The sequence below is a fragment of the Myotis myotis genome, unplaced genomic scaffold, assembly GCF_014108235.1.
Source record: "Myotis myotis isolate mMyoMyo1 unplaced genomic scaffold, mMyoMyo1.p scaffold_m19_p_3, whole genome shotgun sequence".
Taxonomy (NCBI): domain Eukaryota; kingdom Metazoa; phylum Chordata; class Mammalia; order Chiroptera; family Vespertilionidae; genus Myotis; species Myotis myotis.
The window spans coordinates 102,998,079-103,070,167 of record NW_023416335.1 but is presented as its reverse complement, the minus strand read 5'-3'; the positions used below and the strand labels follow the sequence as shown (position 1 = coordinate 103,070,167).

At 41.6% G+C, this 72,089-nt stretch overlaps 1 protein-coding gene across 1 annotated transcript; it reads right to left on the bottom strand.

The window, feature by feature from the left end:
* Positions 1-36,708: 36,708 nt before the first annotated feature.
* LOC118650525 (E3 ubiquitin-protein ligase RING2-like) lies at positions 36,709-65,329 on the bottom strand. Its single transcript, XM_036298939.1, has 2 exons — positions 65,309-65,329; positions 36,709-37,778 (listed from the first exon to the last, which is right to left on the bottom strand). The coding sequence occupies exons 1-2, from the start codon at positions 65,327-65,329 to the stop codon at positions 36,741-36,743; spliced, it is 1,059 nt and encodes a 352-aa protein (XP_036154832.1). The 3' UTR covers positions 36,709-36,740.
* Positions 65,330-72,089: the final 6,760 nt, after the last annotated feature.

Here is a 72,089-nt window from a genome sequence, read left to right as displayed (position 1 = left end):
AGATTTAAAAATCAGCAATATTTTAAACAGAGTCATAAGAACAATAATCGTCCTCAATTCACTTAGTCTCATAACCAATGTTTTTCTGTTTAAGCTGATTATTTGCCAGTGGTTTTATGAATTCAGTTATTCCTTGGAGTTCTATAAATCTTCATCCAATTCAAAGATACAACCTGCTTAGAAACCTATAATTTAGAGTAAGTCATAGTCCTTTTCATGATTTTTTAAAAAGATGTAACATATTTGTAAATGTACCAGAGAGAAACAATATCTACAAATGACAAAACTTAAAGTGGCATGGTTATAGATTTTATTATAATGCAACTGATTAAAAATATTTACTTTTTCTGTAAGATACAATATTCCAAGACAATAATTTTTGGTAAATAATAATTACTGTAAAATGACATATAGAATAATATAAAGTATAAATATTGAATTTAAATATATATTTAGATTGAACACACAATTTCAATATATAAATAATATGTAAACTTTTAAAACATTGTATATGGCTTGTTGGAAGTGTGTACTGAGTATTGTAAATAGTTCATAAAGTCCCAATGTGTGGACCACAAATATCTGGAATACCACTGCCAGATACCCCTGCAGGGAACCATCACTCTTGGCTTGCCTGGTGTCACTGACAGGACACCTGTTACCTGTGAGAGTTTTAGGTTTGAGGTTGGCTTTAAACTTTGTAAGTTTTTTCTAGGGCAGGTTGACATCTTTAGAACATCCATTTTAATAAAATATATATATGAAAATAATTTTTTTATTTGTCAAAGCTTCCCATCTAATTTCAAGTATCTACACCAGGGGTCCTCAAACTTTTTAAACAGGGGGCCAGTTCACTGTCCCTCAGACCGTTGGAGGGCCGGACTATAGTTTAAAAAATAACTATGAACAAATTCCTATGCACACTGCTCATATATTATTTTTTTATTATTAATTAAAGCTTTATTGTTCAGATTATTGCTTTTGTTCCTCTTTTTCCCCCCCATAACTCCCCTCCACCCAGTTCCCACCCCACCCTCCTCCCTCACTCCCCACCCACTGTCCTCATCCATAGGTGCACGATTTTTGTCCAGTCTTTTCCCGCATCCCCCTCACCCTTTGCCCCCCAAGAATAGCCAGTCCACTCCTTTTCTATGCCCCTGATTCTATTATAATCATCAGTTCATTCTGTTCATCAGATTATTTATTCACTTGATTTTCAGATTCACTTGTTGATAGATGTGTATTTGCTGTTCATAATTTGTATCTTTACCTTGTTCTTCTTCCTCTTCTTAAAGGATACCTTTCAGCATTTCATATAATACTGGTTTGGTGGTGATGAACTCCTTTAGCTTTTTCTTATCTGTGAAGCTCTTTATCTGACCTTCAATTCTGAATGAGAGCTTTGCTGGGTAAAGTAATCTTGGTTGTAGGTTCTCACTATTCATCACTTTGAATATTTCTTGCCACTCCCTTCTGGCCTGCATAGTTTCTGTTGAGAAATCAGCTGACAGTCGTATGGGTACTCCCTTGTAGGTAACTGAGTGTCTTTCTCTTGCTGCTTTTAAGATTCTTTCTTTGTCTTTTGCTCTTGGCATTTTAATTATGATGTGTCTTGGTATGGTCCTCTTTGGATTCCTTTTGTTTGGGGTTCTCTGTGCTTCCTGAACTTGTAAGTCTATTTCTTTCACCAGGTAGGGGAAAGTTTTCTGTCATTATTTCTTCAAATAGGTTTTCAATATCTTGCTCTCTCTCTTTTCTTCTGGCACCCCTATAATTCGGATGTTGGTACGCTTGAAGCTGTCCCAGAGGCTCCTTACACTATCTTCATATTTTTGGATTCTTTTTTCATTTTGCTTTTCTGGTTGGGTGTTTTTTGCTTCTTCATATTTCAAATCGTTGACTTGATTCTTGCAATCCTCTAGTCTGCTGTTGGGAGTCTGTATAATATTCTTTCTTTCAGTCAGTGTATGCTTAATTTCTAGTTGGTCCTTTATCACAACCTCAAGGGTCTCATTAGATTTCTTGTAGATCTCATTCAGTTTATCAGCAGTTTCTAGAAAATTCTTGAAAAACCCTAAAAGTGTGGTTTTGAACTCTATATCCAGTAGTTTGCTTTCCTCCATTTCTGTCATTTGTGTCCTGTTTCTTTGTCTCCGCATTTTTTATGCTTCCCTGTGTTGATAAATTGGTTTTCTGTGCTAAGTGTCCTCTAGGGCCCAGTGGTTCAGCCTCCTCAATTACCTGAGGAGGACATTCTTGGTGCACCCCCTTGTGGTTTTTGTGCACAGTCTTGTTGTAGTTAAGCATTGACTGTTGTAGATATCACTGAGAGAAATTGACCTCCAGGCCAACTGGCTGTGAGAATCAGCTATGTCTGCAGTGGGAGAACTTCTGTGCTGGAAACACCCCTCTGAGGCAAGACTTGCTTCAATGGGGCTTTGGTGCTCACTGAGTCTGCCCCCTGAGTGTGTCTTTTATGGTTCCACGGATCTGCAAACTGGGTGGTCCTACTCTGACCTCTGGGTTTCTTGGCTCCTGGATCACTAGGAAGGTGCTAATCTGGCCTTTGCCTGAGGCTATCCAGCAAAAGCCTCCCTGCAGGGCTTGGGTGCTGGGCGGGTCCCATGGGATCAACAGGGTGGGGCTAGCAGTTATGGCATCTCTGCTTCTCAGTATCCTGGAAATCCCTGCCAGCCCCTCCAAGAGAAAGCTGCCCTCAAGTTCCAACTGCTGCCAGACTGTCCCGCTTCTCCCATATGATTCTGGGTCCCTAGAGACTCTCCTGGAACTGGAGCTCAGAGCCTGAGACTCCCTCCCGATTGAAAACGACAACCGTGCCTTCAGCCGCCAGCCCTCTCCGTATGCACCTCCGCACCTTAGTATTTTACTCCCGCACTGCACCTCCTCTGAGTCTCGGTATGCTTTTTTCTTTCCTTCTAGTTGTGGAATTTCCACTCAGCCAGCCTTCCTGTGTTCTGGATGATGTCCATTCCATCTTTTAGTTGTATTTTTGAAGTGGTTGTTCGAGGCAGCAAACTCTGGTGTTTACCTATGCCACCATCCCATACCTTATTTTGAAGTAAAAAAACAAAACGGGAACAAATACAATATTTGTATTTGCATGTGGCCCGTGGGCCATAGTTTGAGGACCCCTGATCTACACTAATAAAAGACAAACATGCAAATTAACCATACTTTCGTTATGACTTAAGCCACACCCACCAGCCAATTGGAGCGACTATATGCAAATTAACCCAACCAAGATGGCGGCCGGCAGCCACAGAGCTGGAGCAAGCAGGAGTCTTGGTTGCCCCAATGATGGAGGAAGCCAAGCTTCCCTCCTGCTGCGGCGGCTCTGAGCTCCACCCCAAGCAACAAAGTTTCAATTATAGAAGATAAATAAACCCCAGCTACCTGCTTTCAGCCAACCGTGGCCATGGAGCTGGAGCGAGCAGGAGGCGTGGGTTGCCCCTGGCAATGGAGGAAGCCAAGCTTCCCTCCCACCCACCCTGACCGGCTCTGAGCTCCTCTCAAGGCTACAAAGTTTCAATTATAGAAGGTAAATAAATCCCAGAATAAAAAAAGAAAAAGAAAAAAAAAGAGGCTGAGAGCTTCTGTCACTGGAGGGGCTTGGCCAGCCTGAAAATGGCCCTCAGCCCCTCACCCAGATTGGCCAGGCACCCAGTGGGGACCCCCCACCCTAAAGGGGATGTTGCCAGTTTGAAAACAGCCATCAGCCCCTCACCCAGGCTGGCCCAACCTCCATGGGGTGAGGGTCCCCACTAGAGTGGGGGGCTTGACCAGTCTGCAAAGAGCCATCAGCCCACCACCCAGGCTGGCCAGGCACCCCAGTGGGGAACCCCACCCTGAAGCGGGTGTGACCAGCCTGCAAAAACCCACCAGCCCCTCATCCAGGTTTGCCAGGCACCCCAGCAGGACCCCCACCCTGATCTGGACACCCTTCAGAGCAAAACAGCTTCCCCCCACCCATGCACCAGGCCTCTATTTCATATAATAAAAAGGTAATATGCAAATTGACCCTAACAGTAGAACAACTGGGAATGACTGGTCACTATGACACACACTGACCACCAGGGGGCAGACGCTCAATGCAGGAGCTGTCCCTTGGTGGTCAGTGTGCTCCCACAGGGTGAGCTCTGCTCAGCCACAAGCCAGGCTGATGGCTGCCAGCACAGCAGTGGTGGCAGGAACCTCTCTCGCCTCCTTAGCAGTGCTAAGGATGTCTGACTTCAGCTTAGGTCTGCTCCCCGCTGGCAAGTGGACATCCCCTGAGGGCTACCAGGCTGCCAGAGGGATGCCTGACTGCCAGCTTGGGCCCAGTGCCCCTGGAAGTGGGCCTAAGCCAGCAGGTGGACATCCTCCGAGGGGTCCCAGACTGCAAGAGGGCATAGGCTGGGTTGAGGCCCCCCCCCCCCGAGTGCACAAATTTTTGTGCACCAGGCCTCTGTATGAAATAAGCCTAATTTATTATTTTTCTTTTTAAAAAATTAAATGTATTCTGGTGACATTGGTCATTATGAACATACTAGGGGCCAAGTGAATGAATTCGTGCACCTTGAAAGGAACTGTGGGCCGCGAGGCTGTGGTGGGCAAAGCAGCGGGTGTCAGCCCATCCTCCACGCCCTTGCCTGGCCCCTCCCACCATAGCCTCCGGTCCCCTGTCTGCCGGCAACCCCACTACTGCCACTGTTGCTCCCACACGCTGACAGTGTCAACCCCGCTCGCATCCGCTGACAGTGGGTGTGAGCGGCAGCTGCTGCCCCGATTTCCCCTCAAGAGCAGAGGGGATGGAGAAGCCCTCAGAGTGACTGGGGCCAGCAGCTGCCACTTGCACCCACTGAAGGCGCCAATCGATCAGGACCAGAGCCAGGTGCCAGCAGCGGGTGTGAGTGGTGGCTCCGGCACTGGCAGCAGATGCAAACGCTGGCAGGACTGTGGCACATGGGAAAATTTTTCTGTAACCAACAGAGGCTTGCCCCGATGACAGCAACCAGCGCCCCACCTTGATCTGGCACCCCCGCTCACTTGCTCCACCATCCCCACTGCTGCTGATGCCTGCCATGCTTTGCTCTGCTGACTGCTGCCAATGCCTGCAATGTTCTGCACACACCCCTGGTGGTCAGTGCATGTCATAGTGACTAGTTGTTCAGTTGTTTGGTTGTTCCGTCATTTGGTCTATTTACATATTGTGGTTTTATATATATACCTAGATTTTAGGTGTGGTTTCAATGTTACAAGATCTGTATATTGTACCATATGTTCATTACCCAAAGTCAAATTTTCTCCTGTCACTATATGTTAGGACCCCCACCCTTCCTCTCTCTAAAATCAATAAAAGCATTCTTGGGTAAGGATTTAAAAAAAGAGCTCTATTTTAAAAAATTGATTCCTAATCATGTAGCAATATAAGGATATCCTTCAATATTGTTTTCTTTTTGACATGGGCAATTAAGTCAATTTTTGTTAAAATACAAAAATATTTTTTAAAAATGTATTCCTAGGTACTTTTTGAAGTAATTATAAATGAGATTGTTTTCTTATTTTCTCTTTCTATAGTTCATATTGATATATAAAAATGCAACCAATTACAGAATATTTATTTTTTATTCTGCTACTTTACTAAGTTCATTTATCAGTTCTAGTAGATTTTTTGGGTGGAATCTTTAGGGTTCATGTTATATGTAAATAATGACAGTTTACCTCTTCCTTTCAAATTGGTTATTTTATTTCTTCTTCCTATGTGATCACTGTGGCTAGGATTTTCAATACTATGTTAAATTAAAGTGGTAAAAGTGGACATCACTGACTTGTTCCTGATCTTTAGGCGAACACTTAGTTTTTCCCTATTGAGTATAATGTTAGCTATGAGTTTGTCATATATGGCATTAATTATGTTGAGGTATATTGTATTTTCACTTTTTTGAGAGTTTTTATAATAAATGGGAGCTGGATTTTTTTTAAAATATTTTTCTGCATCTATTAATGTGGTCATATATTTTTATCCTTTATTTTATTTATGTAGTGTGTCACCTTAATTGATTTGTGATTACAGTACCACCCTTGCATAATGGGAATAAATTTCATTTGATCATGGAGTATAATAATTTTAATGTGTTGCTAAATTCTGTTTGCTAATATTTTGCTGAGGATTTTTACATCTATATTCATCAAGAATATTGGCCTATAATTTTTTTCAATATCTTTAGTTTAGGAATCAGGATAAATGCTGGCTTCTTAAAATGAGCTTGGGAATGTTACCTTTTTCTGAAATTTTTGGAATAGTTTGAGAATAGGTGTCATTTCTTTAAATGTTTGGTGAAATTTGCCTGTAAAGCCATGCAGTCCAGCACTTTTTTTTGTTGGGAGAATTTTTTTTAAAATACTGATTTGGTTTTGTTAATAGTTATTGGTCTGTTCAAATTTTTTGTTTTTCTCAACTCAATCTTGCAATATTGTATGTTTTTAGAAATATGTATCTATTTATTTCAGGTTGTTCTATTTGTTGCCATATAATTATTTCTTTGTATTTTATTTTTTTTAAATTAAATCGTTATTGTTCAGATTACTACAGTTGATCCTCTTTTTCCCCCTATAGCTCCCCTCCACCCGGTTCCCACCCCACCCTCTGCCCTTACTGGCCCCCCACTTTCCTCATCCATAGGTGCACAATTTTTGTCAAGTCTCTTCCTGCACCCCCTACACCCCTTTCCCCCCTGAGAGTAGTCAGTCCATTCCCTTTCTATGCCCCTGATTCTATTATATTCACCAGTTTATTCTGTTCATCAGATTATTTATTCACTTGATTTTTAGATTCACTTGTTGATAGATGTGTATTTGCTGTTCATAATTTGTATCTTTACCTTCTTCTTCTTCTTCCTCTTCTTAAAGGATATCTTTCAGCATTTCATATAATACTGGTTTGGTGGTGATGAACTCCTTTAGCTTTTTCTTATCTGTGAAGCTCTTTACCTGACCTTTAATTCTGAATGAGAGCTTTGCTGGGTAAAGTAATCTTGGTTGTAGGTTCTCACTATTCATCACTTTGAATATTTCTTTCCACTCCCTTCTGGCCTGCATAGTTTCTGTTGAAAAATCAGCTGGCAGTCGTATGGGTACTCGCTTGTAGGTAACTGACTGTTTTCCTCTTGCTGCTTTTAAGATTCTCTCTTTGTCTTTTGCTCTTGGCATTTTAATTATGATGTGTCTTGGTATGGTCCTCTTTGGATTCTTTTTGTTTGGGGTTCTCTGTGCTTCCAGGACTTGTAAGTCTATTTCTTTCACCAGGTAGGGGAAGTTTTCTGTTATTATTTTTTGAAATAGGTTTTCAATATCTTGCTCTCTCTCTTCTTCTGGCACCCCCATAATTCGGATGTTGGAAGGCTTGAAGTTGTCCCAGAGGCTCCTTACACTATCTTCATATTTTTGAAGTATTTTCTCTTTTTGTTTTTCCAGTTGGGTGTTTTTTGCTTCTTCGTATTTCAAATCTTTGACTTGATTCTCGCAATCATCTAGTCTGCTGTTGGAGCTCTGTATATTATTCTTTTTTTTTCCTTTTTTTTATTGCTTAAAGTATTACAAAGGGTATTACATATGTGTCCATTTTATCCCCCCGCCCTAGACAGTCCCCTAGCCTCCCCTATCCCCCAATGTCTTATTTCCACTGGTTATGCTTCTATGCATGCATACAAGTCCTTTAGTTGATCTCTTACCCCCCTACCTCCTGCCCCGCAACCCTCCCCGGCCTTCCTGCTGCAGTTTGACAATCTGTTTGAGGCAGCTCTGCCTCTGTATCTATTATTGTTCAAAAGTTTATAATGGTCTCTATTATCCATGAATGAGTGAGATCATGTGGTATCACGATGGAATACTATGCTGCTCTAAAAAGGAAGGAACTCTTACCATTTGCAACGTCATGGATGGAACTGGAGAGCATTATGCTAAGTGAAATAAGCCAGTCAATGAAGGAGCTCTGTATATTATTCTTTATTTCAGTCAGTGTATGCTTAATTTCTAGTTGGTTCTTTTTCATATCCTCGAGGGTCTCATTAGATTTATCGATGGTCTCACTAAATTTATCGGCGGTTTCTAGAAAATTCTTGAAAAACCTTAAAAGTGTGGTTTTGAACTCTATATCTTGTAGTTTGCTTTCCTCCATTTCTGTCATTTGTGCCCTGTTTCTTTGTCTCCTCATTTTTTATGCTTCCCTGTGTTGATAGAGTGGCTTTCTGTGCTAGGTGTCCTATAGGGCCCAGTGGCTCAGCCTCCCCAATTACCTGAGGTGGACACTCTTAGTGCACCCCTTTGTGGGCTTTGTGCACAGTCTTGTTGTAGTTAAGCCTTGATTGTTGTTGGTATCACTGGGCGGAATTGACCTCCAGGCCAATTGGCTGTGAGAATCAGCTGTGTCTACAGTGGGAGAACTTTTGTGCTGGAGACACCCTTCTGTGGAAAGACTTGCTTCAGTGGGGCTTTGATGCTCACTGAGTCTGCTCCCTGAGTGTGTCCCTTATGGATCTGAGGAGTTGTAATCTGGATGGTCCCACTCTGACCACTGGGTACACTGGCTCTTGGATCTCTAAGGAGGTGCTAATTTAGACTCTGTCTGAAGCTAACCAGCAGGAGCTATGGAGAGATCTGCAGATTCCTCTTCTTTGTTTGGGGTTTGGAGGTGCCTAGATGAGGCCCAGCTGTGAAGCAATGCAAGCTGCTGTGGGGTCTTGGTCCTTCTTTTGGACATTCTGGGTCTCTCTGACCCAGCTGCAGTTTATTAGGTAATTTTAGATTGCAAAGGGCCAGGCCTTTCATATGCAAAAGCCTCTGCGCACAGCTTGGGTGGGGTGGAGTCTCAGGGAATCAACAGGACTGAGCAAACAGCTATGGCTGATCCCTCAGCCCTGCCCTAAGAGGCCCCGTGTCTCAGTGTCCAGGTAATCAGGTAATCGCTGCAAGCACCTCTGAGAGAAAGCCGCCCTCGAGTTCCAACTGATGCCAGACAGTCCAGTTTCTCCTGTATGAGTCTGGGTCCCCAGAGACTTGCTCAAAACTGGAGTTCAGAGCAGTCGGGAGCTTGAGACTCCCTCCTGATTGAAAAAGACAACCGTGTCCTCAGTTCCAGCCCTTTCCGCATGCACCTCTGTACCTCTGCACTTTACTTCCATACCTCCTCTGAGTCTTAGTGTGCTTTTCTCTTTCCTTCTAATTGTAGAATTTCCACTCTGTCAGCCTTCCTGTGGTTCTGGATGATGTCCGTTTTGTCTTTTATTTGTATTTTTGAAGTGGTTGTGCGAGGCTGCAATTTCTGGTGTTTACCTATGCCGCCATTGGTTTTTCCCCTTTTTAGTATTTTCTGATTATCTTTTTGTATATCTGAATTTCAGTTGTCAGTTTTTCCATTTCTGATTATTTTATTTAGGCCCTCTCAATTTTTTTAAAATATATTTGATTGATTTTTTTACAGAGAGGAAGGGAGAGGGATGGAGAGCCAGAAACATTGATGAGATAGAAACATTGATCAGCTGCCTCCTGCACATCCCCCACTGTGGATGTGCCCACAACCAAAGTACATGCCTTTGAGTGGAATCGAACCTGGGACCCTTGAGTCCGCAGGCCGACGCTCTATCCATTGAGCCAAACCAGTTCTGGCTCTCTCAGTTTTTTATAATGAGTCTTGTTAAAGCTTTATCAAGTTTGTTTATCTTTGTAAACAACCATAATATATATATATTAGTCACTTCTGGGAGACCTTCCGGACAAAGCCATGGTGGCAGGGCTGAGGCAGAGGTGGTTAGGTGTGATCAGGACAGCAGGGGAGGGGCAGTTGGGTGTGAGCAGGCCAGCAGGGTGGGGTAGTTAAGGGTGATCAGGCCAGAAGGGGGGGCAGTTGGGGGCAATCAGGCTGGCAGGCAGAGTGGTTAGGGGTGATCCGGCAGGCAAGCAGATGAGCGGTTAGGGGACAGAAGTCCCAGATTGCGAGATAGATGTCCGACTGCCAGTTTACCTTGCAGTTGGACATCCCTTGAGGGGCCCTAGATTTGAAAGGGTGCAGACTGGGCTGAGGCACACGCCCCCCATGACAAATTTCGTGCACCAGGCCACTAGTATATATCCTATATAATAAAAGAGAAACATGTAAAATGACTGTCCCTCCGCTGTGCTCACCACCCAATCAGGAGTGAGTATGCAAATTAACCCAACAAAGACAGTGGGTTAATTCACATACACAGGCACCAGGCAGAGAGCAGAGCAGGAAAGCCAGCAGCTTGGGGGGACGTGGCTCCATCGGTTGCTCCCCCAAGCCACCGGACAGGCAGCAGAGAGGGGAGAGCCAGCAGAGAGTGAAGAGGCTTGGGGAACTTGGCTCCTCAGGCCACCAGACAGAGAGCAGAGAGGGAGAGCTCGCGGCTTGGAGGACTTGGCAGAGTGGGAGGCTGTGGGATGGAGACAGAGCAGGAAGGGAAAACCAAGAGCGCAGGGAGCACCAGGAATTCTGGTAATAATAGTTCTGGTGGTAGCCCCAGGACATGAAGTGGAAGCCCAGAGTGCGGGGAGCACCAGGAATGCTGGGAATCATAGTTCTGGTGACAGATGGATCTCCTAGACACTAGAGCAAAGTGAGCCTGGAGCAAGTTACTGTTGTTGTGGGGGATGGAGGGAAAGCAAAGGTGAGAGACATAAGTAAAATCAGAGTGTCTAGAAAAAATTAAAGGGAAGATATTCTAAAATGTCCAGGAAATCTCCACCAATGAAGCAAAGGAAAAAAAGTGCCTCTATTATTCTGTGAGCAACAAACTAAACTGGATTGTGGGTCTCAGAAAATTAGCTCATATGATTGCAAAGACAGACAGGAATTCCTGGATTGGAGAGGGCTCCCCTGAGGGTCCTAGATTGGAGAAGTTGCAGGTCAGGCTGAGGGACACACCCCCCAGTGCACAAATCTTCGTGCACCAGGCCCCTAGTATATATATATATACAGCATAATATATATAATTATATATAATATATATAATATATGCTGTATATATATACTAGGGGCCCGGTGCACAAAATTCATGCACTGAGGGTGTGGGGGGGTCTCTCAGCCTGGCCTGTGCCCTCTCACAGTCCAGGACCCCTCACTCCTTACCATCCACCTGCTTGCTGCTCCCTACCACTCAGCTCGCTGCTCCTTAGTGCTGCCATGCAGACTCCAGCCACAACCGGTGCACTCGCCAGCCGTGAGCCCAGCTTTTGGCTGAGTGGCGCTTCCCCTGTGGGAGTGCACTGACTACCAGGGGGCAGCTCCTGCCTTGAGCGTCTGTCCCTTGGTGGTCAGTTCATAGTAACCAGTCATTCCACCATTTGATCAATTTGCATATTAGGGTTTGATTATATAGGATAGGATATTGAATGTGAACTATAAATGAAAATATAATTTAAAAAAGAACCAAATAAAATTTTAGATCTGAAAATTTTTTAATATACATATATATATTTTTTAATTCTCACCTGAGGATGTTTTTAAAATTGATTTTTAGAGAGAGAAACATCCATGTGACAGAGAAATACCAGCAGGTTGCCTCTGCACCTGCTGACCCACTGGGATCTAACCTAAACCTAACTATGTGCCCTAATCTAGAATCCAACAGGAAATCCTTTGGTGTACAGGTTGAGACTCCAACCAATTGAGCCTCCTGGCCAGGACAGATCTGAAAATAAATTTTAAGTGTACCTCCAGGCCATGGTTGGTGTGGATCAGTAGTTAGAGTGTCCTCCCACACACCAAAGGGTCATGGGTTCGATTCCTGGTGAGGGCACATACACAGGTTGTGGGTTCCATCCCTGTCAGATTGCTTGGGCAACTGATCGATGTTTCTCTTTCTCTTTCCCTCTCCCTTCCTCTCTCTCTAGAATCAATGAAAAAAACATGTCCTTGGAGGAGGACTTAAAAAGAAAAAAAATGCTGGTTTGGTTCAGTGGATAATGCTTCTGCAGGTGGACTGAAGGGTACTGGGTTGGATTCCAATCAAGGGCACGTACCTGGGTTGCAGGCTCAATCCAGGGCCCTGGTCGGGGATTCAGCAAGAGGCAACCAACTGATGCCTCTCACATTAGTTTCTGTCTTTTCCCCTCTCTTCCATTCTCTCTAAAAAAAAAAGTCAATGGAAAAATGTCCTCAGGTGTGGATTAACCAAAACAAACAAACATCCATCCCCAGTGTGATTACTGAAGTATATGAAGTATTTGTTGAATGAACGGGAAGGGATGGAACTTCGCTTTCTAACTGTCTTAGCAACTCTGCAAGCCAGAGGGTTTATTTTTTATTTTAATTTGTATTGATTATTTTAGAGAGAGGAAGGGAGCGAGAGAAACACCAGTGTGTTGTTCCACTTATTATGCTCTCTTTGGTTGCTTCTTGTCTGTGCCCTGACTGGGGATCCAAGCCGCAACCTTGCTGTATCAGGAGGAGGTTCTAACCCACTGCGCTGCAGCTGCCTGTCAGGACCCATCAATAAAACCTCTCTGATGTGCCCCTGACCCCTGCTGTGGGTCAGAGCTCCTCTGCCACAGCAAAGGTTTGGATTTCATTCTGTCAGGACACCTACTTAGGTTTCGTGTTTGATCCCTGGTCAGGACTGACTGCTGCTCAGGAAGTGACCTAGGACTGTTGAGGTCCATGTGCTCTATGTCTCATTCGGGGAGCTAGGGTTCCATTGTCAATGTGGCTGACTCCGATCCCTACTACCCCTGCACCTCCATTGAGGATGACTTCAACTATGGCAGCTGTGTGGCCTCTGCCAGTGTACACATCCACATGGTAGGTTGACTTTTCCATGGCTTGCCTGGCCAGCTGCTGTGCAGTAGCCTTGGGAGGCGGATTTCCGGGTACCAGGGAGAGCATCCTCTGTGCTGGATTCACAGGGAGAATGGGGTCCCCAAGGGAAGGCATGTCACTCCACCTCCCCTTCGGGGCTCCCAGGCCAGAGCGCCCATCCTGTGCAGGGCTCGGAGGGGAGAGCTGCCCCAGGGAGGCCTCCTAACTGGGTTCTGAGAAAACGAAACTGCAGCCCTTTCTTCTTGAACCCTGTTGTCTTCAGTGTAGAAAGGGACAGATAAAAACCTCAGCCGTGCACACAGCCTGCTGATTGGTCATTACTGTGACAGCATCCTGGACAATTTGCATATTGCTCTATTATTAGTATACTAGAGGCCCGGTGCACAAAAATTTGTGCACTCAGGGGGAAGGGGGGGGTCCCTCAGCCTGGCCTGTGCCGTCTCGCAGTCTGGGACCCCTCGGGAGATAACACCCTGCTGGCTTAGGCCTGCTCCCGGGTGGCAGAGGGCAGGCCCAATCCCTAGGTGCAGCCCCTGGTCGGGCTCAGAGCAGGGCCGATTGGGGAGTTGGGGCGCTGCCCCCAGTCATGCACAGAGCAGGGCGGATCGGGAGGTTGTGATGCCACCCTCAGTCACGCTCAGGGTAGGGCCGATTGGGGGGTTGGGGCACCGTCCGCTGTCACACTCAAGGCAGGGTCGATGGGGAGGTTGCGGCACCACCCCCTGTCACGCACAGAGCAGGGCCAATCAGGGGGTTGGAGCACTGCCCCCTGTCACTCACAGAGCAGGGCCCATCAGGGGGTTGGGGCGCCGCCCTCTATCACCCACAGAACAGGGCTGATCAGGGGGTTGGGGCGCCGCCACTCTCACACTCAGGGCAGGGCCGATGGGGAGGTTATGGCTCTACCCCGTCACACACAGAGCAGGGCCCGTGGTGGGGGGGGGTGTTGGGGCACCGCACCCTGTCACACACAGAGCCGCAGGGCGATCAAGGGGTTTGGGCACTGCCCCCTGTCATGCTAATCCTGGTGCCGGGAGGCCTCGCGGCTCCGCTGATCCCAGTGCTGGGAGGCATGTTACCCTTTTACTATATAGGGTAGAGGCCTGGTGCACGGGTGGGTGATGGCTGGTTTGCCCTGAAGGGTGTCCTGGATCAGGGTGGGGGTCCCCACTGGGGGCCTGGCCAGCCTGGGTGAGGGGATGATGGCTGTTTGCAGCTGGTCACACACCCTTCAGGGTGCGGGTCCCCACTGGGTTGTCTGGCCAGTCTGGGTGAGGGGCTGAGGGCTGTTTTCAGGCTGGGGGTGACTGAAGCTCCCAACTGCTCCTTTTTTTTTTTTTTTTTTTTTTTTTTTTTTTTTTTAATTCTGGGCCAGCTTTAGCTTTGAGGCTTGGCTCCAGCTCTTAGGCCTCCGGGGCTGAAAGTAGGTTTCTGGCCTTTGCTTACAATGTTGTGATTCTGCTGGCTGAAGCCCAGGACTAAAGCAGGTTTCTGGGGTTTTGTTTAGCTTCTATATTTGTTACATAGTTGCTTAGACTTGCAGCTCAGAGGCCTGCAGCGGCAGGCAGGGAACGTTGGAGTCCTCCGTCACTGAAGCAAGCAAGCCTCATGTTAGTTTCAAGCTGCTCGGCTGCCGGCCGCCATCTTGGCTGGCAGTTAATTTGCATATCTCGCTCATTAGCCAATGGGAAAGGTAGTGGTCGTACACCAATTACCATGTTTCTCTTTTATTAGATAGGATATATGGTCTCAGAGAGAGAAGAAGAGAGAGATAAGAGAAATATTGATTGGTTGCTTCCATACACACTCTGAAACAAGGCCAAAGGGATCAAACCTACAACCTGGGTATTTGACCTGATCAGGAGTCAAACCTACCACCTTTTGGTGAATGGGATGCCACTCCAACTACCTGAGCCATACTGGCCAGAACTGCATTGTATATTTTAATACTATTTATTTTCAGTTCAGTTCCTTATTTTTTTCTTTATACTAATCACTTTGGGCTTTGTTGTTTTTTACGAGATTCTTAACATATAAACTTAGGTTATTTATATGAGATTAATCTTGTTTTTTTGTGGTAGGCCTGAATTGCTATAAATTTTCCTATTAAGACTACTTTTGCTGCACTCTGTAGAATTAGTATTATTTTTACAGTATCTCTTGATCTCATTATTAACCTAATCGTTGTTTAGTAACATGTTATATTTAGCCTGCATGTGTTTATTTGTTTTTCAGTTTTCTTCTGTTTTTCTAGTTTCATACCATTGTGGTCAGAGAAGATACTTGGTATGACTTCAAACTTTTAAAATATATAAAGATTTGCTTGTGCCCTAACATGTGGTCTATTTTGGAAAATGTCTTATGCACACTTGACAAAATATATATTTTGTTGCTTTAGCACAGATAACATGAAAATATTAATTACATTTATCTAGTCTAACGTGTCATTTAAGGATGCTGTCTTTTGTTGTCATTGTTATTTATGTTGCTGTTGTTGATTTTCTTTCTGGACAATTTACCAACGAATTTTCATAGTAGATGTTAAAATCTCCTACTATGATTGCATTACTTTGGATGTTTAGGAACTCCTATGTTGGGTGCATAAGTGTTTACAATAGTTATATCCTCTTCTTGGATTGATCTCTTTATTATTATACAATGCCCTTCTTTATAGTTTATTATAGGCTAAATTTGAATTAGAATTTTTAAATTCTATTTTTTTTAATATAGGTATTGCTACACCACCTCTTTTTGTTTCCATTTGTGTAAAATATCTTTTTTCTTCTCTTTATTTTCAGTCTGTGTGTCTTTTGATGCGAAGCATCTTTTTGTTAGCAGCCTATGTGTGTCTTGTTTTCTTATCCATTCAGCTACCCATCTTTTGATTGAAGCATTTAAGCCATTTACATTTAAAGTGATTATTGATAGGTCCATAGCTATTACCATTTTCATGTCTTCATATTTACATTATTTTTTAAAATTAATTAAGTCTCTGTATCATTTCTTGTAATACTGGTTTGGTGGTGATGAACTCCTTTAGCTTTTTCTTATCTTGAAAGATCTTTAATTCTCCTTCAAATTTAAATTATAGCCTTGTTGAATAGAATAATCTTGGTTGTAGGTTCTTAATTTTCATCACTTAGAATATTTCACGCCTTAAAAAATAAACTGACAGTATTATGGAAACTCCCTTTTAGGCTGCTTTATTTTGCTGCTTTAAATTTCTCTTTGTTTTTAATCTTTGCAGTTTTAATTGATGTGTAATGGTGTGGGCCTCTTTGGTTCAGGTTTTTATGACTCTTTAGGCTTCCTGGTCTGTCTTCACCTTGTTAGGAATATGTTCAGTCATTTTTCCTTTACAATCCATTGTATTCTCTCGTATCATTTAAGTACATCATGATGAAGATGTTATTATATTTGACGTTCCAGAAGTCCCTTAAATCACCCTCATTTAAAAATTTCATTTTATTTTTTGTTTCTCTGATTAGGTGTTTTCTGTTACTTTATCATCCAAATGACTGATTTGATCCTCTGCTTCATATAAACATTTCTTTGTTGATAGTATTACAGATATCTCCCCTCCCTTCCCCTTACCCCCAGCCTCCACCTACACCCACATGTCTTCACTATCCTATTGCCCTTTAAGTATATAAGTTCTTTGGTTTATCTCTTCTTGTTATCCCAATCCCACATCGAGGTATGCCAGTCTGTTCCATGCCTCCATGCTTCAAGACTTATTTTGTTGGTCAATTCATTCTGCTCATTAGATTCCACAAATAAGTGAGATCATGTGAGATTTTTCTTTCTCAAATTGGCTTATTTCACTCAGCATACTATTTTCCAGGTCCATCCATGCTGTCCCAAAGGATAACAGAAACCTTCTTTTTTACAGCTGATAGTATTCTATGTGTAAATGTCCCACAGCTTTTCTATCCATTCATCTACTAATGGGAACTTGGGCTATTTCCAGATATTATCTATTGTAAATAATGCTGCTAGGAACATAGGGATGCATATGTTCTTTCTGATTGGAGTTTTGGGGTTTTTAGGATATATTCCCAAAAGTGGGATTGCTGGGTCCATTTTTAATTTTTTTAGGGAACTCCATACTGTTTTCCATAATGGCTGCACCAGTCTGCATTTCCAAAGCAGTGAACTAGTGTGCCCTTTTCTCCCCATCCTCACCAGCATTTGTTGTTTATTGATTTTTTGATGATAGCCATTCTGACCGTTATGAGGTGATATCTCATTGTGGTTTTAATTTGCATTTCTCTGATGATTAGTGACTTTGAACATTTTTTCATGTCTTTTGGCCATTTATATGTCCTCTTTGGAGAAATGTCTCTTCAGGTCTTCTGCCCATTTTATTATTGGATTTTTTGTCTTTCTTTTGTTGAGTTGTATGAGTACTTTATATATTTTGGATATTAACCCCTTGTCACATGTATCATTGGCAAATATATTCCCTAATACAGTGGGTTCCTTTTTCATTTTGATGGTGGTTTCTTTTGCTGTGCAGATTTTTATTTTGATGTATCACATTTGTTTATTTTCTCCTTAGTTTCCTTTGCCTTAGAAGATGTATCCATAAACATATTGCTACCTATGATGACTGAGATTTTATTGCCTATGTTGTTCTCTAAGATTTTTATGGTTCCAAGCATTACATTAAAGTTTTCTATCCATATTGAGTTTATTCTTGTATATATATGATGTAAGTTGATGGTCTGGTTTCATCTGTTTTTATGTGTCTGTCCAATTTTCACAACACCATTTGTTGAAGAGAATGCCCTTACTCCATAGTATGTTCTTGCCTCTTTTGTCAAATATTAATTGACCATAATGGTGTGGTCAATTTCTGAGGTCTCTATTCTGAGCCATTTGTCTATATGCTTGTTTTTGTGCCAGTAACAGGCTGTTTTGGTTACAATGGTTTTGTAATATAGTTTGATATCTGGTATTATGATCCCTCCTACTTCATTCTTCTTTCTCAAGATTGCTACAGCTATTTGGGGTCTTTTATGGTTCCATATACATTTTTGGAGTATTTTTTCTAGCTCTGTGAAGTATACCTTTGGTATTTTAATAAGGATTGCATTAAATCTTTATGTTGCTTTGGGTGGTATAGACATTTTAATGATGCTGATTCTTCCATTTCATGAATATGGTATACATTTCCATTTGTTTCTATTTCCTCTATTTTTTTTTTCAATGTCCTATAATTTTCCAAGCACAAGTCTTTGACCTCCTTGGTTAAGTTTATTCCTAGTTTGTTAGTCTAGCGTATTCTTTTAAAAAAAAATCTTTATTATTGAGAGTATTATAGATGCCCCGCTTTTTCCCCCTGCCTGCTCCCCTCTACCAGCACGAGCTGCGGCCTTGGAGGAACAGCCTTGAGGTGAGGTGAGCTGGCTAGCAGACAGGATGTGAGAGGGTGAGGGGCCCATGCGTCTCAGCTGAGCTTCTGTCACCAGGCATGGCTGCCCAGCAGGGCCCCACTCAGTGCCTAGATCCAATGGCCAGGGACCAAGAGAGAGGCCGAGGTAAGAGCAACAGGCAGGCAGCAGTTGCTAAAGAAGGTATATGGGGAAACGGGGGTGAGGAGGAGGAGATCAGTGGCCCCTTTTCTCTGCTCTCTCTAGCCTTTTATTATATAGGATGTATTTTTCCCATAATCTTCTATAGTTGGAAGGAAACATGTTCTGATTAAAATACTGAAATTAATTCGATATGCCTATTATTTGTACAGAAGCTTACTCTGAGGGAGGGTGACTGCATTGGGTAGGGTAAAGAACTGATAAAGTAAAACAAAAAAAAATAGAAATAGACTCATAAATACAGAGATCAGATTGTTAATTGTCAGAGGAAAAGGGGGTGGGGGTCTTAGGAGGCTAGGTGAGTAAGATGAGGGATTAAGAATTTCAAATTATAAAATAGTCACAAGAATATAAAATGCAGTGTAAGGAATATAAAAAGCCTAAGAGACTGTTTGGTAGCTATGATGCACACTGACTACCAGGGAGCAGACGCTCAATGCAGGAGCTGCCCCCTGGTGGCCAGTGCACTCCCACAGTGGGAGCATCGCTCAGCTGACCAATGGGCACCAGACACCAGGCTCACAGCTGGCTGGTGAGCACAGCTGCAGCAGCCACAGCACAAGCCTCTCCAGTGGACACTCCCCCTGCATGCCCTACCCCATTAGGAACTAGGACGGGGATTGGGACCGCATTGGGATTGACTGGGCAGGAGTCATGGGTGTGCCAGTATCGCCCTAGGATGGGCATGTGGAGACCACAGCAGAGTGGCAGAGAACCTACTGAATGGCGGTGATGGCAGGCACAGCACGGGATGGGTGAGAGCAGAGCGGTGCCTGGCCGGGCTAGGGGTCCTCCCAGGCTGCCTGCCACTTTGCGCACTACTACATCCCTAGGGGGGATGTTGGACTGCCGGTTTCCACTGGATCCCCCCCCCCCCCCCATAGGCCATGCCGAGGGACCCCACTTGTGCACAAATCTGTGCACCAGGCCTCTGGTAATATTATAATATCCATGTATGGTAGCAGGTGGGTGCTTGAAATATTGTGGGGATTGGTTTATAAACTATATTGATAGGGGCAGAAAAAGAATATTAGGAACCAGCTATAAATGTAAGAAATATTAATCATGTTTTGTTAACCAAGATTGTTTTGTTCTGATTAAAGAAGGCACATTCTAAACTGGCTACAGGTGCACATGGGACCTGAGAGCTCACCTGGAATTGCGGCCCATGCTCCCCATCTGGGAGCTGCCTATTATCATGGAAAGATTAACAACCTTGTTTCAGAAACCAGAGCTGCCAGCCCTTTGAAGACCCCCAGCCTTTGCATACCCACAGGCCTTTGCAAATCTCCAGCCCACATTACCAGTAAACTGCCCATTTAGCATACCCAGGTAATCTTTGTCCTTCTACCCAATATAAGCAGCTGGCTTATGGTGGGGGCAGAGCAGATTTTTATGGATGACCTCTGCTCTCCCATACTGCTTGCAGTATTGGAATAAATGCTCGTATATATGATTCAACCTGATTTCTGCTTAATTGGCTCAAGTAATGAGGCAACCCAGACCCACTGGATTGTCTGGTTACAATATTACTATCTAACCACTATGCTGCACACCTGAAACTAATCTATACTAATAAAAGGGTAATATGTTAATTAGACTGGGTCAACTGGACATCTTTTGGATGTCTGACTTCCTTCCAGACAGTTAGGGGGTGGCCAGGCTGACAGGGGGGCAGTTAGGGGGGGATCAGGCCAGCAAGCAGAGACAGTTAGGAATGATCAGGCAGGCAGGCTGGGAGCCGTTAGGAGACAGTGGTCCTGGATTGCAAGAGGGATATCCGACTGATCGGGGCCTAAACTGGCAGTTGAACATCCCCCGAGGGGTCCTGGATTGGAGAGGGCGCAGGCTGGGCTGAGGGACCCCCCCCCCACCTCCCATGCATGAATTTCGTGCACCAGGCCTCTAGTACAAAATAATATTGAATGTAAACTGTAATTTTAAAAGAACAAATAAATTATCTATAAAGACCTTAGTAGTTTCTCTTTTTATAATTTCAACCTTTCCCAAAGTATTTGTAAGGAAAAAAGAAAATGCCCTCAGAACAACCTTATGTTTGCTTTTGCTTCTTTTATTTTACTCCCATTTTCATTTTCTTGTTAATGTGACCTGGCTTTCTGACCACACTCTTCCACAGGAGTTTCCCAGCAAACCCATTTGGAAATTATGTTGTTTTGATCCCTGAAACTGTTACCAGGAAACCTTCAGATGGGCTCGGGCTGCCTGTAGCAATGTTCAATAATGAAGGCAGGGTTGAATCATATAAAGTGTATATTGAGAAAGCCAACCAACCAAGAAGACAAGGAGCTTACTGTTGGGGAGCACAAGAAACTTGGTTGGCAAGTTGTAAGGAGGACATTCTGATAAAAGGGAAGCCTCTTGCCCTGTTTATCAGAATTACAACTTAGGGGAGAGAGGAGAGTGTTGAAGGCAGCACCCCTAATTATTCCTTGACCTTTTCAAACAACTCTGTGCATGTACAAGCCCCCAGGTATTTACTGGAATCCTTATGCTTATCCCTGGATACCCTTGCCTAGAGGACAATGTAAACACATGTATCTTCCCAAGATTATTCACCCTACTGATATATCTAAAGATAAAACTTCCAATAAAAGCCTAATGAGTCAGGCAATCGAGGTTGCTGGGCTTCTTCAGCCAGGCTGTCCCTTAGCCCTTTCCCCCATAGTGAAACTGTGTCAGAGTAATCTGTTCATTTGTTGTTCAGGGGCTGCTGGTCAGCCCCAGCAAGGTGGTGGCCCATGTGAGAAGCCCCGGCAGCTTACAAGCATCCAAAACCTGTCTTGCAGCAAGGTGCAGGGGATAGGATTATAAAGGGGAATAGGCTAGGGCAGGGGTGGGCAAACTTTTTGACTCGAGGGCCACAATGGGTTCTTAAACTGGACAGGAGGGCCGGAACAAAAGCATGGATGGAGTGTTTGTGTGAACTAATATAAATTCAAAGTAAACATCATTACATAAAAGGGTACGGGGGTTTTTTTTTTGTTTTTTTTTTTTGTTTTTGTTTTTGTTTTTTTAGTTTTATTCATTTCAAACGGGCCGGATCCGGCCCGCGAGCCGTAGTTTGCCCACGGCTGGCTAGGGTGAGGCTGGGAGTCCTGGAGGTCTACAGAATTCAGTTATTTTTCTTGGTCATCAGGCAATGAGATGATGTCTTGACTCTTGGTGGGGCCGGCCTAACCATGCTTAATAGTTCTGCTTGCTTGCTGGGTACATTGTGCATTGTCCATATTGAGTCACCTTCTCAATCACTTTGTTCAGGATCAAAGGGAGTATGCAGGTGCACCAGCCTAAGAAATGAAACTCAGAAAAACTTAACCCTCTGTTCCCATATAAGAAACTTAACCCTCTGTTCACATAAGTATATATATTCCAGGATGTAAAATTAATATGATTGTTTTTTAGATTAATTCAGGTGCTCTATCTATCAGATTATAAGTCCCCCCCACCCATCAAAACCAGTAGTTATGTTAATTGGAATAAGTTAGAATAGCTAGCACCATATACTTAAATTAAATTCCTTTGTAAATCCATCAGGGTCTCAGAGAAAGGAATGTATACAATATTTGTTCCCCTCTGGCCCAGAACTGGTCTTTCTGGTTTTTATGTAATTTACCTGACCTCCTCCTAGGAGTTTCTAATTTGCAATCAAGATAAGCTTCCAATTTATTCAGTTTTATTTAGAGATGCTATTTTCTAATGTTTATGTAAAAATAGATTTAGGCATCAAAAGAGCTACATTTGGGCCACATTACTAGATGTACCAGTTAATATGTGGATTTTTTTCAATAGATGGAGTTATACATATGTTGATATATATGTGATTTGATATGTATGCTTTTGTTGTATTGACAGCTTCAAAACTTCATATGTCAAATTTGCTGAAGGAGTTAACATCATAGATATTTTTACACTTAAAAATGTTGAATTTCGTGCCAAAAAAAAGAACATTTGAGGAAAGTTTTAATTCATTACTTTATTTTGAAGAAAAAGTTATCGTATATTCTGGGAAGCTTATGGTGAACATGCTCCATCTCAAGATACTTATGAACGCTGGTTTAAATGCTTTAAAAGTGATGATTTCGATGTGAAAGACAAAGAACATCCAGGTCAACTGAAAAAAGTTTGAAGATCAACAATTACAAACATTATTGGATGAAGATGCATGTCAAACTCAAACACAACATGCAGAAAGATTAAACTTTGCTCAGCAAACAATTTCTGATCATTTACAAGCAATGGGAAAGATTTTAAAGGAAGGAAAATCAGTGCCACATCAACTGAACGAAAGACAAATGGAAAACCGAAAAGTCATCAGTAACATGTTGCTTCAGTGGCACGAAAGAAAGTCTTTTTTTTACATTGAATTGTGACTGGTGATGGAAAGTGGATTTATTTTGAGAAACCCAAATGCACAAAATCAAGGGGTTGATCAAGGTCAACCATCAACATTGACTGCAAGGACAAATAGATTTGGAAAGAAGACAATGCTCTCGTTTGGTGGGATCAGGAAGGTGTGGTATATTATGAGCTTCTAAAACCAGGTGAAACCATTAATACTGATCGCTACTGACAACAAGCAACCAACTTGAACCACACTTTAATCGTGAAATGACCAGAATGTGCCAGAAGACACTCAAAGTAATTTTGCTTCATGATGACACACCATCACACAATTCAAAACCAGTTAAAGACACATTAAAAGATCTTGCCTGGGAAGTATTAACCCACCCGCTGTATTCACCAGATCTTGCTCCTTCAGATTACCACTTGTTCTGATCGAAGACACACACACGTTCTGAGCAGCACTTCAAAACATAGGAAGAAGTGGAAAATTGGGTCTCTGAATGGTTTGCCTCAAAACAAGAAAAGTTCTATTGGGACAGTATTCACAAATTACCTGAAATATGGGGAAATGTGTAGCTAGCGATGGACATTACCTTGAATAAAGCACTTTTGATGCTCCTCTTGAAATTACCGTGTTTTCCTTGATTACAAAGTCCACCATTATTAACCGGTACACAATAATTCTGGAAACCCAAGCATGAGAAGGCGAACGTGAAGTTAAATCCTCTGCTGAGTGAGGTAAAATAAATCCCAGGACACCTGGCCTCTATTCTTTTTAAGATATAGGAGGCTAAGGAGGTTTTTAAGTCAAATGAGAATTGAGACATAAGGAGATGGGGGCTCAGAAGACCAGTGTGGAGTTGAATCCCCTCAGTGGGGTAAAATCCATTCCCAAGTGTTGGGTCTGAATTCCTCTGCTAGGAACTGGACCTTTTTGGACACTGGGAATTGGAAGAAGGTGTGAACAGCCACAGGAAGGTAGGATATGCTTATCAACCCTAAAAGACTTTATGGATGGAAGTCCCTGAGGGGGTATGTAACAGGATAGCGAGAAGCTAGGAAAATTCCTGGCAAGAGATATAGGGAAACAAGAATATTAAAGAAGGCCAAACAGTTTGAGCAGCTTGCAGCCAGCTTGTGAGTCACAAGACTTTATATTTCCCAACCAAGGACACTTGAGAGCAAATGATTAATACCTCTCCTCCCTAACCAGAAATGCATAACTTTAATCACCTTGGAACTGCTAAAGCAGAATGGGGGAAAGGAGGATGAAAGATGAGGGGAGTTTTATCTCACTCACTAAACAAAGGAATCAGCCATCATTGAAAAGGGGGGAAGGGTAAATTAATCTCACTCACTAACCAAAGAAGTTAGCAATCTTAGGATTTCCCAGATGTTTGCATAAATTCTGGAAAAGCCACAATAAAGTAAAAGGGGGATCTTGAAATCTAGTCTTTGCCCAAGATATCTGGCAAAGGAACCTTGAAACCTGTAAGCAGAAAGTTATGTGCTCAGATTAGCTGAGTGCCTACCTGTGCTTTATGCCAGGTGTATTTCGATAGATTTCCCTGCCTCACTTACTTAATAAATTTGCTTGCTTTGCTTCCTTAGTAAATTTGATTGCTTTACCACAATGCTGTTGTCTGGTGTCACTCATTTGAAACCTTTCCTTTGAGACTGACAAGAATGATGAGGGGACAGCCCTTTCTCTTTGATTCAGGGGGCTAATAACATCTTTTCTGGTATTTCTCAAGTCCTATAATACAGACAATATTTATTGAGATACCCATTTTGTCCAGAGATGACTATTTTGTTATAAAATATGGAACAATAAGACATCAACAGTTTCATAAGAGTGCTTTTTAACCAAAATAGACTAGTGGGAAAATTTAATTAGTAACCTAAAGACCTATTCTTCTGCCCCCTTATATATCAGCAAATAGATTATTTTGTAGAGATACTTGTTACTTCATTTCCAAACCTGCTAATATCTGGGTCATAGGAGTCTCACTGGAAGATAGTGATCCTGAATTTACAGTGAAGCTAGAAAAAAGGATGCACAATTGAACACTTTTTACCACATAATCCATTAATTTTGTCGGTTCATCAACCTTTATTTGATAACTAGTGTCCCGGTGCATGAAATTCATGCATGGGGGAGGGGGTGTTCCTCAGCCCGGCCTGCACCCTCTCCAATCTGGGACCCCTCAAAGGATGATGCACAGCCAGTTTACAGGGATCAGGCCTAAACCAGCAGTCAGATATCCCTCTTGCAATCTGGGACTGCTGGCTCCTAACCGCTCACCTACGTGCCTGCCTGCCTGCCAGCCTGCTCGCCCCCAACTGCCCCCCTGCTGGCCTGCTCACCTCCAACTGACCCCCATTGATGGCCTGCTTGCCCCCAACTGGACCCCTGCTGGTCTGCTTACCCCCAATGGCCCCACCCCCCACCGGCCTGATCACCAACAACTTCCCTCCCCTCTTGGCCTCTAACTGCCTCTACCTCAGCCCCGCCACCATGACTTTGTCCTGAAGAATGTCCGAAAGGTCTCCTGAAAGGTCTCCCAGTCTAATTAGCATATTACCCTTTTATTAGGATAGATAGAGGCCTGGTACATGGGTGGGGGCTGGCTGGTTTGCTCTGAAGGGTGTCCCAGATCAGGGTGTGGGTTCCCCTGGGGCGTGGGGCGGCCTGGGCGAGGGACCTGTGGTGGTTTGTAGGCCAGCCACCCCCCATAGGGTGAGGGTCCCCACTGGGGAGCCATGGCCAGCCTGGGTGAGGGGCTGAGGGCTGTTTTCAAGCTGGCCACACCCCCTTCAGGGTGGGGGTCCCTGCTGGGGTGCCTGGCCAGTCTGGGTGAGGGGCTGATAGCTGTTTTCCAGTTGGCCATGGCCCCGGGAAACCCAGGCTCCCAGACCCTCCTTGAGTGGAGGCCACGCCGACTGGAAACAGATATCTGGGATTTATTTATCTTCTATAATTGAAAATTTGTAGCCTTGAGCAAAGCCCACAGCCAGCCAGGGCAGGCAGGAAGCTTGGCTTCCTCCATCACCAGGGGCAACCCAAGCCTCCTGTTTGCTCCAGCTCTGTGGCTGCCGATCAGGGGGTTGGGGCGCCCCCACTGTCACACTCAGGGCAGGGCCGATGGGGAGGTTATGGCTCTACCTCATCACACACTGAGCAGGGCCCGTGGGGGGCGGGGGTTGGGGCGCCACCCTCTATCACCCACAGAGCAGGGCCGATCAGGGGGTTGGGGCGCCGCCACTCTCACACTCAGGGCAGGGCCAATGGGGAGGTTATAGCTCTACCCCGTCACACACAGAGCAGGGCCCGTGGGGGGGGGGCGCCACACGCTGTCACACACAGAGCCGCAGGGTGATCAGGGGGTTGGGGCACCTTCCCCTGTCACCAACAGAGCAGGGCAGATAGGGAGGTTGTGGTCCCACCCCCTGTCACACACAGAGCCGCAGGGCGATCAGGGGGTTTGGGTGCTGCAACCTGTCACACTGATCCTGGTGCTGGGAGGCATATTACCCTTTTACTATATAGGATAGAGGCCTGGTGTATGGGTGGGGGCCGGCTGGTTTGCCCTAAAAGGTGTCCTGGATCAGGGTGGGGGTCCCCACTGGGGTGCCTGGCCAGCCTGGGTGAGGTGCTGAGTGCTGTTTGCAGCTGGTCACACACCCTTCAGGGTGGGGGTCCCCACTGGGGTGCCTGGCCAGTCTGGGTGAGGGGCTGAGGGCTGTTTTCAGTCTGGCGGGTGACTGAAGCTCCCAACTGCTCCTTTTTTTCTTATTTTTTTTTATTCTGGGCCAGCTTTAGCTCTGAGGCCTCTGCTGCTGAAAGCAGGTATCCAGTTTCTTTGTGTTCTATAATCAAAACACTGTATCAACTCCAGCTCTGAGATCCCGGCTGGCTGAAAGCAGGTTTCTGGGGTTTTGTTTAGCTTCTATATTTGTAACTATGTTTCAAACTGCAAGCTCAGAGGCTGGCAAGGCAGGCGGTGAATGTTGGTTTCCTCTGTCACTGAAGCAAGCAAGCCTCATGTTAGTTTCAAGCTGCCTGGCTGCCGGCCGCCAATTTGGCTGGCAGTTAATTTGCATATTGCCCTGATTAGCCAATGGGAAGGGTAGCAGACATACGCTAATTACCATGTTTCTCTTTTATTAGCTAGGACTAGATGCCCGGTGCACAAAAATTTGTGCATTCGGGGGGAGGGGGGCCCCTCAGCCTGGCGTGTACCCTCTCGCAGTCTGGCAACCCTCAGAGGATTACCACCTGCTGGCTTAGGCCCGCTCCCTGGGGGATTGGGCCTAAGATGGCAATCAGACATCCCTCTGGCAGCCTGGCAGCCCTCGGGGGATGTCCACTTGCCAGCAGGGAGCAGACCTAAGCTGCATTCAGACATCCTTAGCACTGCTGAGGAGGCAGGGGGGGCTCCCACCACCACCACTGTACTGGCAGCCATCAGCCTGGCTTGTGGCTGAACAGAGCTCCTCCCATGTGAGAGTGCCCTGACCACCAGAGTGCAGGTCCTGCATTGAGCATCTGCCCCCTGGTGGTCAATGTGTGTCATAGTGACCAGTCATTCCTAGTCCTTCTTCTGTTAAGGTCAGTTTGCATATTACCCTTTTATTATATAGGATAGAGGCCTGGTGCATGGGTGGGGGCTGGCTGGTTTGCCCTGAAGGGTGTCCCGGATCAGGGTGGGGGTCCAGCTTGGGTACCTGGCCAGCCTGGATGAGGGGATGATGGCTGTTTGCAGCTGGTCACACCCCCTTCAGGGTGGAGGTCCCCACTGGGGTGCCTGGCCAATCTGGGTGAGGGGCTGGCAGGTGACTGAAGCTCTCAACCTCTCCTGTTTTTTTCTTTTTCTTTTATTCTGGGATTTATTTACCTTCTATGGCTGTCACTGGAGCTGACAGCCGGCTTTAGCTCTGAGGCTCAGCTCCAGCTCTGAGACCTCGGCTGCTGAAAGCAAGTATCTGGGTTTGTTTGGGTTGTATAATTGTAACACTGTTGCGGTCCTGCCAGCTCAAACTCTGACGGCTGAAAGCAGGTTTCTGCGGTTTATTTACTTTCTATGATTGCAACATTGTTTCTTAGAGTGCAACTCAGAGGCCGGCAGTGGCAGGCGGGGAACCTTGGCTTCCTCCATCACTGGAGCAAGCAAGCCTCCTGTTCACTTCAGCTGCCTGGCTGACGGCAGCTATCTTGGTTGTGAGTTAATTTGCATATCTCGCTGATTAGCCAAAGTTAAGTTTAATTACTATGTTTCTCTATTATTAGATAGGACTAGAGGCCTGATGCACAAAAATCTGTGCACTGTGGGGGGTGGGTCCCTCAGCCTGGCCTGTGCCCTCTCACAGTCTGGGACCCCTCAGGGGATGACCACCTGCTGGCTTAGGCCCACTCCCCGGGGGATTGGGCCTAAGCTGTCAGTCAGACATCCCTCTGGCAGCCCGGCAGCCCTCGGCGGATGCCCACTTGCCAGCAGGGAGCAGACCTAAGCTGCAGTCAGACATCCTTAGCGCTGCTGAGGAGGCAGGAGAGGCTCCCACCACCACCACTGTACTGGCAGCCATCAGCTTGGTTTGTGGCTGAACAGAGCTCCTCCCATGTGAGAGCGCCCTGACCACCAGGGAGCAGCCCCTGTATTGAGCGTCTGTCCCCTGGTGGTCAGTGTGTGTCATAGTGACCAGTCATTTCCAGTCCTTCTGCTGTTAGGGTCAGTTTGCATATTACCCTTTTAGTATATAGGATAGAGGCCTGGTGCACGGGTGGGGGCCAGCTGGTTTGCCTTGAATCATGTCCTGGATCAGGGTGGGGGGTCCCGTTTGGGTGCCTGGCAAGTCTGGCTGAGTGGCTGAAGGCCGTTTTCAGACTGGAGGGTGACTGAAGCTCCCAACCTCTCCTTTTATTTCCTTTTTTTATTATTATTCTGGGATTTATTTACCTTCTATTGCTGTCACTGGAGCTGAGAGCCAGCTTTAGTTCTGAGGCTCGGCTCCAGCTCTGAGACCTTGGCTGCTGAAAGCAGGTATCTGGGTTTGTTTGGGTTCTATAATTGTAATATTGTTGCGGTCCTGCTCGCTACAGCTCTGACTGCTAATGCAGGTTTCTGGGGTTTATTTACCTTCTATAATTGCAACATTGTTTCTTAGACTGCAGCTCAGAGGCCAGCAGTGGCAGGCGGGGAACCTTGGCTTCCTCCATCACTGGAGCAAGCAAGCCTCCTGTTCACTTCAGCTGCCTGGCTGCTGGCCGCCATCTTGGTTGGGAGTTAATTTGCATATCTCGCTGATTAGTCAATGGGAAGGGTAGCGAAGTTACGGTTAATTACCATGCTTCTCTACTATTAGATAGGAATAGAGGCCCAGTGCAGAAAAATTTGTGCACTTGGGTAGGTGGTCCCTCAGCCCGGCCTGTGCCCTTTCGCAGTCTGGGACCCCTCGGGGGTGACCACTTGCTGGCTTTGACCTGCTCCTCGGCGGATTGGGCCTAAGCTGGCAATCAGACATCCCTCTGGCAGCCCGGCAGCCCTCAGGGGATGTCCACTTGTCAGCGGGGAGCAGACCTAAGCTGCAGTCAGACATCCTTAGTGCTGCTGAGGAGGAAGGAGAGGCTCCCACCACCATCGCCATCAGCCTGGCTTGTGACTAAGCAGAGCTACCCCCTGTGAGAGCGCCCTGACCAACAGACAGCAGCTCCTGCATTGAGCATCTGCCCCCTGGTGGTCAGTGTGTGTCATAGTGGCCAGTCATTCCCAGTCTTTCTGCTGTTAGGGTCAGTTTGCATATTACCCTTTTACTATATAGGATAGAGGCCTGATGCACGGGAAGGGGCTGGCTGGTTTGCTCTGAAGGGTGTCCCGGATCAGGGTGGGGGTCCCCCTTGGTGCCTGGCCAGCCTGGATGAGGGGCTGATGGCTGTTTGCAGCTGGTCACACCCCCTTCAGGGTGGGGGCCTGGCCAGTCTGGGTGAGAGGCTGAGGGCCGTTTTCAGGCTGGCGTGCTACTGAAGCTCCAAGACTCTTTTCTTTTCTTTTTTTTTTTTTTATTCTGCTATTTATTTACCTTCTATAGCTGTCACTGGAGCTGAGAGCCAGCTCCAGCTCTGAGGCCGTGGCTGGCTGAAAGCAGATATCTGGGTTTCTTTAGCTTCTATAATTGAAACTCTGTTGCCATCACTGGCACTCTAATCTCTGAGCCCGCTGCCGGCTGAAAGAAGGTACCTGGGGTTTGTTTAGCTTCTATAATTGCAACATTGTTGCATCCAGAGCTCAGAGCTGGGCCACAGCAGGCGGGAAGCCTTGGCTTCCTCCATAACTAGAGCAAGCAAGCCTCCTGTTCGCTTCAACTGCATGGCTGCTGCCGCCATCTTGGTTGGCAGTTAATTTGCATATCCTGCTGATTAGCCAATGGGAAGCGTAGCGGAGGTATGGTTAATTACCATGTTTTTCTATTATTAGATAGGACTAGAGGCCCGGTGCACAAAAATTTGTGCACTCAAGGGGGTTCCCTCAGCCCGACCTGTGCCCTCTCACAGTCTGGGACCCCTCAGGGGATTACCATCTGCTGGCTTAGGCCTACTTCCCGGGGGATTGGGCCTAACCTGGCGATCAGACATCCATCTGGCAGCCTGGCAGCCCTCAGGGGGTGTCCACTTGCCAGAGGGGAGCAGACCTAAGCTGCAGTCAGACATCCTTAGCACTGCTGAGGAGGCAGGAGAGGTTCCCACCACCACCAATGTACTGGCAGCCATCAGCCTGGCATGTGGCTGAGCAGAGCTCCTCCATGTGGGAGCTCACTGACCAACATAGGGCAGCTCCTGCATTGACCGTCCGCCCCCTGGTGATCAGTGTGTGTCATAGTGACCAGTCATTCCCAGTCTTTCTGCTGTTAGGTTCAGTTTGCATATTACCCTTTTACTATATAGGATAGAGGCTTGGTGCATGGGTGGGGGCCAGCTGGTTTTCCCTGAATGGTGTCCTGGATCAGGGTAGGGGTCCCGCTTTGGTGCATGGCCAACCTGGATGAGGGGCTGATGGCTGTTTTCAGGCTGCCCACAACCCCTTCAGGGTGGGGGTGCCTGGCCAGCCTGGATGAGGGGCTGATGGCTGTTTTCAGGCTGCCCGCATCCCCTTCATGGTGGGGGTCCCCACTGGGGTGCCTGGCCAGCCTGGATGAGGGAGTGATGGCTGTTTTCAGGCTGCCTGCACCCCATTCAGGGTGGGGGTCCCCACTGGGGTGTCTGGCCATCCTTGATGAGGGGCTGATGGCTGTTTTCAGGCTGCCAGCACCCCCTTCAGGGTGGGGGTCCCCACTGGGATGCCTTGCCAGCCTGAATGAGGGGCGGAGGGCGGTTTTCAGGCTGCCCACCCCCCCTTCAGGGTGGGGGTCCCCATTGGGGTGCCTTGACAGCCTGGATGAGGGGGAGAGGGCTGTTTTCAGGTGGGCCAAGCCTCTAACTGAAACTCCCACTCTCTCTTTTTTTTCTTTTTATTTTCATTCTGGAATTTATTTACCTTCTGTAATTGAAACTTTGTTGCGGCTCCAGCTCCAAGGCCGGCTGGCTGAAATCCGGTACCTGGGGTTTGTTTAGCTTCTATAGTTGCAACATTGTTGCTTAGAGTACAGCTCAGAGCTGGGCCACGGCAGGCGGGGAACCTTGGCTTCCTCCATCACTGGAGCAAGCAAGCCTCATGTTTGCTTCAGCTGCGTGTCTGCCGGCCGCCATCTTGGTTGGCAATTAATTTGCATATCACCCTGATTAGCCAATGGGAAGCATAGCGGAGGTATGGTTAATTACCATGTTTGTCTATTATTAGATAGGAAGATTACACTGATCTTAAATAAATGTGCCTTAGTTAAGAAGGCAGAATCTGTCGAACAGAAACTAAGCTTCAGATGTGCAGCACTCATTGCTCTTTTACAAAATAGCTCTAGTCTTGCTCAAAGCAAACAAGATTTTCAAAACCAACCTAATTTGAAAATTCTATGTATACTTTGGGGTACTTCTTGGTCATATGGTATTGGTTCTTCATTTATCAATGATAAAAACAGTGAAAAAATTAATTGCTAACATGAAATAGCTCTAATTTCTCATAATTATACTCACTTTAAAAGTCCATGTGGGTGGGTGTTATTATGTATTGGTAAAATTACTTCTGAGTATGTGGCAGTTCTGTGCCTGATGTGTCAGGAAACATGACTAGATCCAAAAGGATGAAAGAAACATTATCTTTATAAAACTATATTTTAAACTTTAGGGGAATTAGCTGCAGTGCCATACTTACTTTCACGGGAAAAAAATCTAATTCTTTAGCACATGGAGGAATAAAGCCTTTCATGATCTCATGTTTGTCTACTCTAGTCTCAGTCCTGACTGCCTCTCAGCTGTCATACTCACCATACCCTGGCTCCACTTTCCCAGATTTAAATAATTTTTTTTTTTGTGAACCAACCTGTTTTTATTTTTATTTTTACTTTTTTATCTTTAAATTCTTTATTAGTTAAGTAATTACAAATGTGTTCTCATCCCCCCTCCCATTAACCCCTATCTTCCCCCCCACCTCATGCTCTCATCCCCCTGTTGTCTATGTCCATTGGTTTGGCTCATATGCACACATACAAGTCCTCTGGTTGATCTCTTCCCCTTACCCCCACCCTACCCTACTTTCCCCCTGGAGATCAATAGTCTGATTGCTGTTTTTCTGTCTTTGGGTCGGTCCCTATTCATAAGTCTATGTTGTTCTCTATATTCCACAAATGAGTGAGATCATGTGGTATTTATCTTTCTCTGACTGGCTTATTTCACTTAGCATAATGCTCTCCAGTTCCATCCAAGCTGTTGCAAAAGGCAAGAGTTCCTTCTTTTTTACTGCAGCATAGTATTCCATTGTGTAGATGTACCACAGTTTTTTAATCCACTCATCTGCTGATGGGCAACTAGCCTGTTTCCAAATCTTAGCTATGGTGAATTGTGATGCTATGAACATAGGGGTCCATATATCCTTTCTGATTGGTGTTTCTGGCTTCTTGGGATATATTCCTAGAAGTAGGATCACTGGGTCAAATGGGAGTTCCATTTTTAGTTTTTTGATGAAGCACCATACTGTTCTCCACAGTGGCTGCACCAGTCTGCATTCCCACCAGCAGTGCAGAAGGGTTCCTTTTTCTCCACATCCTCTCCAACACTTGTTGTTTGTTGATTTGTTGATGATAGCCATTCTGACAGGCGTGAGATGATAACACATCGTTTTGATTTGCATCTCTCATATAATTAGTGGTTTTGAGCATGTTTTCATATGTCTTTTGGCCCTCTGTATGTCCTCTTTTGAAAAGTGTCTATCTAGGTCCATTGCCCATTTTTTGATTGGATTGTTTATCTTCCTATTATTAAGTTTCATGAGTTCCTTGTAAATGTTGGAGATTAAACCCTTATTGGTGATATCATTGGCAAATATGTTCTCCCATGCAGTGGGTCTTCTTGTTGTTTTGTTGATGGTTTCCTTTGCTGTGCAAAAGCTTTTTATTGTGAGGTAGTCCCATTTGTTTATTTTCTCTTTAGTTTCCATTGCCCTAGGAGCATTATCAGAGAAGAAATTCCTTCGAGATATGTTTGCTATTTCACTGCCTATGGATTCCTCGAGTATTTTTATGGTTTCCCATCTTATGTTTAAGTCTTTTATCCATTTTGAGTTTATTTTTGTGTATGGTGTGAGTTGATCGTCTAGTTTCATCTTTTTGCATGTATCTGTCCAATTTTCCCAACACCATTTATTGAAGAGACTATCTTGACTCTATTGTATGCTCTTGCCTCCTTTGTCGAATATTAATTGGGCATAGTGCTTTGGGTATATTTCTGGGTTCTCTATTCTATTCCATTGATCTATATGTCTGTTCTTGGTGCCAGTACCAAGCTGTTTTAAGAACAGTGGCTTTGTAATACAGTTTGATATCTGGTATTGAGATCCCACCTACTTTGTTCTTCTTTCTCAGGATTGCTGCAGCTATTTGAGGTCTTTTTTTATTCCAGATGAATTTTTGGAGCGATCGTTCTAGGTCTGTGAAATATGCCGTTGGTAATTTAATGGGGATTGCATTGAATCTATAGATTGCTTTGGGTAGTATGAACATTTTGATCATGTTGATTCTACCAATCCATGAACACGGTATGTTCTTCCATCTGTTTATGTCTTCCTCTATCTCTTTTTTCAGTGTGCTGTAGTTCTTCACATATAAGTCTTTTACCTCCTTAGTTAAGTTTATTCCTAGGTATCTTAATTTTTTTGGTGCAATGGTAAATGGGATTGCTTTTTTAGTCTCCCTTTCTGTAAGTTCACTATTGGTGTAAAGAAATGCCTTAGATTTCTTGCCATTAATTTTGTATCCTGCTACATTGCCAAATTCATTAATTAACTCTAGTAATTTTTTGATGGAGTCTTTAGGGTTTTCTATGTACAATATCATGTCATCTGTAAATAAGGACAGTTTTACTTCTTCTTTTCCAATTTGGATGCCTTTTATTTCTTCTTCTTGTCTGACCACAATGGCTAGTACCTCCAGTACTATGTTGAACAGGAGTGGTGAGAGGAGGCATCCCTGTGTTGTTCCTGTTTTAAGGAGGAATGGTTTTAGTTTTTGCCCATTGATTATGATGTTGGCTGTGGGTTTGTCATATATGGCTTTTATTATGTTGAGGTATGATCCTTCTATTCCTACCTTGCTGAGAGTTTTTATCAAGAAAGGGTGTTGAATTTTGTCGAAAGCTTTTTCTGCATCAATTTATATGACTATGTGGTTTTTCTGTCTCAATTTGTTTATGTGATGAATCACATTTATTGATTTGCGGATATTGTACCATCCTTGCATCCCTGGGATGAATCCTACTTGGTCACAGTGTATGATCTTTCTGATGTATTGCTGGATCCGATTTGCTAGAATTTGGTGAGTATTTTGGCGTCTATGTTCATGAGGGGTATTGGCCTATAATTCTCTTTCATTGTGTTTTCTCTATCTGGTTTTGGTATCAGGGTGATGCTGGCTTCATGAAATGAGCTGGGAAGTGTTCCTTCCTCTTGAATTTTTTGGAATAGTCTGAGGAGGATAGGTTTTAGTTTTTTCTTGTATGTCTGGTAAAACTCCCCCATGAAGCCCTCTGGCTCTCGGCTTTTGTTTGCTGGGAGCTTTTTGATGACTGCTTCAATTTCTTCCATCGTTACTGGCCTGTTGAGATTTTTAGAATCCTCTGGATTGAGTTTTGGAAGATTGTATTTTTCTAAGAATATGTCCATTTCCTCCAGCTTGTGTAGTTTATTAGAGTAGAATTGTTCATAGTATTTTTTAACAATTCTTTGAATTTCTGAGGGGTCTGTTGTTATTTCGCCCCTTTCATTTCTGATTTTGTTTATTTGAGTCCTCTCTCTTTTCTTCTTGGTGAGCCTGGCTAGAGGCTCATCAATCTTGTTTATCCTTTCAAAGAACCAGCTCTTGGTTTCATTGATTTTATGTATTGTTTTTTTTGGTCTCTATGTCATTTATTTCTGCTATGATCTTTATTATCTCCTTTCTTCTGCTCACTCTGGGTTTTTTTTTGTTGTTCTCTTTCTCATTCTTTGAGTTGTAGAGTTAAATGATTTGCTACCATTTTTTCTTGTTTTTTTTTTGAGATAGGCCTGTTGTGCTATAAACTTCCCTCTCAGGACTGCTTTCATTGTGTCCCATACATTTTGGGTTGTTGTACTGTTATTGTCATTAGTTTCCAGGGTGTTTTTAATTTCTTCTTTGATCTCATTGGTAACCCAATCATTATTTAGTAACATGCTATTCAGCTTCTAAGTGTTTGAGTTTTTTGGATTGTTTTTATTGTGGTTTATTTCTAACATTATGCCCTTGTGATCTGAGAAGATGCTTGGCATGATTTCAATCTTCCTGTATTTGTGGAGACTTTGCTTTTGACCCAATATGTGGTCTATTTTTGAAAATGTCCCATGTGCACTTGAGAAGAACGTATATCCCATGGCTTTGGGGTGAAATGTTCTGAAGATGTGAGTTAAGTCCACCTGATCTAGTGAGTCATATAGGATTGCTGTTTCTTTGCTGATTTTTTTCTAGAGGGTTTATCCAGTGATGTCAGTGGTGTTTTTAAGTCCCCTACTATGATTGTGTTGTTGTTGATCTCTCCCTTGTTATTTTCCAGGAGGTTTTTTATGTATTTGGGTGCTCCTGCATTGGGTACATATATGTTTATTAGGGTTATATCCTCTTGTTGTATCGATCCCTTTAATATTATGAAGTGGCCTTCCTTATCTCTTGTTATGGCCTTCACTTTGAGGTCTATTTTGTCAGATATAAGTATTGCTACCCCAGCTTTTTTTTCATTTCCATTTGCCTGAAAGATATTTTTCCATCCCTTCACTTTCAGTCTATGTGAGTCCTTTTTTCTGAGGTGGGTCTCTTGTATACAGCATATATATGGGTCATTTTTTTTTCTTTATTTTTTTTTTCTTTTGTTTGGTTGCAGATTTGACCCTAGTTAGGGCACATACAAGAGGCAACCATCAATGTTTCTCACATTGATGTTTCTCTCTCTCCTTTCTTTATAGAAATCAATAAAACATATTCTCAGGTGAGATTTAAAAAAAAAAATCCAAAATTATGAAAATTCCTGGGTCAAAGGGTGCTCCAAATGAAACCATACTTTGTAAAGACATACTACTTAGATATATTTTTAAAAGGAAAGAAAGGTTCTGAATAACTGTAGTCCCATCCAAAAAGGAAATCTTAAATTAAGGGGAAAAGATCCTAAGAGTATAAATGAGGCTGGCTCAGGAAGAAAGTTGAACAAAATATCCCAGATAAAAGTAATGATGATACATCTTTAATAATAAAGAAATAGGCTATTAAAAAAGTTCATTCTCCATATTGGTTTTAGTAAAAGCTCATTTGTTCTCCTTTGTGGGTGCATGATAAAGTTCCATGGGTTTGTTCACTTTCCAGTATTTCTCACTGACCAATTCCAAATAAAAAGAGCCATTTAATACAGTGAACTGCCCACTGGCTGTTGCTATATAAATGGTATACTGCTTCTCACTGGTTGTATCAAGGTTCATTTGGTTTGATTCTCCTTTGCTTCGAAGTTCTTCTAAAGCTAACCTCATAGCCAGATACTTGGATAAGTGATCAACAGTGGCATTACCAGAAGTCTTTATGTATCTTGTCTGTGCACTGTCATCTTTTTCCATCAATGTGGGATGAGGCCTGAACACTAATTCAATTTCACTAGCACCATCCATTACTGGATCAGTTGCCACTGTTGCATTATTGTTATCAAGCTCAAGCCCAGAATCATCTGATGTTTTGGTCCGTTTGTTACTAGGCCCTGTTTCCTGATTGCTGTGTGTGGCTGCATTACTACAGTGAGAACTGTCACCATTGTCTTCTGCTCCACTGCCATTTTCAGTCTGTTGTTTCTTGCCTCGCTGTAGTCTGTTCATGGCCTGTATCTTCAGTCCTTCCTCAATGCTGTGACTGAGTGCTTGCTGATTATTGTGCTTATAAATTCTGGCTAATACTCTCTCTTGATGAGCTTTGTACTCATCATGACTTGGATAAATTTTGCTGATGAGTGCATCAAAGTTCGGGTCTGGCCTTAGTGATCTTTTGGAAACTAGCTTTTTCCGACATGTAGGACATTCTTTATTGCCACTTCTGAGGGCTGTGATAATGCAGTCTGCACAAAACTGGTGCAAACACTCCTTTGTAGTCATGGTGTTCTTCAACATATCCAAACAAATTGGACACATTAATTCGCTGTGTAGACTTCGAGGGGAAACCACAATTTCCAAGCCATCCGTTATTGCCTCCTGAGGTGTTCGTTGTAATTCATATAAACTGAGTTCCCAGTTTTGCTTAATGGTTGAGTTCCATTTGTCTGCACAGCCTGAGACCTTGTGGTGCCTGCTCCAGCCCGGACTCCGCTAACCACGGCCAGAGCAAGACTCGGGCGCCGCCACACAGTATGGCGAGCCTGGGTCATGTCTTTTTATCCATTCAGCCACTCGATGTCTTTTGATTGGAGTGTTTAGTCCGTTTACATTTAAAGTTATTATTGAAAGGTATGTGCTTGGATTTATTTCTATTTTCGTGCCTGTGTTCTTTCTTACCTTTATATTTCTTCATTTTACAGCATTCCTTTTAGCATTTCTTGCATTGCTGGCTTGGTAGTGATAGCCCTTAGCCTTTTTGTCTGCGAAGCTCCTAATTTCCCCTTCAATTCTGATTGATAGTCTTGCTGGATGTAGTATTCTTGGATTCAGTCCTTTGCTTTGCAACACTTTGTATACCTCCTTCCATTCCCTTCTAGCTTGATGTGTTTCTGTTGAGAAATCATTTGATAATCTGATGGGGGATCCTTTGTAGGTAACTCTCTATCTCTCTCTTGCAGCCTTTAAGATTCTCTCTCTGTCATGAAGATTTGTCATTGTAATTATGACGTGACTTAGTGTGGGTCTTTTGGAATTCATCTTGCTTGGGACTCTCTGTACTTGTGTAACTTTTTTCTTCCCCATAGCTGGGAAATTTTCTGTCATTATTTCTTCAAATAGATTTTCTAATCCTTGCTGCTTTTCTTGTCCTTTGGCAGCCCTATTATGCATATGTTACTTCATTTCATGTTGTCCCAAAACTCCCTTAGGCTCTCCTCCTGCTTTTTAATTTTTTTCTCCAGTTGCTGTTCAGATTGAGCTTGTTTCTCTACCTTATCTTCTAAATCACTAATTCGGTCCTCTGCTTCTTCTAGTCTACTGTTGAAACCTTCCATGGTGTTTTTGATTGTAGCGATATCCCTTTTCATTTCTTCCTGATGCTTGCATAGGTTGTTGATTTTCTCATCCATCCGGTGAATGAATTGTACAACCATTACTCTGAATTCTTTTTCTGTGATGTTGCATGCTTCAATTTCACTAATTTCCTTTCTTGGTGACTCCTCATTGTCTTTCCTCTGGGTTTTGTGTCATCTCTTCATTCTGATTATCTCCCGATGGTTCAAACGTTGAGTTGCGTGGGCCTGGGCCGTGTGCAGTGGGAGCCTCACACCACACTAGTGTCACTGAAGAACTCTGACACTAAGATGTGTTGTTGTTGTGGGTTGGTGGGAACCAGGCCCGCTCAGAGTCAGTGTTGCCAGCGCTCAATGTGGCCTTGTGCCTGCCCTTAGAATCAGGGACCCTGCCTGCACTGTGCTGAAACAGAGACCCCCCCTGGAGCATGTTGAAAATCAGCACCCCCTAGCGTGCGCCAGGAGTCAGAGTTCCCCAAGAATCCAGTATCAGGTTCTCTGTTGCTTCATGCGACCTCGCATTGAGAATCAGGGTCCCTGTGTGCCCTTGCACCAGGAATTGGAGTCACTGGCTCTTAGTATGAATGCACAGGGAGTCAGGGATCTCAGGTGCAGGTGATAAGAAACACAGTCAAGTCCCTGGTGCTTGGTGCTGCCTCCTGCCCAGAGAGTCGGGTTCCCTGGGCCCACGCTATGCGGGACAAATTCCTGGTGTTCATGTGATTGCTCCCAGCCCAGGGCTCCTAAAGTGGGCACTACGCGGGACCAGTTACAAGGTGCTCGTGCACTACCAAGCTAAAGTTCCTATGGCAGCACTGAGGCTCGGGTAAGGAGTAGGTCTATCAGTTACTATGGCGCTGCCTGCAAGCCTACAGGGAGGGGGATGGGCTCTGTTACTCACGGATCTGCTGTGTCCGCAGGTCTGTAGCTGTGGTCACAGGTCTCTGTCCCCAGTGGCTGCAGGGTCCTGGTATGTGTCTGAGACCAGACTGGGTTTTGCTGAGGCCAGGATCCTAGTCTCAAGCAGCTCTGTTTCCCAAGATGGCGTGGTCGCTGTGCCCGTGCTGGCTGCCCAGGAGTGTCCGCACAGGGAGCAGGGCTCCGTCGCCTAAGACTGCCCGGTTTAGCAGCCCCTTAGAAGACCTGCAGAATCTAACTGTCCCTAGCTCATACACACACACACCACACACGTCCACACACTCCTCTATCACTTCCTTGATTTCTCACACTCTCTCCCTCCCTACCTTCCTGCCAGTCGCCATTTTTTCCCTTTTTTTCCAGACTTAATTAATTTTAAAACTTTTCTATTTAGCCAGAACAATTCTCTGTCCCATTCTTCCAATCTCTAAAGAGACTATCCCAATGATGTTCTCGGGTTCATTTCCAGTGTTATCTAAGAAGCCATCTTGAATGCTTTAAGTGTCCTTCTCAGTTTTCCCATGGTGCACTGTGTAGATTAACATTTTAATAATTACCATTTTTTTAGTACAGTTGGTGCACCATTATCCTTGGAGGATACATTCCAAGACCCCCAATGGATGCCTGAACCCATTGGTAGTAATAAACCTTATATCTACTATGTTTTTGTATGTGCATACATACGATAATTTTCAATTTATAAATTGAGTACAATAAAAGCTTTAATAAGTAATAATAAAATAGAATAACTATAACAACATACTATAATAAAAGTTATGTGAATGTGGTCTTTCTCTGTCTGTCTCTCTCTCCCTCTCTTTCTCTTTTTTTCTGATAACTGGATTAATTACTAAGTGACTAATGGGTGGGAAAGTATATAGTATGGATACACTGGACAAAGGGATGATTCCCATCCAGGGTGGGACAAAGCAAGATGGTAAATCTATTTATGCTACTCAGAATGTTGCACAATTTAACATTTATGAATTATTCATTATTGGAAATTTTTATTTAATATTTATGGACCACCATTGAATGAAAGTAATTAAAACCACAGAAAACCAAACTGTGGATAAGGGAATCTGCTGCACTGGCTTTCTTGTTTGCCTCCCTAACTGGGCTGCAAGAACCTTAAGTTCAAGAACAGTATCTCATTTATATTTCTGCCCTCTCAATAAACTGATTAAATAATTTAATTAATGAATTAAAATGAATGAATACATCTATATTAATTATTTAATTAATTAATCTAAATAATCCAGCTAGAATCTAATTTTAAATAAAATAGATGAATAATGTCTGCCTAATTTTAATGGACTTAAATATGTATATTGTTATATTTTGGATCTTTTTCAGTTGAAACTAGGATGGGTGCAGATATTTGTACATCCATGATCATGGAACAGTGTTATGCACAATAGCCAAGAGGTAGAAATAGCCAAAATCTCCAATGAATGGATAAACTAAATGTGGTATATACATACAAATGAATATTATTCTGTTTTTAAAATAAATAAAATTCTGATATGTTACAACATAAATAAACTTTGGGGCATTATTTAAGTAAAATAAATCAGACACAAAAAACAAATACTACATGATTACATTTATATCTGGAGTGGTACAATTCATAGAGACAGAATAATGGTTAGGGGGCTGAGGAGAGGGAGCACTAAGGAGTTGCTGTTTAAAGGATCCCAGAGTTTCCTTTTGAGATGATAAGAATGTTCTTAAGATGGATAGTGAATGTACTTAATACCACTGAATATTACACTTTAAAATAGTTAAAATAATAAATTTTTATTGTATTTATTTACCACAATAAAAAAGAATGGATTTTTAACATTTTACACACACATTTAAAGTCTGTAGATGATATAGATACATGTGCATGAGAACATTTTTGGCCAGGTAATGTTAGAGTGGAGGCTAGAGAATGTCATGCTCTTGGAGGTCTTTCATTTATTCTAGGAAAATTTGCTTCTATTGGTCACAGGACATTTGGGAGACTGAGATAAAAAGCTGAGACACGCCTTAATTTACATGGAACTCATGAAAACACACACACACACACACACACACACACACACACACACACACACAACCTTGTTTCTAGCCTATAATTGGGATAAAGATTTTTTAATTTTTTTTTTTTAGGAATAAGACACAGAAAAGACAATAGAGCTTCTGGCAAAAAAGCATAATGTGTCAAGAAGGTTAGGCCGGACTGAAAATAGGCATTAATATTGGCAGATGCAGTGAAATATTGTACTTGGCCATCTCCCTTTCCAAGAATCTTTGTGGACTGTGGTATAAATGAAAAAATAAAGTGTCACAAGGGAGTCAACATCTCTCTAAGAGTTAACCTAAATGTACTTGTCATGAAAAGTGAAAAGAACTCTCCTATGGAAAGGAGAAGGACATGAGTGTCAGAAGTCAATGATCTGATGAAATATAGAAGGTCCACGCTGGTATCAGTGGCCAGAGGCATTTGGGATGGAAAGAAGCCCAGCTAGCAATATAAAGGCAGCAAGGTGCAGCAGAGCAAGGGTAATCAAGAATATCAAGAAGAATGAATTCCATGATGCAGGAATTGGAAAGCTGCTAGCTATAGCTCAGATTACATGTAAGAACCAAGCAAAGCGTGATCATCTTCTAATTAAGTGTGGGAGCTCAGAGCATTGAAGTATGGGGTATTGCTGTAAATGTGAGCTATTTGAACCTACCAGTGAATTTTATATGGCATGAATATGTTCAAATTATTAAGGTTAGAGACTTAGTTTCCATAAACTGAGATTTCATATATAAATACTAATGGCATATTCTTTTGTTATCTTATTACTGCTTAAAATAATCATTTCTATCCCAGTCATCTCCAGCCTCAAAGCCCAAGAACCTCACAAAAAGCCTTAGGGTTTAAGATTAAGCAATAATTATAGAAATTATATGTGTCTTATTTTCAACTATAAAAATGGAAACATCTATTTGAATTACTATCCCTATCAATTTTAGAACTAATTTTACTTAGAGTTAAATGAATATTCAGTATAAGCCCAGCCAACAGTGGGAATTATGAAAAAAAATTCTTACACAAGATGGTCTTTAGGTACAGCAACTTCCCTCAGAATGTTTTCCATTCTATATCACAGTTGAAAATGTTTAAAGAGAAAAACAACATTCCTGCAATAAACAACCTTTTAAATATTATCTTCTGGGATATTTCACTGGAATACTGCACAGGGGAGAAAATAACTAACCCTTTCTATCAACAAGAAGAAGAAACCAAACAATTTTTTTTCAGAATAAAGATGTTTCACTAAGAGAGCAATGCCTGGCTTGTTCTAAGGCAGAAAGAAAGAAGAAAAGATAAAAACATATAGTAGCAGCAGGAAAATAAATAATGTAGAGTTCAAAACATAGGTAGAATAGATACCTCTCAGATTGGATACTCAACAATTCCTTATTTTCTTATACTTCGGTTTTGTGATTAATCAGTCTGATGATAGACACCGCATCCAAAGTGGATCAAACAGATGCTTCTTTCCTGGATTAAAACATGGACCAGAAAATGCAGACTAATAGTCATTGAAGCCAAGTCTATTGAATGATTATATTCTAGAAACAAAAATGTTTGCTCTTTCTGTACTTAAGTCCTAAGGGCAGTCCTGACCCTCTCCCTTTTCAAATCTTTGTTCTTTAGCCTTTTCTGGTTCATTGAGATATATCAATAATTTTCAAATAAATTTATTTTCTCCTCCTCCTGCTCCTCCTTCATAGAAAGCATTCATTTCTTCCAGTTTATTGTAAAGGATGAAAGAACTCACACTGAAGAGAAGCCCTGTCATGTAAAGTTTGTATAAGAGCCTTTGGCCATCCTAGTTCTTTACAAAATCATGATGGGACTTGCCAGGGCTGATCGGCAGCCTGAATGAACAATGGATGAACAGATTACTCTGACACACATTTCTGTAAAAGAAAGGACTAAGGCTGTCATGGCCAACTAGCCCTGTTCCTGCCTCCTTTGGCTTTTATTGTCATAACAGCTTGAACTAAAATTAATCTCTAGATACAATTAGCAGGGTAAATATTCTTGAGAAAGTATGTGCTTTTACAAGGTCAGGTCTTTAAAGACTAAACATAGAGATTCTAGCAAAACATCCTGGGGGATTGGACTTGTTTGGAAAAGTCAAGGTAGGGGCTGCCGCCTTCAGCAAGGCCCCCTTAGAGGCCCCGATCTTTTGGAGAATCCTCCTTACAGACATTCCAACCAAGTCCCGTGCTTCCGCACAGAGACTCATACCCAAGAATAAGTCTATGAATATAAGGAATGTTGGAGAGCCTTTCTTGGACATGTAAGAATGCACCTGGAGAAATAGTATATACATATAGAGAATGTGGAAAAGCCTTCAGCTGTCCCTTTTCCTTGGAAAGGTCATGAAAAAAAACCCTCAAAGTGGATAATTGTATTGAATGTAAACACACAGGAAAACCTTCATGTTGCCTCATATCCCTACAATACATGTGACAATGTACACTGCATAATTGACAATTAAAACAAACTTTAAAATTTTAACAAATACTTTCAAAGTAGCTTGAAACTGTACTGAAAAGAAATCCTGTTAGTGTAAATAACTGGTACATGTAAGCCTATTGCAAATTAAGTCATATACTCCTCAAAACTTACAGCATTAAAGAAGTTCTATAAACTTTTGACATATTTGGTCATTATCCATACTCATTATTTTTTTGTTAGTTTTTTTTAATATAATTTTTATTGATGAAGATATTACATATGTGTCCTTGTCCCCACGTTACCCTCTACCCCCCCCCCGCCCCCCCCCCCGCACATGCCCTCACCCCCCCGTTGTCCGTGTCCATTGATTAGGCCTATATGCTTGCATATAAGTCCTTTGGTTGATCTTTCCCCCTTACCCCCACCCTCCCCTACCTTCCCTCCAAGTCCCGACAGTCCAATCAATGCCTCTCCGTCTCTGGATCAGTCCTTGTTCATCAGTTTATGTTGTTCATTATATTCCACAAATGAGTGAGATCATGTGGTATTTATCCGCTCTCCAGTTCCATCCATGCTGTGGCAAATGGTAAGAGTTCCTTTTTCTTCTTCCTCTTCTTAAAGAATACCTTTCAGCATTTCATATAATGCTGGTTTGGTGGTGATGAACTCCTTTAGCTTTTTCTTATCCGTGAAGCTCTTTATCTGACCTTCTATTCTGAATGATAGCTTTGCTGGATAAAGTAATCTTGGTTGCAGGTTCTTGCTATTCATCACTTTGAATATTTCTTGCCACTCTCTTCTGGCCTGCATGGTTTCTGTTGAGAAATCAGCTGACAGTCGTATGGGTACTCCCTTGTAGGTAACTAACTGTCTTTCTCTTGCTGCTTTTAAGATTCTCTCTTTATCTTTTGCTCTTGGCATTTTAATTATGATGTGTCTTGGTGTGGTCCTCTTTGGATTCCTTTTGTTTGGGGTTCTCTGCGCTTCCTGGACTTGTAAGTCCATTTCTTTCACCAGGTAGGGGAAGTTTTCTGTCATTATTTCTTCAAAAAGGTTTTCAATATCTTGCCCTCTCTCTCCTTCTGGTACCCCTATAATTCTGATGTTGGTACGCTTGAAGTTGTCCCAGAGGTTCCTTACACTATCTTCATATTTTTGGAATCTCTTTTCTTTTTTCTTTTTCAGTTGGGTATTTTTTGTTTCTTTGTATTTCAAATCTTTGACTTGATTCTTGGGATCCTCTTGTCTGCTGCTGGATCTCTGTAAATTATTCTTTATTTCAGTCAGTGTATGCTTAATTTCTAGTTGGTCCTTTTTCATGTCCTCCATGGTCTCACTATACTTATTGAGGGATTCATTAAATTTATCAGCGGTTTCCATAAAATTCTTGAAAAACCTTATAAACGTGGCCTTGAACTCTATATCCAATTGTTTGCTTTCCTCTATTTCTGCCATTTGTGACCTGTTTCTTTGTCTCCGCATTTTGGCAGCTTCCCTGTGTTGATAGAGTGGCCCTGCGCGCCAGGTGTCCTGTAGGGCCCAGTAGCTCAGCCTCCCCAGTTACCTGGGGTGGACACTCTTGGTGCACTCTTGGTGCCTTGGTTGTTGAAGGATCACTGGGAGGAATTGACCTCCAGGCCAATTGGCTGTGAGAATCAGCTGTGTCTAAAGTGGGAGAACTTCTGTGCTGAAGACACCCTTCTGGGGCAAGACTTGCTTCAGTGGGGCTTTGGTGCTCACTGAGTCTGCTCCCTGAGTGTGTCCCTTATGGATCTGAGGAGTTGCAATCTGGATGGTCCCCCTCTGACCACTGGGTACAGTGGCTCCTGGATCTAAGGAGGTGCTAATTCAGCCTCTGCCTGAGGCCACACAGCAGGAGCCACGAAGAGGCTCAGCTGTGAAGCAATGCAAGCCACTGCGGGGCCTTGGGCCTTCTCTTGGAAGTTCCGGGTCTGCCTGGCTCGGCTGCAGTTAGGTACATTCACATGCAAAAGCCTCTGCCGCAGCCTGGGTGGGGCAGGGTCTCAGGGAATCAAAGGGCGGATCAAGGAGCTATGGCTGATTCTCCGCCCGGAGTCGCGGGTCTCAGTGACCCCCTAATTGCTGCAAGCACCTCTGAGGGAAAGCCGCCTTCAAGTTCGCCCGCTGCCGGACAGACCAGCTTCTCCCCGTATGAGTCCTGGGTCCCCAGAGACTTCCCGGAACCGGAGTTCAGGGCAGTCGGGAGCTTGTGATTCAAAAAGACAGCCGTGTCCTCAGGTGCCACCCCCTTTACTCCCGCGCGCGCGAGCCGGCCGTACCTCTGCACTTGTACCTCTGCACTTCACCTCTGCAGCTCCTCTGGCTCTCAGCGTGCTTTTCTTTCCTTCTAGTTGTAGAATTTACACTCAGCCAGCCTTCCTGTTGTTCTGGATGATGTTTGCTCTGTCCTTTGCGGTAATTTTCAATTGTTGTGTGAGGCGGCAATTTCCCGGTGTTTACCTATGCCGCCATCTTAGTTTCTCCTTTTGTTAGTTTTTTAAAGTTGTTTTTTTAGAGTGAGGAAGGGAGAGAGAGAGTAGTAGAGAGAAACATCGATGTGAGAGAGAAACAAAGAAGGGTTGTCTTCCCATATGCCTGACCAGGAATCGACCTTGCTACCCAGTAATGTGCCCTGACAGGTATTGAATGAATAGGGCTTACCCACATATATATTCTTTTTTAATTTTTCAATTTCACTTGAAATTCGTTATTATTTTAGTCAACAAGTATTTGCCATATATTTCTATGTACTCACTGTTCACTGTAGAGTCCTTTGTGTGTTATTTTCATGTTTGGATTTTGTGTTGCTTTTGGCTGGGAATTATCCAAGAAGTTTACATTAAGAAGAGAATATTTTAGTTTGTTTTTCTCAATCTTTGGCCTGCCAGCCAAGAATATTTTCAAACTTCCAGCCACTGCTTTACTTCCATTTATGTCGGGTATAAGCTTTAGAGTTGTTCAGAATTCAACATTAAAGATCCAGCATAGGGTGGCTTTTCCTACAAGCCCATAGGTTTCCACCAGGCAACAAATGTAGACTTTCATGGTTAAGACTGTTTTCTGAAGGGTACACACTGTTCTCTAGATTGTATTTGCATTAGGTCTAATTTGACTAGTAATCATCTTGTCCTGTTGATACTACTACTGACTGTGATTCAGATCCCACTGTGACAGCTACAATGGTGCAGTACAAAGGATCCATGTGACAGTTAGTTCTTCTACCACTCTCTGCAGTGAGTTCTCTGAGCAAGTCCTTCCATGTGAGAATTAGTACTCTCCTCATTTCATGCAGACTCTGGATGTTTGCTGTCACTCAGAACTTAGCATAAACTCTCAATGTTTTGAATTATCTTTGGTTGTACGTGATTAAAATTATGTGCCTTTTTCCATAATAAATGTTTCTATAATTTTTAATGAAATATTAACTGTTTCCTAAACACTCTTAAGTCAAGAACTGTTATTGTGTTTTTTATTTCCTAAGGATATATTTAAGTATCCTGTTGTATTAATGTAATTTCAGATCAACTTGTAATTTTTTCCCTTTAACCATTATACATTCTGAGTCATAATTTTCATATGTGTAAATTCAGATGTTTTACTCAAATTACTATTTAATTTTTATATTTATTTTCGAAAGAAATTATTTTAGTATTAATATTATCTTAAATATATGAATTTTTAAAAAATGATAATTTCCAAGTGGAACTAAGGGGTAATAAGTGTGTATATAGATGAAAGTCAAGGATGAATAGTGTTTTTTTCTTTAATCCTCACAAGAGGACATGTTGTTATTGATTTTAGAGAGGTAGGGAGGGAAAGAAAAAGAGAGAGAAGAGAAAGAGAGAAATATTGATGTGAGAGAAAAACATCCATTGGCCTCCTCTATGTTCCCAACTGGAAATCAAACTCATAACCGCATTTTTGGTGTATCATTAGATGCTCCAACCAACTGAGCAACCCAGCCAGGGAAATTAATGGTGTTTTGATTTGCCATGGGTAAAATTAATGGAGAAGAAATACATTCTGTTCTATTTGTATCTTCCATACAGTCTTGAACAAAGACTTTCAAATGGCTATCAGTCAACAATGAAAGTATATTAAGTGAATGCAAGTGTATTTCTAATTCTTATTTTAATTGTATTTTCAACACTGAAATGTTCAAGAAGTAGCAATTATTTCTATCTTGGGACAAATTCAGGCTTTATACTGAGTTATCACACCTTCTACAATCAGAGCTCTTGTTTTAAAAGCTCCATACACAGTCATCATGGATTCTCAACTTGGCAATTTTTTTTAAAGGTCAGCATCATAAAATAAAGATATTCTTGACTGAAAAGTGCTTTATTTTATTTTTCAGATTTTTCTAATGACCGACATAATGAGAGCTCTTATGACTGATTTTGTGTAAAGCAATATGAGGGATGAAGTTATTTTTTAAAGTCAATTTAGGGTTCTAATATAGCCTTAGTGCTGTGAAAATCATTTTTTATTTAAGTATTTAAAACTGCATTTCCAATTTGTTTTGAACTGTAAACAAAATTTTATGTTTCATAATTTAAATGTTATTAAATATAACTAAGACTGTATATTTAGACATTTAAGTAATACCTAACACTGTACACAAGTATATAATTGAAAATTCAATATTTTGATAAAATAAAAGGAGGGAGAGACGGCAGTGGAGTAGGCCAACCTTTCTTTTACCTTCTCCCAGGGCCAGACTAGAAATAAAAAACTAAATTGGGGAATATTCAACCAGAATTACCAACTGAAGTCCAGCTGAGTAGGAGACTTTTAACAAGCAAGAGCAGAAATTACCCAGAGACTGATCTTACTGGACTGCCTAGGCCCTAGATGGATCTCCACCCAGCTGAGGACAGGGAAATATTTTAGGACATTCTCAGAAGAGTAGTTCTGGGATGGAAAAACACATCCACCATTTTCCCTGAAATCTGAAAGGCACCTCCCCATTAGGGGAGATACAGAGATCTTATACTCCTGATTCTGCCAAAGCCATTTCAGAAACAAACTTTTCAATATTTAAGACTGATAGCTGGCCAGCAGGCAAAGGTGGACAGATACATAGCTCATGGAACCTGGGAAGTTGGCTGACCCACCCTTAGGCCCTGTACTGCTAACAAACTAGCCTTAGAATGCAGCTTGGCACCTCCCACATGCAGTCAAGTCCTATGGAGACATAAGGTAGATTCCTTGAAGCTTCTAACACAAGGGTGGAGAATGTCTGGCCTGCAGGCCATGTAAGGCCTGCAAAATCATTTGGTCTGGTCCTGCCAAGGCATTAGGGGTGAGTTAATTAAATGTTTGACCAGATATAGCAAGCTAATGTTTTAAGAAAATAAATTTATATGGCTCACAAATGATGTTACAAATATCCAAATGGCCCTTGGCAGAAAAAAGTTACCCATCCCTGTTCTAGAGGATTTATAAATAAGAGCAGAAAAAAAAATTATACATAATGTGTACAAAATGGACTACTCAAGCTACACAATGTCAATAATGTAGTAAAATTAGGTGTCCCTTCATATTGGTTTGGGATATGGATTTCCAACATTTATGAGGTCAAAATAAGCCAAACTGAGAAATTCACTTTAAACTTGTCCTGGGTTATTAGTATTTCAGGGAGCACTATAGAACCAAAATCCATTCCACTCTGGAGGGAAGCATCCTCATTTCAAGATTCACATGAGACTACTAACAAAAATGTGTCACCATGAGCACACACTTCCAGATTGCAAAAGCACATAGGAAAAAAGCTCCCACTTAAGTCAGCAAGAAAAATACATTGCAAAATTAAAACTCCAGGATTTTTATATAATGAATTTACCACATAGATTATATAACTTAAAAAAATGTCAGAAAAAATCAAAATTAAAATTAAAATCAAGAAACAAGCTTTCTCAACAGAAACACATCAGGCCAGAAAAGAATGGACAGAAATTTACAAAGTGATGCAAAGCAAAGGAATGAATCCAAGAATATTCTATCCAGCAAGGCTATCATTCAAAATTGAAGGGGAAATAAGAAGCTTCAGAGACAAAAAAAGGCTAAGGGAGTTTATACCACCAAGCCAGCAATGCAAGAAATGCTAAAGGGACTGGTGTAAAAAGAAGAAATAAAAAGCTAAGAAAGAAAACAGGCACAAAAAATAGAAATGGCTACAAACAAGTACCTTTCAATAATAACTTTAAACGTAAATGGACTAAATGTTCCAATCAAAAGACATCGAGTGGCTGAATGGATAAAAAAACATGACCCATATATTTGCTGTCTACAAGAGACCCACCTCAGAATAAGGGACTCACACGGACTGAAAGGGAAGGGATGGAAAAATAGCTTTCAGGCAAATGGAAATGAAAAAAAAAGATGGGGTAGTATACTTATATCTGACAAAATAGACCTCAAAGTGAAGGCCATAAGAAGAGATAAGGAAGGCCACTTCATAATACTAAAGGGATCAATACAACAAGAAGATATAACCCTGATAAACATATATGCACCCAATGCAAGAGCACCCAAATACATAAAAAACCTCCTGGAAAATAACAAGGGAGAGATCAACAACAACACAATTGGGGACTTTAATGCACCACTGACATCACTGGATAAATCCTCTAGACAAAAAATAGGCAAAGAAACAGCAATCCTAAATGACTCACTAGATCAGATGTACTTAATTGACATCTTCAGAACATTTCACCCCAAAGCCACGGAATATACGTTCTTCTCAAGTGCTCATGGGACATTTTCAAAAATATACCACATATTGGATCACAAAAAAAGTCTCCCCATATTCAAGAAGATTGAAATCATACCAAGCATCTTCTCAGACCACGATGGCATAATATTAGAAATAAACTACAATAAAAATAACCCAAAATACTCAAACACTTGGAAGCTGAATAGCATGTTATTAAATATTGATTGGGTTACCAATGAGATCATAGAAAAAATTAAAAACACCCTGGAAACTAATGACAATGAAAACACAACAATCCAAAACCTATGGGACACAATGAAAGCGGTCCTGAGAGGGAAGTTTATAGCTCTACAGGCCTATCTCAAAAAACAAGAAAAATGGTAGTTAACCATCTAACTCTACATCTCAAAGAACTAGAAAGAGAGCAACAAGAAAAGCCCAGAGTGAGCAGAAGGAAGGAGATAATAAAGATCAGAGCATAAATAAATGACATAGAGACCAAAAAAAAAAAAAAAAAAAAAAATTCAGAAGATCAACAAAACCAAAGGCTGGTTCTTTGAAAGGATAAACAAGATTGATGAACCTCTAGCCAGGCTCACCAAGAAGAAAAGAGAGAGGACCCAAATAAACAAAATCAGAAATGATAGGGGTGAAATAACAACAGACCCCACAGAAATACAAATGATTGTTAAAAAATACTATGGACAACTCTACTCCAACAAACTAGACAACCTGGAGGAAATGGACATAGTCCTAGAAAAATTCAATCTTCCAAAACTTAATCAGGAAGAATCTAAAAATCTCAATAGGCCAATAACTATGGAGGAAATTGAAGCAGTAATCAAAAAGCTTCCAGCAAACAAAAGCCCAGGACCGGACGGCTTCACAGGGGAGTTTTACCAAACATTCAAGGAAGAACTAAAACCTATCCTCCTCAGACTACTACAAAAAATTCAAGAGGAAGGAACACTTTAAAGCTCATTCTATGAAGGCAGCATCACCCTAATACCCAAACCAGGTAAACACAACACAATGAAAGAGAATCACAGACCAATATCCCTCATGAACATAGATGCCAAGATCCTCAAGAAAATATTAGCAAATCGGATCCAGCAGTACATCAGAAAGATCATATACCATGACCAAGTAGGATTTATCCCAGGGATGCAAGGATGGTACAATATGCACAAATCAATAAACGTGATACAAATCACGTAAACAAATTGAAAGAAAAAAACCACATAGTCATATCAATTGATGCAGAAAAAGCATTTGACAAAAATCCAACACCTATTTTTGATAAAAATTCTCAGCAAGGTAGGAATAGAAGGATCATACCTCAACATAATAAAAGCAATATATGACAACCCCCCAGCCAACATGTTACTCAATGGACAAAAACTAACACCATTTCCCCTAAGAATAGGAACAACACAGGGATGCCCACTCTCACCACTCCTGTTCGACATAGTACTGGAAGTATTAGCCATTGCAATTAGACAAGAAGAAGAAATAAATGGCATCCAAATTGGAAAAGAAGAATTAAAACTGTCCTTATTTGCAGATGGCATGATATTATACATAAAATACCCTAAAGACTGCATCAAAAAACTATTAGAATTAATAAATGAATTTGGCAATGTAGCAGGATCAAAATTAATGCCAAGAAATCTATACACCAATAGTGAACTTACGTAAAGAGAGACTAAAAACAACAATCCCATTTACCATCACACCAAAAAAATTAAGATACCTAGGAATAGACTTAACTAAAGAGGTAAAAGACCTCTATTCAGAAAACTACAGGACATTCAAAAATGAGATAGAGGAAGACATAAACAGATGGAAGAAAATACCATGTTCTTGAATTGGTAGAATCAACATCATTAAAATGTCCATACTACCCAAAGCAATCTATAAATTCAATGCACTTCCCATTAAAATACCAATGGCATATTTCACAGACCTAGAAAGAACTCTCCAAAAATTCATCTGGAATAAAAAAAGACCCTGAATAGCTGCAGCTATCCTGAGAAAAAACAAAGTAGGTGGGATCTCAATACCAGATATCAAGCTGTATTACAAAGCCACTTTTCTCAAAACTGCCTGGTACTGGCACAAGAACAGACGTATAGATCAATGGAATATAATAGAGAGCCCAGAAATTGATCCAAACCAATATGCTCAATTAATATTTGACAAAGCAGGCAAGAACATACAATGGAGTCAAGATAGTATCTTCAATAAATGGTGTTGGAAAAATTGGACAGATACATGCAAAAAAATGAAACTAGACCATCAACTTACACCATACACAAAAATAAACTCAAAATGGATAAAGGACTTTAATGTAAGACAGGGAGCCATAAAAATACTAGAAGAATCGAAAGGCAACAAAATCTCAGACATAAGGCAAAGCAATTTCTTCACTGATACCGCTCCTAGGGCATTGGAACCTAAAGAAAAAATAAACAAATGGGACTACATCAAAATAAAAAGCTTTTGCACAGCAAAGGAAACCATCAATAAAACAACAAGAAAGCCCACTGCATGGGAGAACATATTTGTCAATGTTATCACTGATAAGGGTTTAATCTCCAACATTTATAGGGAACTCATACAACTTAACAAAAGGAAGATAAACAAACCAATCAAAAAATGGGCAAAGGACCTAAATAGACACTTTTCAAGAGGACATTCAGAAAGCCAAGAGACATATGAAAACATGCTCAAAGTAACTAATCATCTGAGAGATGCAAATCAAAACAACAATGAGGTACCATCTCACACCTGTCAAAATGGCCATCATCAACAAATCAACAAACGACAAGTGCTGGAGAGGATGTGGAGAAAAAGGAACCCTCCTGCACTGCTGGTGGGAATGCAGACTGGTGCAGTCACTGTGGAAGACAGTATGGTGTTTCCTCAAAAAACTAAAAATCGAACTCCCATTTGACCCCGTGATCCCACTTCTAGGAATATATCCGAAGAAAACAGAAACACCAATCAGAAAGGATATATGCACCCCTATGTTCATAGCAGTGCCATTCACCATAGCTAAGATCTGGAAACAGCCTAAGTGCCCATCAGTAGATGAATGGATTAGAAAACTGTGGTACATCTACACAATGGAATACTATGCTGCTGTAAAAAGAAGGAACTCTTTCCATTTGCAACAGCATGGATGGAACTGGGGAGCAGTATGCTAAGTGAAATAAGCCAGTCAATGAAGGAAAAATACACATGATCTCACTCAATTATGGATAATAAAAACCATTATAGACTTATGAACAAAAAAAGATACAGAGGCAGAGCAGCCTCGAACAGACTGTCAAACTACAGCGGGAAGGCCGGGGAGGGCTGAGGGGCAGGAAGGGAGGGTAAGAGATCAACCGCAGAATCTGTATGCATGCATATAAGCATAACCAATGGACATAAGACACTGGGGGGTAGGAGAGGCCAAGGGATTGTCAAGGGCGGGGAAAAAAGGAGACATATGTAATACTCTTTGTAATACTTAAGCAATAAAACAATTTTAAAGAAAGATTAACAACAGCAATTAAAAAGGCTATCTCTCCCATCCAAGTACTAACCAGGAACTGTTGATTATAATAGAATCAGGGACATAGAAAGGGAATGGACTGACTATTCCTGGGGGGGAAAGGGGTGTGGGAGATGCGGGAAGAGACTGGACAAAAATCGTGCACCTATGGATGAGGACAGTGGGTGGGGAGTGAGGGCGGAGGGTGGGGCGGGAACTGGGAGGAGGGGAGTTATGGGGGGGGAAAAAAGAGGAACAAATGTAATAATCTGAACAATAAAGATTTAATAAAAAAAATAAATAAATAAAAATAAAAATACTTAAAAAAAAAAAGGCTATCTCTCAGGAAGAGGCACAAAGATTGGTATTGGAATCACTGGCATATGAAAATGCTAGCCCTGATTGTAGAAAAGCAATTCAGCCTTTCCGAGCGGCTGGAGCCACTATTGAGGATTATATTAGGGCATGTAGAGACGTGGGTTCAATGAATTATCAAGCCACCTTATTAGCTGCCGCGGTAAAGGGAGAGGTCAAAAACAGTAAACCGAAATGCTATAATTTTGGAAAATTTGGACACATGAAGAAAGATTGTAGAAAAGGATCAGGACAGGCTTAGATAAGAGGAGATAATAAACAACAACCTTCAGGATTCTGTAAACGATGTGGAAAGGGACATCATTGGACTAAGGAGTGCAGGTCAGTTAAAGATAAACAGGGAAATATTCTTCCCCCTCTACAGAGTGATTCGGCAAACTTTCATTAGGGCTTAGCTCGGGGCCACAGACAAACAACACGAGCTTCCAACAACTCCCAGTGAGCAGCGGATTGATACATTCGACCATGCAGAGTCTCAGCAGCTCTCAATCTCAGACTTAGTACATGCAACAGCAAAAAGTGCAGCCTTAGATATTCCTATTTCATATGATTGTACTATTTTACCAGAAAAAGGAATTTACAAATTGTCTACAGGTGTTTTGGGGCCGATTCCATCAGGGACTGTAGGTCTCTTACTGGGATGTAGTAGCTTAACATCTCAAGTTATGACAGTACATACCGGGGTTATAGATGAAGATTATCAAGATGAAATTAAAATTATGGTTTCAGCTACTATGACTATACAATTAAGGAAAGGTCAACGTGTTCCTCAATTGCTACTACTACCTTATATTCAGGGAAAAGCAGCGGCAGTTAAATGCACTGGTGGATTTGGTAGCACAGGCAGCCAAATATTTTGGCAAGCGCTTATAAACGCCGAGCCCCAAACTTAAATTAACATTTGAGGATGGAACTATAATTGAAGGCTGGTAGATACTGGAGCCGATGTTTCAATAATCAGTGCCCAGAATTAGCCACTTAAATGGCCAGCTCAAATGGTCAATGTCTCCTTTACTGGAATAGGAGAGATGCATAACATTCAGTAAAGCCAACATTCCTTAACATGTTTTGGACCGGAAGGACAAAAGGCATTAATTAAACCTTATGTAGCTAATATTGCTATAAATCTATGGGGAAGAGATCTTTTGCAACAATGGGGAGATACCATATCCTTTCCTAATATTTCTCAGGCTGTAAAGAATGTCATGTTAAACATGGAATATAAATCCTCACAGCCTAAACCAGTACAGCTCGAACCTGTGGTTCGAGTGGGAACAGATAGTAGAGGTTTAGGATTTAGAATAGGGGCCGCTATAAAGCGCTTTGCCTTAGCCCTTACATGGAAAACAGATAAACCAGTTTGGGTAGAACAGTGGCCCCTTCCTAAAGAAAAATTGAAGCGCTACATCAACTAGTTAAAGAACAATTAGACCAGGGTCATATTGAATATTCCTCTAGTCCCTGGAATTCACCTGTGTTTGTTATTAAGAAAAAATCTGGCAAGTGGAGAATGTTAACTGATCTATGGAAAATTAATGAAGTTATACAACCAATGGGACCCTTACAGCTTGGGATTCCTAACCCCTCGCTAATTCCTAAACATTGGTCCATTGTCATAATTGATTTAAAAGATTGTTTCTTCACTATTCCTTTGCAGCCTCAAGACTGTGAGAAATTTGCATTTACTGTCCCGGCTTTAAATCAGGCTCAACCCACTTAATGAAAAGTCTTACCACAAGGAATGTTAAACAGTCCCACTATGTGTCAGGCATATGTGCATCAACCTTTAGAAATAGTCAGAAAGGATTTCCTAATGCTCTAATTTATCATTATATGGATGATATTTTAGTAGCTTCTGAAATTCAATCACAATTACAGGAGATTTACCAATACCTCCTTGAAAAACTCCAAGACCATGGATTAGAAGTAGCCCCAGAAAAGATACAATGCCAGCAGCCATGGAAATATCTTGGGCAAAAATTAACAGATGCCTCCATTATTCCACAGAAGGTTCAAATTAGAAGACAGTTTAAAGACTCTAAACGAGTTTCAAAAGTTATTAGGAGACATTAATTGGTTGAGACCCAGCCTTGGTATACCTACTTATCAATAGACTAATTTATTTCAAATCCTAGAGGGGCCATCCGAATTAGATAGTCCCCGTGTTTTAACCCCTGCTGCAGAAAAAAATTAACTTGGATAGAACAGCATGTACAACAAGCACAATTAGATAGAATTCTTTCCATGGACAATTTTAAATTATTAGTTTTCCACACTGAGCATTCTCCTACAGGGTTACTTATTCAAGACAGTAACGTTGTTGAATGGATTTTCATGCCTCATAAATCACAGAAAAAATTACAGACTTATATTCAAAAAAATTGCCAAATTATTTACAAGGGAAGATTAAGATTAAGACAATTATGTGGTTTAGATCCAGAAGAAATTATAATACTTTTACTGTCAAGGAAATTCAAGGATCGTTTCGACTATGCCATGATTGGCAACTGCTTGTGCTCATTTTTTAGGGAAAATACATAATCATTATCCTACAGATAAAAGGTTACAATTTCTTAAGAAAACTCAATGGATATTGCCTTGTATTATAGCTAATGAACCAGTTCAAGGCCCTACTGTTAATACCGATGCTAACAAGCTAGGAATAGCTGGTTTTCATTCTGAACAGCTAAAAAGGTAATTCAATCTCCATACACTTCAGTGCAACAGGCAGAACTATTTGTCATTGTTTTATTACTGCAACATTTTCCCCAAGCTGTAAATATTATCACTGATTCTCAATATGCAGAATTCACTGTTAAAAATATTGAGACTGCCACTATTCCCATTGATGAGTCAGAGCTGCATGTTTTATTTCGACAACTCCAAACGTTAGTTAGAAATCGCACTTCGCTTATATTCATTACACACATCCGAGCTCACACGACCTTACCTGGTCCTATGACTAAAGGTAATGCTCATATTGATTCTCTCATAGGAACTGTTCAATCTTCACAAGAGGAGCATCAACAGTATCATACAAATGCTCGTAGTCTAAAAAACAGACATACCATTACCTGGAAACAAGCGAAAACCATCCTGCGCTCTTGTACCCAGTGTCAATCTATTCAAGCTCTGGCGCTTCCATTCGGAGTAAATCCCAAGGGAACATGCAGTAATGCTCTATGGCAAATGGATGTAACCCAAGTAGCAGAATTTGGAAAATTGAAATTTGTACATCACTCTGTGGATACATATTCACACTTTTCTTGGGCTACTGCAGCGATGTCTGAAAAAGCAGATGCAGTAATTACTCACTTAATGGAAGCTTTTGCAGTGATGGGAATACCTCAAAATATTAAGACTGATAATGGTTCTGCATATCTATCTACAAAATGTCAAACATTTTTTCAATTTCATCATATCACTCACATCACTGGCATCCCTGGTAACAGTACAGGACAAGCTATTATTGAAAGACAAAAATCGCACCTTAAAGGAAATGCTCAAAAAACAAAAAGGGGGAGAATCCCCTAAACAAAGACTACTAACTGCTCTATTTACTTTACATTTTTTAAATCAAGATGAGACTGACAGCACTGCTGCTCAGCGACATTGGGTAAAGGAGGTTTCACAAGAATTGAATCAACCTGTGTTTTATCATAATGAGTCCTCTCAATCGTGGGATCCTGCATGGGTACTACGATGGGGGCGAGGTTATGCTTATATTTCCATAGGTAAAGAAAAGTTCTGGGTTCCTGAGAGGTGTCTTAAGCTCACACATGGGAACCAAAAGGAAGTTCTACTTAAGTGACCTGACCAAGGATTTCTCAGAGATGACGTTGAAGGGGCCTCCTATCCGCAAAGCTCTACAGTCAATGCAACATTCATCTGTACCAACCTGGGGTCAAGTGAAGAAGCTTACCCAAGAGGGAGAACAACTGGTTCAGCATCATGGTAAAGAAGTGATGCCATCTACTTTGTTCCTTGCTATGCTTGCACTAATAACCACTCAGGTAAATGCTGAGAATCATACATACTGGGCTTACATTCCTAATCCCCCACTGAATAGAGGTGTTTCTTGGTTGAATTCAAAGGTTCGAATTTATGTTAATGACTCAAATTGGTTACCCAGACCTTATGATGATCGAGATCCATTAAAAACAGAGGAGGAAGGTAGAATCATAGAAAATTATACCACTGGAACACAGGGAGTGCCAATATGGTTAGGCAAGGAGACCATTGTTTAACAATACAGGCACAAGACTGGCTGAGCATTTTGGAAAACACTACTACTGCAACAAAAAAACAAGTGTTTGTTTCTTCTGAGTACCCATGGGCTTAAAAATGTTAGTTGGGATAACAATAGTACACCTCCATTACTTCCACCATGTCATGTTCCTACGTTTATGCACTTGTCCAATTGGGTCCATTGGGAATCCTGTTGAGGAGAGACGGTTCAGGTTTTATCTAATACTTCCTATGGAAGCGTCATTGATTGGAGTCCTTCAGGTTCAGGTCGTTCCAAAGCCAATGGAGTTGATCTATGATGGCATAGAGGAGAGAACAAGTCCATATCCATGCAAGCGATTGTAAGCATCGTGTGGCATGGTGGAGGATTTGCGCCCCCAACACCTCATCAAAATGACATCCTGTTCAATCTGACTTAAGGAAATTGGGATCTGCCTTACACTCTTTGAAAGCATGGACTGGTTTCTATAAAAATAACTCTGGGAATTACACCTTACAATTTTATGTTAATAAAACTGCCTTTGTACAAGCCTGTGTTCGATTACCATTTTTATTAATGAAAGGAGATGTTAAGTGGAATGCTAACTCAGGGGAAATTTCCTGTATTAATTGTTCTTTCTATACTTGTCTAAATTCTTCTATTGCATTTAACCAATCATCTGAAAGCATTTATATTTTGAAAGCTAGACCTGGAGTATGGCTGCCAGTACAAATGCATCATAGATGGCAGGATTCTCCAGCTACTGCTATGTTACAGCATATTGCAGAAGATTTGCTTAAAAGAGGAAAAAGGTTTATTGGAATGTTAATTACAGTAATTTTGGGACTTATAGTGATTACAGCCACTCTAGCTGTTGCAGAAGTAGCATTGCAACAATCTGTTTAGACTACTGATTTTGTAGCTGATTGGCATAAGGAGTCAGAACAATTATGGTCCATCCAAAGACAAATCGATACCGAAATGCATGCAGAAATTGCTGATCTGCAACAAGCTGTATTAATGATAGGAGATCAAATTCTAAGTCTGCAAAGACAAATGCGTATGAAATGTGACTGGAATTATTCATCATTTTGCATTACCCCTGTACCTTATAATGAAAGTTTGTTTCCATGGGAAAAGGTTAAAAAACGTTTGTTCAATCATAAGAATCTAACAGAAGAAATTCTAGATTTACAATCTCATATACAAGAAACATTTCGGAAGGAATTGCATAGATTAACTGGGCAAAATATATTAAAAGATATGGTTGAGGGATTGCAACAATTAAATCCTATACCCCATTTACAAGCCGCTTTAAGAGCTTCTGCTGGAATGCTATTATTAATAATCTGTCTCTGTATCATTTTATATTTAGTCTGCCGAAGACTCAGGAAAACCAAGCAATTAGCTAATAGAAAATCAGCTGTGTTATCTTTGATGCTTCATCAAATGAAGCAAGAAAAAAAGGGAGATTTGTAGCTGGACATTTGTAAACAAGGATCTGAAGTCCTGCCAAGAAGAAGTGAATGTTCTATCAGGAGCACAGTGTGACTTGCAAGTGGGTCAAGATTGCACACAATCTTTTTTTTCTTTCTTTCTTTCTTTTTTTTATTATTAGTTAAGGTATTACAAATGTGTCCTCATCCCCCCCATTAACCCCCAACCTCCCCCACACACACACGAACTCATGCTCCCATCCCCCTGCTGTCCATGTCCATTGGTTTGGCTTATATACATGTATACAAGTCCTTCGGTTGATCTCTTCCCCCCATCCCCGCCCTCCCCTACTTTCCTTCTGGGGATTGACAGCCTGATCGCTGTTTCTCAGTCTTTGGGTCTGTCCCTTTTCATCAGTCTATGTTGTTCTCTATAATCCACAAATGAGTGAGATCATGTGGTACTTATCCCTCTCTGACTGGCTTATTTCACTTAGCATAATGCTCTCCAGTTCCATCCATGCTGTTGCAAAAGGCAAGAGTTCCTTTTTTTTTACTGCAGCATAGTATTCCATTGTGTATATGTACCACAGTTTTCTAATCCACTCATCTGCTGATGGGCACTTAGGCTGTTTCCAAATCTTAGCTATGGTGAATTGTGCTGCTATGAACATAGGGGTGCATATATCCTTTCTGATTGGCGTTTCTGGTCTCTTGGGATATATTCCTAGTAGTGGGATCACTGGGTCAAATGGGAGTTCCATTTTTAGTCTTCTGAGGTAGCTCCATACTGTTCTCCACAGTGGCTGCACCAGTCTGCATTCCCACCAGCAGTGCAGAAGGGTTCCTTTTTCTCCACATCCTCTCCAACACTTGTTGTTTTTTGATTTGTTGATGATAGCCATTCTGACAGGTGTGAGATGATAACGCATTGTTGTTTTGATTTGCATCTCTCGTATAATTAGTGACTTTGAGCAGGTTTTCATATGTCTTTCGGCCTTCTGTATGTCCTCTTTCGAAAAGTGTCTATCTAGGTCCGTTGCCCATTTTTTTTTCTTGAGTTCCAGGAACATTTACCTCCTTGAGAAAGGCTAAGATTAAATAGTCATGGGTGTAGAGCAGAAAGGAAGGGCACAGCTGCAAGTTGTCTTCAATACACTATTGTAATAATATAGAACAAAACAAGATTTAGTTGATTAACTGCTGACACACTAACCTTATACCAAACCCCAATAAAAACGATGGTGAGAGTGCAGAGTTTGCTACATGCTTGAGTGAGCTGTAGCCCTCTGTCCGGCATCAATCATCCTGTGTGTTCGTCTTACCTCTGCGTCTTCGGTTCATTAAACATCCCTCAACATGCAATAGTAAAGGGGATTGTTTTTTTTAATCTCTCTACTATAAGTTTACTATTTGTGTATAAAAATGCCATAGATTCCTTGACGTTATTTTTGTATCCTGCTACATTGTTGAATTCATTTATTAAGTCTAATATTTTTTGATGGAGTCTTTAGGATTTTCTATGTACAATCTAATGTTATCTGCGAGTATTGACTGTGGGAAACTGTTTATTGCCTTCACTATCTCATAAGCATAGACAGACACCCCCGCCCCCCCCCCCCCCAAGGCTGGGTACCTTTGAAGCCCTAGCAAAGGTCGGAGCTAGGCGCCACCTCTGTTTGTCCAGACAGTGGTAGCTGAAACTACTCTCCCATTTATTATTATGTAAATCCTTGCTGATGGGCTAGTCTGCCTGTTGCAGGGGGTCACCTGCCTAAGGGCTATGCTATGGGTGCATCCCAGAATCAATAAAAACTTGGTGAGGCCTGAGCACAGGTGGAGGTCCTTCCTCTTGAGTTGGACTTGCCCACCTGGTCCCCCAATATTTCCAAATTATCTCTTGTCTTTTCATTTTCATTTGTGTGCGGATCTGCTTCCAGTTCCTGAACCCTGACCCATGCGGGACGTGGGAAGGAAACACACAACATCTGGCGCACGACGGGAAAACTGGAAGTAAAGGTTTCACTAGAGCAAAAAAAGGAAGTTTCACCAAAAAAGGTGTGGAAAAATTCACCGAAAAAAAAGGTGGGGGAAATTCACCGCACGCAATGCCCAGGATCAATTTCAGAAGTCACGAGATGTAAGTAGGCTGGGAACGTTTTCTTTCACCAGGCTAATGGGGCAGGATTTGGCTTTAAAAACGTAGATTCGGCTTTTAAAAAAAGTAAGAAACTTTATTATAAACTTTTGATTTGCATGCTTAAGGAGTTAAAATTTTCTAAGGTAATCTCTTACAGTTTTTACATGTTATTATAGAACATAACCCTTGGTTTCTTGAAAAAGGTATATTAGATCTTAAAAGTTTGCCAAAAAGTTAATCAGAACTTGCCAAAAATTGTTTCTCCTTGTGGAAAACAGTATTTCATTTGCTAAAGCCTTTAGGAGAGGTCAAGGAGGATAGATCTCCTCCCCCTTGCACCCTCTGCTCCTTAAAAGGAGCAGAAAGAAAAAAAAAATGGGAGGAATGGCCTTCATGGCTCCCTCCACCTCCATGTCCTAATCCTGAAATGCTTAATTCTCCATGAATAGAATCACCTGTGCAAAAAGGTCAAATTATAAAGAAGTTGGAATATTAAAAGCCACTCTTTTAAATCAGGCTGGAAAAAAAAAAAAAGAATGCCATGGTCATTTTAATGTGGTTTCTTGTCCAAATTAAAATCTTAATTTGTATTTGGAATCTAAAATCTGTAATAAGAAATGAAACCCTGCTGCCGAATTCGCCTCTGGTGTGGAGAGATTCAAAGGTGGCAAGAGAGGGCAGAGCTATAAGCTCTCCCACAATGAGATTACTTAATGTTTTGTTTAAAAATTACCAGAGAACATGTTTGGGACACCTAAAATTGGCTAAGATAACCTTGGGTGCTAGCCATGACTTTAGAAAGCGACATAGGAAAAAATTTAAAATGTCTTTTTCTATTAAGCATGACTTTGGGAAAAATACTCCATCTGAGTCATTTTCTGAAACTTCCCCCAAAGCAGGATGTGGGGGAAGGGAAGAAGGAAACACGTGGCCATCCAATATGGACGCCCTCTCCCCAAGTATTCTAAAATTAAAGTCCTTCTTGTAATTGAAAAGCTTTTACAAATTCATAAATGCATCCGGGATTTCTGTGCACACGTAAAGGGAAAAGGCCAGTTTAAAAATGAGTGCACATAGTTTTGAGCTGAACTTGACCTTTTGCTGTGTACAGAATAAAAACCCGAGACTGTTTTGGCCTTAAAAATGGCGAAGATACATCTGAGAAAGAAATGCAGGCTGGTTTCCCAAGGCAATTTAAAGTAGCTCTTTTGAAATTTCCCGCCCTGAGGCAAGTACTACCAGGAAGTTGATAGTAAAGTTTACATGTGAATAGCTATGGGTTTGCTTCTTGACTTCCCAAGCAGGAAAATTGTGACCATTTTGAAATTTAGCAGCTATGCCAGGCTTATTGGCTGGAAACTTAAAACTTTTAAGTTCAAATCATCTAAAAGTATTGAGATTTACAATACTGAAATGTTGATCTGAGTATGCCTAGTATGAAGTCTAGATGATAGAAGTTAATCTATTAATTGAAAATGCCTTCTATTTTATTTGAAATGTATCCTTAAATGTAAAAGTATTGATTTGAAAAATGCTAAGTATTTAATTTGCTACTAAGATTTAAAGCTCTGAAAGTTTAAGGTCTCTTTTCTTGCCATTAAAAAGTTTAAAGCTACACCCTTTTTTAATGGAGGGAGGGGTAGACACACCCTTCCCCTAGCATGCAGGTAATCCAATTCCTGCCAGCAGCCATCTTTAGGAATGTTAATTTACATTTCAATGGTTACACCTTTTGCTAGCCGACCTTCCCAGAAAAGGTCAAGCGGCCAAAAGGTGGCTTCTTTGAAATCAGCTTTCCTCCAGTAGTCAAGTTTGCTTCTCAGTTTCCCGGGCAGAAAAAACATGGTTTAAAGTTAATTATTAGATTTTAAAATTTATTCTTAAAAATATAAAAGTGTAGTTAATCAAAGAACTGCTAATATTTGACTTACAAACTCTGAAAGTTTAAAGTGCAAATTGAATCGGGAGAAATTAATTAAATATCTAATGTATAACTTGTTTTTGAAAAAAATAAAATGTGTTTTCCCTGAAATAATTAGGAATTCAAAATATGTTGCGTATTGGTCTGATTAAAAAGAGGATTAATTTTGTGATCTCAACTGAAATTTTTAATACAAAAACCAGTTTAAATTTAATTGATATTAAGATAATTATGAAAGGTATAAACAGCTAATGGGATTTCTGTTTGTCTGCAATATAATGTTTGAAAGGATGAGGGCTATGCCCTCCATCTTGTCCCATACCCTCCATGTTGGGGCAGCCGCCATGTGCTCAGGAGAGTACCTTCTTCCCTGAAGCCCAGGCCCCTGCTGGCCACACCCGGGATTTCTTTAAACTAACCAATGACAGTCAAGGGACATGCGCGCCATAGAGATGACCACATCCTGTGTAAGAAGACCCGGCTTGCGCCTGGCCAATCGGCAGGGCCCACAGTCAGCTCCCCTCCTCTTACTCCACCCCCTATTAAAACCCTGTTTTTCCCACGGTGGCTTCACTCTGCTTCCTTTTTCTGCATCGGCCAGGAGGGGGAGTCGAGCTAGCTCAAATTAAGGACCCTCTGCTTTTGCATCAGACTGGCTGGCTCCCTGGTGTGGTTTTTTTGGGGATCTTGAAATCTGGGCATAACAATGTTGGCAATCTATCTTTTAGAGATTTGGGTTTGCTCTTCCCTTGTTTATTGTGAGAATAAGGAAATCATCATTTCTGTCAGAGAACAGTTTAGGCAGCCACCACTTTGAGCTGCATGACTTGGCAGCCGCTATGTTGGCCACATGGCTTACCACGCCCCTAGGGGCCGCCATCTTGGAACAACAAAGGCCCCTCCCTCTGACTTAGCCAATCACAAAAGGAATGTCTGCTTACTGAGGCAGGATGGGATTTCAGGGGTGGAGCTTTAAGGTGGAGTTTTACTACGGAAATGCAGATGGGGCAGAAAGTGTGCTTGCCTCTCAGATTTATTTAACACTATTTTTAAGAAGATATTTTTTAATGCTTAATAAATTAGCAATCACGGTCTTAATATAATTTCAGTGGTATGATAGACCAATGTTTTAAGCAGTTGGCTTTATAAGGGCCAACAATAGAGCTCGTATGTCTTAAAAGGCTTGTAGATACATTTTTAAAAGATACTTTAAATTCTCAGTAGAACCACAGTTATACATATATCATAAACAAATTAAGAGTAATTGATTCCATGGACAAGACTAGATCCTATTATGTTGAGAACTGTTTTTAAGTGTTGAAAATGTTTTAATTAGATATGTATTTGGAATTTTTTCCCAAGTACAATATTTTAAAATATAATATGCTTGACTGCATGAGGAATTTCTGCCAAATAAAAGAAAAAATTGATTTATTAGTAGCAATGTCTTTATTTAAACTAACAAAAGCACCATGCCACTGCATTTTAAATTAGACTGGAGGTGGGGCAGCGTTTACACCTCGTGTATCAGACATAAAACTTTAAAAAATTTACTAATCTTTGTATGCAATTGAATCCTAGTAAAGTAAAATTCTTCTAAAAAGTTACTGAAGGCTTCCCATGATCCCTCTGTATATGCAAATAAGCTGAAAGGGAATGCTGTTTAAAAATATTATTTTAATAAAAAAAAGAAATTTCAATATTTTGAAATATCTTCCACTAATATTTACAGGATAATCTAATGATTTGCTGTTAAAATACCAAATCTGAAAATAAGTACAGTCACCATAAATGTTTAATGACTTTGACTTGAAATACATGGCCTTGCAGCACTATCAGTCAGCATCCAAGAAGTAACCCTATAGGTTACTTGGTGTAAAAAAGAAAGATTCTTCTTTTTTCAGTTGAAGTTCTCCAAGTGTAATCCAGCAGAAGGAAGACAAACCAGACAACCAACAGCCCAGAGACCACCTGGGGCACGGTAAAGTGAAGTATGGTAATAATTAATTCAGGTAAAAATTATAAGTTTCATATGTCTTAGAAGGCACATTTTTCCTTTACCTGGAAAGGACAGCACAGCTATCCCAAGGTCAGAGGGCTCCAGTTAGCGTGTCTACTCAGTGTTCTGGAGACCCAAAATTGTAATTTAGATAACATGCCTAAGTTTAACCTAGGTTACCCAAGGACTCTAGATAATGTGTTTACCCAAAACTGTAATTTGGATAGCATGCTGTCTCTGCTTCTGTAAATTGCTTTTTTTCCCTAACTAGGTTCCTTTTTCCAAACCTTGAGACAGCCAGTTTAAAATTAAGTTGTCATGACCTAGAGCAAAGAATATTCTTACATGGTATTATTCTACAAGTTTCACTAATAATTTTTGATGCTTTACAACAGTATATTGTGCATTTATCCCAAACAAACTTACAAATTAATTCTTTGACATGAAAGGATTTATTCCCTCCAGGGAAAGCACTTAAGCATTCTGTATTGACCTCTCTCTCTCTCTCTCTTTTTTTTTTTTTTTTTTTTTTTTTTTTTTTCCAAGAGGATTCCAATTGTCTACAGCTGTGATCTGAGCTCTCCGTTCAAGCTGGGATCATGAAAAGCTGGAACCATGGATCTGTCTCTTGCCCAATGGCATAAGCTGGGCCCTCTCGGGAGAAGAAATCTGGATTCCCTATGATCAATGCCTGGGCCCCGCCAGTAGGCGAGGGGATCCAAAGGCAGTTGCTGGGCATGGAGGCCAGAGGGACATAGGTTAACAAGGAGACATAACTGAACCTCTCATCACCCTACTTGGCCCAGAGATGGCTGGTAGTCAATGACAGGTAAGACCCCCCCCCCAGGGTGGGGCAACCTAAGACAGGCACAGCCGGGGGGCCAGTAGGAGAGAACTTGGGGTTCAACAGAGGTGGGGCACAGATCCTCACCCCCCAATTGTGCAGGGGCTTGAACACTCACCCCTTTTGAGGAAGGTCTCCTGTCCCCATGGCTGCTTCTTGATTCCCATGATCAGGAACCAAATAACAGAAGAGACTTGGTCCAGCTGAAAATGGTACCCAGAAAAACGAAGGCTTAGTTTAACAGACTCTAAATTTAAATCTAGCCTAACAACAGAATGGTTGGGCCTCCTCAAGGACGGAAAGTGATCCTTTAAATTAATATTTACAGTGTAAATTAAGATTATTGTTAGAATATTAAATTTGACAGTAAAATAGTTGTCAAGTTTTCAAATTAATTAAATTTGGCTTATTTGAAATAAGTTATTATTCAAAAAGTATTAACCAAAATTTTCATTTCGTGGTAAAATTGCTTAACATGCTATGAACCTAAAGCAGTCATTTTTGTGCAAAAAATTAAAATTTAAAATTATCTAGACTGCAATATAAATTTTCCAAAAATCCTCCTAATTAAATCAAAAAAGGGGGGATAGTGGAAGAATGCCATGTAAGGAAAAATATCCTGTAACTAAATTACATCTAGAAAAAAAAATTTTTTTCTTCATTTGTAATGCTAACAGCAAGACACCCATGAAAAACATATGTGGTGTCAAAATAAGCCAAAGGAAAATCATTTGGGCAAATATAAAAAGGATTCCCCGAGTAAAATTTCCTTTATTAACCTTTGGTCAAGAATACGTTTGTATATTTTCAGAAAACAACTCTAAGACCATGTGGATTCCTGCAACAAGGGATACCGGAGAGAAACTGACCAGATTGCTCCAGCCACAAAGGCAGGAGAGGCAGTTCAGAGGTGGAGATGGTGAAGACGCCTTGCCATGCTAGCAGTCAACAGCTGTGTGTTGCTGCAGGGTGCCCAGGACCAAACCAGAGAGGACCAGACCTGCATTTGTCCACCAGCCAGAACCAGCATTTCATTGCTGGCATGTACACATGAACTGTTGGACATTGAAACTTGGACTCAGAACTGTTGGACATTGATTTTGGGACTTAAACATTTTTTGTTCTTGTATGTTTATTTCTGGTCTGCAGATACAAGATTCTTAAGCAAAAAATAAGGAGGATATGTGGGAAACTGTTTATTGCCTTCACTATCTCATAAGCATAGACAGAGAACCCCCCAAAGGCTGGGTGCCTTTGAAGCCCTAGCAAAGGTCAGAGCTAGGTGCCATCTCTGTTTGTCCAGACAGTGGTAGCTGAAACTACTCTCCTATTTATTATTATGTAAATCCTTGCTTATGGGCTAGTCTGCCTGTTGCAGGGGGTCACTTGCCTAAGGGCTATGCTATGGGTGCATCCCAGAATCAATAAAAGCTTGGTGAGGCCTGAGCACGGGTGGAAGTCCTTCCTCTTGAGTTGGACTTGCCCACCTGGTCCCCCAATATTTCTAAATTATCTCTTGTCTTTTCATTTTCATTTGTGTGCGGATCTGCTTCCAGTTCCTGAACCCTGACCCACACGGGACGTGGGAAGGAAACACAACAATTGACATTTTTATGTCTTCCATTCCAATATAGATACTTTTTATTTCTTCTTGTCTAATTGCTATGGCTAGCACTTCCAGTAGTATATCAAATAGGAGTGGTGAAAGTGGGCATCACTGTCTTGTTCTTGTTCATAGGTGAAATGGTTTTAGTTTATGCCCATTGAGTATTATGTTGGCTCTAGTTTTGTTTTATAAGGCTTTTATTGTTAAGGTATCATCACTCTATTCCCATATTTTTATTTATCAAGAAAGGGTGTTAGATTTTGTCAAATGCTTTTTCTGCATCAATTGATATGACTAACTGATTTTTGTCTCTCAATATGTTTATGTGATGTATCACATTTATTGATTTGCGGATATTGTACCATCCTTGCATCCATGATTTAAATCCCACGTTGTCATGGTGTGATCTTTTTGATGTAATGCTGGATCCAATTTGTTGAGGACTTTGGCATCTATGTTCATGAGGGATATTGGCCTGTAATTCTCTTTCTTTGTATTGTCTTTATCTGGTTTTGGTATTTGTGTAATTCTGGCTTCATGGAATGAGCTTGGAAGTGTTCCTTCCTCTTGCATTTTTTGGAATAGTCTGAAGAGGATAGGTTTTAGTTCTTCTTTGAATTTTTAGTGAAACTCCCTTGTGAAGCTATCTGGCCCTGGGGGCTTTTGTTTGCTGGAAGCTTTTTGATGACCACTTCAATTTCCTACATATTTATCAACCTATTGAGATTTTTAGAGTCTTCCTGATTCAGATTTGGGAGGTTGTATTTTTCTAAGAATATGTCCATTTCCTCTAGGTTGTCTCTTTTGTTGGAATAGAGTTGTTCATAGCATTTTTTAACAATCCTTTGTATTTTTGTGGGGTCTGTTGTTATTTCACCTCTTTATTTCTGATTTTGTTTATTTGGGTCCTCTCTCTTTCCTTCCCGGTGAGCCTGGCTAGAGGTTCATCAATCTTGTTTATCTTTTCAAAGAACCAGCTCTTGATTTCATTGATTTCATTGATCTTTTGTATCGTTTTTTTGGTCTCTATATCATTTATTTCTTCTCTGATCTTTATTATCTACTTCCTTCTGTTCACTCATGGCTTTTCTTGTTGCTCTCTTTCTAATTCTTTAAGTTGTAGAGTTAGATGATTTATTACCATTTTTTTCTTGTTTTTAGAGGTAGACCTGAAGAGCAATAAACTTCCCTCTAAAAACTGCTTTCACTGCGTCCCATATATTTTGGATTGTTGTGTTTTGATTATCATTTCTTTTCAGGATGTTTCTAATTTCTTCTTTGATATCTTTGGTAACCCAAACATTGTTTAATAGCATGCTCTTCAGATTTTTTTCATTGTTTTTATTGTACTTGATTTCTAATATTATGTCATTGTGGTCTGAGAAGATGCTTGGTATGATTTCAATCTTCTTGAATTTGGAAAGACTTTGCTTGTGCCCTAATATATGATCTATCTTTGAAAATGTCCCATGTGCACTTGAGAAGAATGTATATTGCCTGGTTTTTGGGTGAAATGTTCTGAAGATGTCAATTAAGTACATCTGCTCTTGTGAGTCATTTAGGATTGCTGTTTCTTTGCTGATTTTTGTCTAGAGGATTTATCCAGTGATGTCAGTGGGGTATTAAAGTCCCCTATATGATTGTATTGTTGTCGATATCTCCCTTTATATCTTCCAGAAGTTTTTTTATGTATTGGGTGCTCCTGCGTTTGGTGCATATATATTTACCAGGGTTATATCCTTTTGTTGTATTGATTCCTTTAGTATTATCCAGTGACCTTCCTTATCTCTTTTATGGCCTTCACTTTGAGTTCTATTTTGTCAGATATAAGTATTGCTACCCCGGCTTTTTTTTTCATTTCCTTTTGCTTGGAAGATATTTTTTCATCCCTTCTCTTTCAGTCTGTGTTAGTCCCTTGTTCTGAGTTGGGTCTCTTGTAGACAACATATATATGGGTCATGGTTTTTATCCATTCAGCCACTCAATATCTTTTGATTGGAGCACTTTTTCCTTTTCGTTTAAAGTTATTATTGATAGGTACTTGTTTATAATCTATTTTATTTTTTGTGCCTGTGTTCCTTATTCCTTTTTTTCTTTCTTCTTTTTACACCAGTCCATTTAGCAGTTCTTGCATTGCTGGCTTGGTGGTGATGAACTCCCTTAGCCATTTTTTTTTGTCAATGAAGCTCTTTATTTCTCCTTCAATTTTGAATGATAACCTCTAACCTTGCTGGATAGAGTATTTTTGGATTCAGTCCCTTGCTTTGCATCACTTTGTAAACTTCCTTCCATTCCTTTCTGGCCTGATGTGTTTCTGTTGAGAAATCATTTGATAATATAATGGGAGATCCCTTTTACATAACTTTTTATCTCTCTCCTACAGCCTTTAAAATTCTGTCTTTGTCCTGAATGTTTGCCATCATATTTACACCATGTGTTGGTGTTGATCTTTTTGTATTCATCTTTTTGGGGGATGCTCTGGGTTTGGGTGACTTTTTTCTTCCCCACATCAGGGAAGTTTTCTGACATTTTTTTAAATAGGTTTTCTTACCCTTGTTCCTCTTCCTGTCGTTTGGCAACCCTATTATTCATATGTTGCTTCGTTTAATGTTGCCCCAAAGCTCCCTTATGCTCTCCTCCTGTGTTTTATTTTTTTTTCCTCCAATTGCAGTTCACTTTGTTTGTGTTTAGCTTCTCTATATTCTAATTTGCTAATTAATTCCTCTGCTGCTCCTAGTCTACTGTTGAAACTTTCCATAGTTTTTTTTTTTATTGCAGCTATATCACTCTTTATTTCTTCTTGATTCTTACCTAAGTTGTTAATTTTCTCATCCATCCAGTTTATTAACTGTGACCTTTATTCTGAATTCTTTTTCTCACATATTTCATGCCTCCATTTCACTTAGTTCCTTTTCTGGTGATCCTTTCTTTTCTTTCCTTTGAGGGTTTTTTGTTTCCCCATTTTTGTTCTCACCAAAGGATCTAGGTGTGGAGTCGTGTGGGGGCTGCACCTTAGGCTGCAGTGGCTGTTCAGGCAACAGCTGCTACTCCAGTGGTTGTGGCAGTGGTTGCTCCTCAGTTTGCAGCAGCTCCCCTGGTGGGCACTGCTTGCTCAGTTGCTCGCAGCAGTGGTGGTTCCTCTGGCTGATGGGGGCAGGCTGCATGCACGGCTGCTGCTCCTCGGACCGGGG

What these genes read in the sequence shown, in the direction of transcription:
- LOC118650525 (XM_036298939.1), bottom strand. Translation starts at nt 65,329, where the DNA reads ATGGCGGCCCCTAGGGGCGTG. An exon ending in TGGCGGCCCCTAGGGGCGTG is followed by an intron (nt 37,779 to 65,308) that starts GTAAGCCATGTG and finishes GGCCGTGGTTAG; the next exon opens with CGGAGTCCGGGCTGGAGCAG.